Source organism: Dioscorea cayenensis, chromosome 8, assembly GCF_009730915.1.
Source record: "Dioscorea cayenensis subsp. rotundata cultivar TDr96_F1 chromosome 8, TDr96_F1_v2_PseudoChromosome.rev07_lg8_w22 25.fasta, whole genome shotgun sequence".
Taxonomy (NCBI): Eukaryota; Viridiplantae; Streptophyta; class Magnoliopsida; order Dioscoreales; family Dioscoreaceae; genus Dioscorea; species Dioscorea cayenensis.
Window position 1 is genome coordinate 20729116 of NC_052478.1, and position 72089 is coordinate 20801204.

The following is a 72089-nucleotide window of genomic DNA, read 5'->3' on the forward strand; positions in this document are numbered from 1 at the left end:
TTTGCTAATAATTTATCAGATGGTTCTATTAAAAAGAATCCTAAAATATCATATTTAGCCTAATACTTATAGTTTAAGAAGTTTGATTTTGAAGTATTTAAATGGTATATAAATGATATTTAATTTTTAGAATTTTTTGTCCTCTGAAAATATTTGTGGCCTTAAATTTTTATAAATTACAAATTATAAATTATAATAACATTGTTTTTTTATTAAGCACAAGGGTAATATAGTAATATACTATGTAACCTTACCTCCACAAACCTCCCAACCAAACACAATAAGATTTTAAAACCTTCAATTACCTTACCTTCCATCCAAGCAAAGTATGGTTCAAAACATTCCTCTACCTTCCTTTACTTTACCTTACCTTACTTTATGAAACCCTCCAAAACCCCCATCCAAGCAAAGCCTTAGAGTATGCCCCTCTTGGCCCATGGACTTCTTCTGGCCTTTTTCACCTTTCTTTTTTAAAAATAAAATAAAATCAAATCAAATCAATTTTCTTCTTGTTCGGTTACTATTTCTTTGTACAAATTATCTGAAAATTATGTGTGCATGTGTACTTTATATAAATCATTGTTATTTGCTCATATGTTATCATACCATAGATTTTTTTTTTTTAAAAAAAATAACTTTTTTCTTATTTTATGTTAGCACTTTACAAAAATTTATCACAGTTTTATTTTTTTATGAAATATAGACAAAATACATCAAGAGTATGCACAAATGTGGAATAAATACCTCAGCATACTAATAAGTGTGCCTTCACCTTGTATGAGCTAAGATTCGAGTCCATCTCCTAGACAAAAATATGAACATCTTACACATAGGACCTAATCCTAATAAACCAAAAGGTAATTGACACAACATAATATTAATGATTGTTTTTAATGAAAAATTATGTATGAATATATGTATTGTAAAATTATTATTGTTTTTTCATGTGTTAAAATATTAATGTGCATAAAAAATGGTGTTTTTTTATATTTTTCAACCTATATAATATACACTTTTTTTAAAAAAAAAATATATTGCTCATACTATTTTCGTACGATAAGATGTTGGCATTGTCATTTTCTATTATGTTACATGTAATTATGTATTTTTTATAAAAAAATTATAAATATAAAATATTTTACAAACAAAAACCTTTTGTAGTATTTGAAGAAACTTTTGGTCCTTAAATTCAAGAAAAATACAAGTTAATAATCTATTATTATTACAAGAAAATGAAGGAGATTCATTAAAGTGAATCTTTGTTTAACATCACAATAGGGAACAAAGTAGTTACTATCATTATTTTTTTTTTTCAAATACTATTTATGAGCCTCAATTTATTGATGGCCTAACTTGTTTTATGTGCATCAAATTATACATCATCTTAAATGATTTGCCACAAACAAATATAGCAAATGCTCTAGAGTTCCGATCTATTTAATCGTTTTCCTTTTTTTTTTATGGTGAATATCTCATTCATTTATATCTTTTAGGGGTTCTTTAACTTAAAAGTTATTACTTAAATTCAAGAAGATATATATGAAAGCAATCATTTAAAATTCCTAAGAATTGATTTAATTTTTTTTTGTACCAATATGAAAGCAATCATTTAAGATTCCTAAGAATTGATTTAATTTTTTTGGTACCAATACAAGCGGTAGAAATAGCACACATTTTTCCATTTCATAAGGCTACATGTAAGTGTATTTTATTTCGAAAGTACATGCAAAAATATAAAAATTGCACCTTGCATCAATAATATTAACATGTTGCTTAAATATTACTCATTTATTTTACATGAAAACCTTTTTTTTCTCTAAAAAAACTAAAAGAGAATATTGAAGTATAAGTTACAAGTAACGCTATTTGTCCCGACCAACCTTCCCAATTACAGCTCCAAAATGATGTGGGCATCCACGTGATCTTCTTTTCTCTCTCCTCGTCAACTTATTTTCTCTCACTTTAATGTTAAAAAAAAGTTTTTGGTTAAAGCCCTACTTCATCTCCCATCTTCATCCCTTGCTCCCATCTTTCTTTCCTGTTCGGCAGACGAATCTCAATGCCCTATTTTCATCTTCCTCACGCCATCCTCAGGAAGACGACAACTCCCACGACAGTACAAATCCATCCTTTGCAGTCCGCTCTCTACAATCCCTCTTTCTCTTTCTACAATCTCGAGACGGCAACATCATCCCGAGCCACCAATCCAACTATCCTTCCCAGCTCGGCAGTGGTACGATATCTCTCTCTCTCTCTCCCCTATTGATGGAGCTTGTGTTTGTGTATCATTTATAAGCTTCTGAGAACTGGGAGAACAAAAAGACTATTGGTGATCTAAGAGCGGCTACTTCCGTCGATCCTCGGAGTGGCTGAGAAGAGAAAAGAGAGATCGTTTGTGACTCTTATAAGTATTTGGAAGCTAACCCTTGTCTTGATTGTTCAATGGCAAAATGTGACAGATAGAGAAAAAAGAACTAAATAGAAGCAAACCTTTGTCTTGATTGTTTTATGGCAAAATTGAAATATTTAGCTTGGTTCATCACATTAGAATCAAGCTAATTCTCTCATCCATTCTTTTCACTACACATTCAATTTCAGGACTTGCAATATATTTATTGTGGTTATAGGGTCTTAGACTTAGGTCTTCTTTATCAGAAGTTACATTATATGAGTTGTATTGTATGATTGTTGTGATTAGCTTCTTTATAATGCTTCATGATTATTATTAACTCCTTTAATTAAGTATGGCAAAGATCTCCTTATATTTGGCTAAACTTTTTTTAATGCAATAAAGTTAATCAAAGTGATCCATATTAGGCGAATATCTCTCAAATCATGTTGCCAAATTCTTATTGTAATCATATCTCCTAATATCATGAAGAATATTATGTTAATCGTAAATGTGTGATTAGTTGTAAATCAAGGCGTGCATTTAGGTAGCTATGTTTAGAAGGACTAAATTAGTGCTCATCATATGTGTATATGTAGATTGTTCTTTTCAATTGAAGGATGAATTTGGATCCCAAAATTCTTCTCATTGTTCTCATGGTACCAGAGCCTTACCTTGTGTAATATCATCTCCAACTTGTGGCCATGGCCAACAAAGAAGGCAAAAGCAAAGGTGGTGAAATGGCGGCCTTGAGGAAAACCATCTCCCCTTATGACATAACTTCCAATGACAACCCCGGAAGTATGTTGACGCAAGTTCAGCTGAAGGGAGAAAATTATGATGAATGGGCTCGTGCTCTTAGGACGGCATTAAGAGCAAGGAAAAAGTTTGGCTTTGTTGATGGATCTATTAAGCAACCAGACGAGGGATCACCAGACCTTGAAGATTGGTGGACCAACAATTCTTTATTGGTGTCATGGATAATGAAAACCGTTGAACCAGCCTTAAGATCAACCATGTCACATATGGAGATGGTGCAAGATCTTTGGGAAGACATAGAAGAATGATTTTTTGTGGTGAATGGACCACGCATACAACAACTGATGGCTGAACTGGTTGAATGCAAACAAAGAGGATTGGCAATTGTCACCTATTTTGGAAAGCTTAAGAAATTTTGGGAAGAATTGGCAAATTTTGAACAAATGCCAACGAGCAAGTGTGGCTTGTGTACTTGCAACCTTGGAGCGGCATTAGAAAAGAAGCATGAAGAAGAGAAGGTTCATCAATTCCTCATGGGACTTGATGAAACACTCTATGGGAGCTGTGAGATCAAATCTACTAACTCAAGACCCACTGCCAAATTTGAATAGAATCTACTCAACACTAGTGCAAGAAGAACGTGTAAAAATCATATCTCATGGAAAGGAAGAGCTCGGTGAGGTGATGAGTTTTGCAGTGCAAGCAGGGTTCAAATCACACAACAAAATTGAAGGAAGAGATAAAAATACGGTATGTAGTAATTGTAATTGCACAGGACATGAATATGATAGTTTCTTTCAAATAATTGGCTATCCAGATTGGTTGGGGGAGGGGGGTCGCACAGGACATGAATCTGATAGTTTCTTTCAGATAATTGGCTATCTAGATTGGTGGTTGGGGGGAGGGGAGGATCGCTCTCGTGCAAATGGAAGAGGAAATGGTCGTGGAAAAGGAAGACATCAAGGCATGGCTCCTGTTGGTAGAGGACGTGGTGGATTTGTCAAGGCTAATGCATTGCAGGTCTCCACACCAGGAACAAGCATGAATGCTGCAATTTCAAATACTAGACAGAAGTGATGTAAATGGCCTTAATGACGAGTAATGGCAAAACACTTTTGAATATTCTAAACAATGCCAAGAAAGGGGCGACTGAGAAACTCAGTGGTAAGTGTTCTTCCATGCAATGGATTATAGATACGGGTGCTTCACATCACATGACAAGAAGGCTAGATTGCTTATCTCATGTCCGAGACATATTAGAACGTCCCGCTGGACTTCCAAATGGGAAACAAACTGCTACTACAAAAGAAGGAACAGTGATGCTGAGTGATGAATTGAAATTAGCTAATGTTCTATATGTGCCAAGTTTACAATGCAATCTCATCTCGGTATCTCAGTTGGTGGATGAATCTAATTGTGTTGTTCAGTTCACTAATAAATTTTGTGCTATACAGGACCGCACTTAGAGGATGGTGATTGGTGCGAGTGAACTACGAGAGGGGCTTTACTACTTGCGAAAAAAGGTCACTGTGGCGACAATGAAGACTAATAATGAGAAATCCTTCAATTTGTGGCACATGCGATTGGGGCATCCATCATCTAAGGTGCTAGAGTTAATTCTAAATGTTGGTACTAGTAAAATTAGTAATAAAATTTGTGATGTTTGTCTTAGAGCAAAGCAAACAAGAGAAATTTTTTTGCTAGTGATAATAAAACTTTGGAAAGTTTTTCAGTTAATTCATTGTGATTTATGGGGACCCTATCGGACCACTGCATTTTGTGGGGCAAGATATTTTCTAACAATTGTTGATGAATATTCAAGAGCAACATGGATATACTTGCTAATTGACAAGAAAGAAGTCTCAATGAATCTGTGCAATTTCATAGCTATAGTGGAACGTCAATTCAACAAACAAGTGAAAACAGTAAGAAGTGACAACGGCATTGAATTCACCTGTCTTGGTAATTACTTTAGTAAGCATGGTATTGTGCATGAAACATCTTGTGTAGGAACTCCACAACAAAATGGGCGTGTCGAATGCAAACATAGGCATATACTCAATGTGGCTCGTGCTTTGCGGTTCCAAGCAAATCTTTCTATTAAATTTTGGGGAGAATGCATTCTAACTGCTGGATATTTGATCAATCGGAATCCATCACTCATACTTCATGGGAAAACACCATATGAAATTTTATATGGTAAGACACCTCCACTTGAGATACAAGCCTTAGAAAATAATGACCCTTGGACTATGGAGTCTCTTCCCCTTGGTAAGAAAGCAATACGATGTAAATGGGTTTATAGAATCAAATATAATTATGATGGATCCATTGAGAGATTCAAAGCAAGACTTGTGATCTAAGGAAATAATCAAGTTGAGGGGCTTGACTACAATGAAACTTTCGCTCCTGTCGCTAAAATGGTCATTGTGCGTACCTTTCTTACTGTTGTTGTTGCCAAAGGTTGGCAACTTCACCAAATGGATGTTCATAATGCTTTCTTACATAGAGATCTGGAGGAAGAAGTGTACATGAAACTCCCTCCCAGCTTTCGATCTCAAAATTCAAACCAAGTGTGACGTCTTCAATAGTCCTTGTATGGTTTGAAACAATCCCCAAGATGTTGGTTTTCTAAATTGGCTGGTGCCTTGAAACAATATGGGTTCAATCAATCTCATTCCGATTATTCCTTGTTTACTCTATACAAAGGTACACTGCAACTCAATGTTCTAGTATATGTTGATGATTTGATTATTTCAGGAAATGATAGTGATGCCATACACATCTTCAAACAATACTTGAGCACCTGCTTCTATATGAAGGATCTCGGTTCTTTGAAATATTTTTTGGGTATTGAAGTAGCTCGCAACTCCACTGGTATTTTCCTTTGTCAAAGGAAATACGCACTTGACATTATCTCTGAAGTTGGCATGCTGGGAGTAAAACCTGTTGACTTACCTTTAGATCAAAATCATACTCTTCATTTAGCTGATGGACCACCTCTTTCAGATCTAGAACGCTTTCATCGACTGGTGGGACGTTTGATTTATTTATCCGTTACAAGACCGGAGCTCTCATATTGTGTTCACATACTTGCACAGTTCATGCAGTGTCCATGTCAAGAACACTGAGAAACAGCTCTTCGTGTTGTTCGGTATTTGAAAGGAAATCCAGGCCAAGGAATTTTGCTCCATGCTAATTGTGATCTCCAACTCTATGCATGGTGTAACTCTGATTGGGCAAGTTGTCTTTTAACTAGACCCTCGATTACAGGTTGGTTTGTGCTTCTTGGTAATTCGCCTATCTCTTGGAAAACCAAGAAACAACAAACTGTCTCACGCTCTTCATCTGAAGCTGAGTATCGATCCATGGCTACCACCACTTGTGAACTAAAATGGCTAAAAGCTTTGCTCATATCTCTCGGTGTTGATCACTCGCAACCTATGCAACTCTATTGTGATAATCAAGCAGCTCTTCACATTGCTGCCAATCCAGTTTTTCATGAACGTACAAAGCACATCGAAGTCGACTGTCATTTTATACGCAATGACATTCTCAATGGCAACATCACTACCAAATATGTGCCCACTCATGTTCAATTAGCATATATTTTCACCAAGGCATTGGGCAAGAAGCAATTTGAATACTTCCTTCGCAAGTTGGGCATTCAAAATCCGTATGCTCCAACTTTAGGAGGGGGCGAATATCTCTCAAATCATGTTGCCAAATTCTTATTGTAATCATATCTCCTAATATCATGGAGAATATTATGTTAGTCGTAAATGTGTGATTAGTTGTAAATCAAGGCGTGCATTTAGGTAGCTATGGTTAAAAGGACTAAATTAGTGCTCATCATATGTGTATATATAGATTGTTCTTTTCAATTAAAGGATGAATTTGGATCCCAAAATTCTTCTCATTGTTCTCAATCCATTAGCATTAAAAATCACATTGTTCTTCATAATCCAATGATATAATTAATCCCTTCATAATTTAAAGTGAAAAAAGGACCTGAACATTTCCTGCACGTCAGAAGACACAATTAATTTGCTTATGTTTGTGTTTGTGTGTGTATATATGTATGTGTCTAATATGTACCTAATGCTTCATGCATGCTTGTTATTTATCTAGAATAATTATAGTATGATATAATTAATAAATTCTTCATTCCATCATCTTCTTTTTGCTTTTTTCTCTTGATAGAGCATTATAATTTAATTCTTTATACCTAAAATAATATTGACTAATACAAGTTGATGCCATTAAACTGGATGGCAGAATTAGAAATTGGGTCTTCTGAAAAGAGGCAAAATGGGATAGAAGCTGAGTTTTATAGTTTGGAAATGTTAAACAAAGATAAAAAAAAAATGGTGATTTGTGGAAGATTTACTGATGCCTTGCAAATGTATCGGCAAATGTCTTAATATAGTACACTAACAAGTGTGCTTAAATAAAAGTTGTAAGATGGTATAAATATAATCAATATGTCGGACATGATAAAGAACGTTTTTTACTAGATTCAATTCAAGAAACCTTTGAAAATATTAAGCCTAGTAATACACACCCTTGAAACAAAACAGTAAGAGATTCCAAGCATATATATAAGTCCAAATAGTTTACAAAGATAAAAAATTATATATGAAATTCAATAATGAAAAGCTCTAAAAATAAAATCGGTGCCAATGAAAACAATTGAGGCAATGTAGATAATCCATGAACGTATCATATGCCATAATTAAATTTGTTAAAAACAAACAGTTGTTCAAAACAAAATTTTTGAAATGTTTGGATTAAGTCGAATAATAATTAAAATGACCTCCCCTGTGCTCATTGCTAGAGATAATAGCATTTAATTATCCAGTGGTGAGCCAAGGTAGATCCAACAAAATAATTTTAGAAAGCTCAGACCAAACACTCTTTTGAATCGAAACACTTTGAGTTGTAAATTATCAACAAAATCCACACAGAGGGTTTTAAAGCAGAAATAATAAGATGCAAAGAAAAACGAGAGTCATCAATAAGAGTAACTTTACCGATATTGTGGTTCCATAAAACAATGATACCTTCGGATTTACCCGATGCTGGGATGGCTGCCTAATCACATCTCTTCTCAATTTTTTTTTGTAAAAACGGTGAATGCAAACTTCGTCCGCTTTGGTCTCCACTAGGCAGCAACAAATGGATGTATTAACTTAGGCATTGCTTGGGTTAGCTTTAAAAAAAAGTGCATTTTTTAAAGTTGTAGAAACACTTTTTTAAAAGTGGTTTTGAGAGTAAGTTAAGTGTTTTTCAATATTTTATGTTTGGGTAAGCTAATACAAAAGTACTTTTATATGTGTGAAGTTGTTTGGGTGTGGATTTTTAAAAGGGCTTTTAGAGGTGGCAAATTACGAAAGTGGACATTCATTGAGTTTTCTTTGAGTTACTATTATACATTGCTATTAATAATATTAATGAAGACATTAATGATAATAATAATAACTTAATGTATTATAATTATAATTATAAATACAATTATTATTATTATTATAACTTAATGTATTATGATTATAATAATAATTATTATTACAATTATTATTGTTATTACAGTTGCAACTATTATTATTATTATTATTATTATTATTATTATTATTATTATTATTATTATTATTATTATTGTCATGATTGTTGTTGTTGTTGTTGTTTAATAAGCACAAGATAAGGCTTGAATTTTAAACACCATGAGATCAAGAACAACAGTATTTTTCAAATCACAAGAACAAAAAATCAACATTGCCATGCTTATAACAAAAATTAACAATAACAACAACAACAATAGCAATATTAATAACAATATCATAACATGGATAAATTAAACAAAAAAAAGATATCAAATATTTTCAACTTCACAACAACCATAATATCAATATTGTCGTGACTATTAATTATAAAAAGAATTAACAATAACAACATTAAAGTTTTGCAACATCTTAACAACCATAGCAACAACTAACAACACAAACATTACATTACATTACAACCTACACAAAAGATAGGAGACAAATATTTTTTTTTAAACACCACAAAAACCATAATAAGTTATAAATAAGACAAAATTAACTCATATATTGATTGGAGAGTTGATCCCGAATATTGTTCCTAAGTGTGATAATTTGTTGAGTGTCCTCATTGGTAGGTTGTTGCCATACAAATGAACTTTCACTATCATCATCATCAAAGCCACATTCTCCTTCTTGAATTTGGTTGATGTCTTCAAGGCTCTCAAAAGCATCCAAGTCATTGCTACTCATTCTACGAATAAAATTATGGAGAGCAAAACATGACCATATAATTCAGAATTGAACCTTTATAGTATACTTGGTCATATTTTGTAGGATCCTCCATCTTCCTTTGCAAACTCCAAATGTTCTTTCTATAACACTTTTCAAACTCGAGTGATGATATTTGAATACTTCATTTGGAGACCTAAAGAAACGAGACATCCTAAATTGTGGAATGTGATATCTTACACTCTTGTATGACCCCAAAAATCTTTTTATCGTAGGATACCCAGAATCTACAAGGTAGTATTTTCCTACAAAAGTATAATACAATAAGAAATGAAAAATAGAAGATAGATACTAAAATTAATTTCAAGTAAATGTGAACCTTCGGGCGGCTGAGGAAACTTCAAAGATGGATTTCTCAAAGCCTCCATTTAATATTCGTGTGTCATGTACCGATCCCTCCCAACCAATAAGTGCAAATGTGAAGCACATATTGACACATGCAGCTAGAATATTCGTTGAGGTGTACCCTTTCCTATTCATAAATGGAACTTGTTTTTCAGCCGGGACAAGAATGGTCACATGTGTTACATCTATTGCGCCAATGCAGTCTTAGAAGTAAGGCCAATATCGAACTTCACCCTGGATGTAATCCTCCACATCTCTGAAATTTCCATCTATTGGTCTGATAATATTATTTCCAAGTTTGTGGACAGCTTTTAGCACTCGATGAAATTGTATGTGCACTGTTTCTCCATTGAAATCTTTCCTCCACATTCCTAAGTAGCTCCTTGGCCTAGTATATACAAAAACATTATCACTGATTCTTCTATAGTAACATTTCTCGTATGTTGTAAACCATAATTTTGAGTAAGCTCAACCACCAATCTTCTAAATATAGTTTTATTCATCCGGACTTGCTCAAAGAAACGACTATCTGATCCTTTCATTATTTCATTAACCCATCTATAGCCAGTTAATGAAGATGTCCTCTTCTCTCCATTCAACATTGACTTCATATACTGGTATTGTGCATCTGAAACATATGCATACATTTGTCCAATATACTCATCCATATGCATATTGGTAGCTTCTTCTTCTGAATCAGACATTGGTTCTTTTGATTCTGTATCTGAATCGGATAAGAACTCCATTTTGATTTTATACCCTACATAAACAATATCAAATGTTTAATGCCATGTAGAATACAAGAAAAAAAAAATACTCAACACTGATAAAATCAAATACCATACAAAAGTTTGGCATAGAACAAAGGCATGATAAAAGTTCTAAAATAGTATTTCAACACTGAAAGTGCAACATGTGAACAGTTCAAGACAATGTTGGATATATAAACTCAACACATAAAGCGAAGACATAACAAACAAGTTTATGGCATAAGCAAAAAATAAAAGCAAAATCCAATTTAAGTTCTCGTAGATAAATGATCATCCATTGAAGTTAAAGTAGGTTGAGGTCGTCCACGCTGAAAATGTGGCACCAACCAGTAGCAAGTGATGTATCCTTTTCCACTAGTGTCACAAAAGACTCCCTATGATATTTTTTTTGCAAACAACCTCACCATGAGAAAGTAATGTGGACTTCCTCGTTCTATCCCCGGGGACTGTGTCCAACAAATTTGCACATCTGGTTATACTACAATGATCGTCGTTCTCAACTCTTACATTACTTGTACGTGACATGTTATCCATCCCAGAGAGTAGGCGGTCAAATGATTCCTATAGTTTCTCTTTTGCACTTTTTTCTTTTCTCTTTGTGATGTTCTTTGTCTCTTTCTAGCTTGTGTTGTACTAGTTTCTCCCCGTGTGGCATCATTGTATTGTTGAGGACTGTCACCATCATCATCAAGGTTATCTACCTTAATGTCTACGTCATTCATCCGAGCATAAGCATTGGTGTAAAAACTTCATTCTCTGATGATGATTCTGCATATGGTACCAATGCCATGTAACCTGTCGTCACTACATCTTTGAAGCATATCTCCATCATGTCTAAGAACTTTGGACCCTCCTTTCTCCATTTCAGATTTTTTTCTTGTTTCAATTAAATAAAAAAAAGACAATGTGTTATTATTTATTTGAAATAAAAATTACAAAATAAATAAATGATTACATTATTATATATAATATGGATTCGTAGGCTTACTTGTTCTTTTCTCTCCCAATAATCATCACTTGCTAAAACTGTCCTCTTAACAAAGTCCCAACCAAGCCCTGTTTGGTGCTCCACTAGCTTTGCCCATATGCCGAACTCTTTCTTGAGAGAGTCCCACTTGTTTTTCAATTGTTTGTAGTTGTAACTCACCCCTGTTTTCGCAGCAAACTTTAACAATTACATTTTCCAACCTTCTTTTGCAAGGTGTGTGTGTATTACCAATCTGGACCTCCTTGACACACATTTTTAAGAATATTTTCAGTATTTGTGTCATCCCATCTTGCTTTTGGAGTATTTTCACTTGCAACCACATTCATATCACCCACATTTGTCCCTAGTATAATTCTTTTAGGTGGTAGTTTTCAAGCCATGTTCAAAAATAGTATGATGTTGAGTCCTTAATAAAAAATAACATAGCGAAATCATCATTTAGTAAATAAAAAAAATGGCACATAATAATCTCTACTAAGAAAAAAAATATACTAATCCTAATGTGGTTTGTGTCTCAATTAATATTTTAATAGATAGGATAAGCTTCTTCACTTGAATATATATATATATATATATATATATTTCAATATTGCTTTCTAGATGAACTAGCAATTTCCAAGTTAAGGCTTTGTTTGAAGTTTATTAAAGACAAGTGGCAAGCTATTGACAAAATAACAAGTTAAATTGTTGAAGAAATATGAATCACAACAGTATCAGCAAAAAGAAAGAAATCTAATATTCACCTATTGTCTGTTTCCAGAATCAGATAAATTGACTAAATTAAAATATTATTTTGATCCATAAGTTGTGTCAGACATAGGGATAATGGCAATGGGTCGGGTCGGGTGCGGGTTTTTCCATACCCGCACCCGCTACCCTACCCCCATACCTGAACCCAAACTCATATCCGTTGGGTTTTAAAAACCCCAATCCACACCCGCACCCGACGGGTAATTAGGAACCCGCGGAGATACCCGCCCTGCCATGACCCTATTTAAAAATATTATTTCAATTCATTATAAGCAAGTTTAATATGATTAACATGTTTAACAAGCTTGACCCCATGGTTCAGGCTTGACTCAATTCTATCATAAAATTATATTTTTCAACCCAAGCTTGAACTTAGTTTTATCAACTCAGCGGCTCAAGTTCAAAAGTCCAAATTGAGTACGGAGCTTACAATTTTTTTGAGCTGAACTTGAACACTTCAAAGGTCAGCTTAGCTCTACGTGGTTTGATTGCACCCTATATATATAGTGATAATTTTATTTAATTGAGCAATACATTGGGGAGAAAGTATAAGATTTATGATCAAAGTTTTTTGATGAAGTTCAATGCAATAAATATTCATCATCATTATTATTATTGTTACTTGACTTTTTATCTAGTTGAACTATATTGAAATGCAAATTAGATAATTTGAGACAGAATAAAATAAAAATAAAATAAAAAAAAAGCAATTTTAAATAACAAATCCAAGTGGAATTCCAACTGGAGCCCGTTGCTTAAAAACCGAAGGACCAAAGGCCTGAGTGAGAGATCCTTGGATTGGGCTTTGAATGTGGATATGCTTAGCCCGGCCCATGCAAAAAACTAATTAGTAAGTTTCCAAAGCCATTTTTCTGACAAATTAATAATATTTAGTTTTGAAAATATTAAGAAAATTTATACTGTATATTATTTATTTATTATTGAAAATTGTGAACAAACCACAAATAAGATTCAAACCCTCAACTTTTGAGAATGAAGAGAAATAAAATACCAAGTACTAATAAGGTGGATGTATGTGTTTATATATATCTATATATTAAATTAACATAAAAAGAAAACTACACAATTACATTCCATCTCCAACAACAAAATACATAAGAAATTTATAAATCACTGAACAATTCAAAGAGAAGTTTTTACTTTGCTATCATTTGTAGGTAACATTGTAATTTTTTTATTCAATTTTTTTTATTATTATCTTTTTGTACTTATGTACTGAGCTTATAAAAACCTTTGTGAGAAATTTAAAAAAAAAATTCTTTGCTTAAAAATATTTTATAAGAAATAGTGCTAGCAAAAAAAAAACTAAAAATGAAGAAAAATAAAGCAAACAAGTGAGAAATACACCTCTTTTGATGGGATGTACTATTACATTCAAACCATGCAAACATTCTTGTGCTTCTTGAGCTCCATAAAGACACAACTCCCAATCAATACTCCATCACAAAAAGCCACACACAGTCAATAAACCCTGCACATATACAGAGTTCTTTGTTCTCCATTAAAGCTGCATGATATGACATCTCATGCAAGCTTGGGGCCATGAAACAAGGATACAAGCTTACAAAATTATGTTCTTAAGAAGTCCAATCAATGGTTAGTCATGCATTGATCCAAACAACAATTAATTAACCTGGTGAAAATTAACATTCACTTATATTTATGTAAGCATATGATGCATGCATGTGTTATTATTATGTTTTTTTTGTCAGCTGTTGGTTAATTTTCTGAAAGCTCTTTTGAAGATCATAAAATAAAAATCAACAAATCAACAAGAGATATTGGAGGATATAACTTAGATCTTTGATGAGATCTAACAAGTTGGTGGGAGGTCATTGATACTTATATTTTATGCTCATCTTCAGCTTCTAAATCTTTGGAAATCTAGGAATGATGTTTGCTTCTCTTTATATTATGTGTGGAGATGGATTTGAAGTATATAAGGATGTTTGATGTTGATGATATATATATATATGTTCTTTTGATGAATATATAGTGTCAACCATGAGTTAGTTGTATGATATTTATAAACTAAACAATGGGATAAGTTGTTGCTTTAAATCTAATAAATAATTCCTATTAATTAGAGATTATAGGGTTTTGATTATAAAAGTTTTGTAAGTGATGAGAAGATGCATGCATCTTCCACTAGTTGTGATCATGTTTAGAGACATGCTTTGTAACTCTTCTATGCCTCATTGTCCTTTAGACAAAGTCTTTGCACTTAAGATGAATCCATTTGCTGTTAACATATGTACACATAGATAGATAGAAATTATATTTTCAAAAATAAATAGTTATCTACATTGTTTCATATATATATATATATATATGTAACAATGTATACTTGTTCATAAGTCACACATCATGGTAAGCTGTCTTTTTATATTAACAAGTATATAATAAATTAATAGGAAACAACCCCTTGTTTTCCTCATTCTCTTTCATATTAATACAATATATAACGAAATCAGTAGGTGTGATGCCATATACTTGTTCTAAAGTTAATAAATTTTTTTCTTTCTATATTTGTATATTAATTTATATAAACAAATCTCCACTTGACCGGGAACAATTTGTGGTCTGGGGAAAAGGGATACACAGAGTTATTATTATTCTTATCTTTAACTAACTATCCAGCTTTCTGCATTTTAACTGCATATATAATAAACAAAAGCCACAGTTGATATATACTTCTTTTTTTCATTAATTTTATATCATGCATTGTTGTTGCCTTGCTTATTTAAGCTCCTTCTCTATCTTTCTCTCTTCTCATTCTAAAACCCTACTCTCTCTGTCCATGTGCTACCATATCTCATGCATGCTTTGATACATCCCTCCTTCCTCTAGCTTTACATTCTTTATTCATATATAATATATAAGATGATGCCTGTTGCCATGTTGGTCATGATTTTGGTTCTTCTTTGGGTGTATAGATGGAGGAATCCAAGATGCAAAGGCAAACTACCTCCTGGTTCAATGGGTCTCCCTCTTCTTGGAGAAACTCTTCAGTTCTTCTCTCCTAACACTTCCATGGATATCTCTCCTTTCATTAAAGACAGAATGAAAAGGTACATATATATATACACACATATATATATATATGCTTATTTTATTAGCAACTAGTTTGTTTCTGATGAGATGAATGAAGGTGTTGATGTGGTTATATATACATGTAGGTATGGTCCTGTGTTCAAAACAAACTTGGTTGGAAGGCCAGTGATAGTGTCCACTGATCCAGAGCTCAATCACTTTGTTTTCCAACAAGAAGGAAGGTTGTTCCAGAGTTGGTATCCTGATACATTCACTGAAATATTTGGCAAACAAAATGTGGGTTCAATGCATGGGTTCATGTACAAATATCTCAAGAGCTTAGTTCTCAAACTCTTCGGCACCGAAAGCCTCAAAGAAACATTGATTCATGAAGTTGAGGCTTCAGCTTGGAGAAGCCTTCATTCATGGTCTCAATTTTCAAGCATTGAGCTTAAAGAAGCCACAGCTACTGTGAGTTTTTGAATTAATACTATAAAGTAATATATATATATATAGAAGTTTATGTGTTTTTTTGTTTATGGTTTTGTTATCTCATGTCTTTGTAGATGATATTTGATCTTACTGCCAAGAAGTTGATTAGCTATGAGTCTTCGAATTCATCGGAGAATTTGAGAGAGAGTTTTGTGGCATTCATTCTAGGACTCATCTCCTTCCCTATTGACATTCCAGGCACTGCTTATCACAAATGTCTTCAGGTATATATTTGTTCATGAGTTTTCATTTTTCTTCAAATCTTTCAATATGATTTATTAATTTCGACTGTCGATGATCAGGGACGGAAGAAAGCAATGGAAATGCTGAAGAGTATGCTTATAAAGCGAAGGAATAATAATTCAGATTCAAAGGAATGTGGAGATTTCTTCGAATTTGTTATCGAAGAGTTGAAAAAAGAACGAACTGTTCTAACGGAGACGATAGCATTGGATTTAATGTTCGTGCTTCTTTTCGCAAGCTTTGAGACTACATCTTTAGCACTCACATTAGCTGTTAAGTTCCTCCATGATCATCCTAGAGCTCTTTGAAGAGCTGAAGGTATATATGTTACTATATATATATATATATATATATATGATCAAAATTAAATAATGAAGTATTAGAATTAAACTATTTTGTGAAACAGGATGAACATGAAAAGATTATCAGAAAAAGAGAGGATTTGAGTTCAGGAATCACATGGCAAGAGTACAAATCCATGAACTTCACTTTCCAAGTATGTTATCAATATATCAACCTAGTGATCATTCATTGAACAATTCGTATAAAATTTTTCTTCGAATATCATGTCTGATTCTTGTCTTCACTTTTTCTTTTTTGTGATTGTTTGAAGATAATCAATGAAACCGTCAGGTTGGCAAATATAGTGCCAGGAATATTCAGAAAAGCACTAAAAGATATACAAGTGAATGGTGAGCATGGCATGGCATGTCATGCATGCTTTCAGATGATCTTAATTATCAAATAATTAATGGAAGTTCAATTACTGAAATATATTTGTTATCTTGTTCGATTAGGATATACGATTCCAGCCGGATGGGGTGTCATGGTCTGTCCCCCGGCAGTTCATTTGAATCCAAAAATGTACAAGGATCCGTTAACGTTCAATCCGTGGCGGTGGAAGGTATTTATCTATCAATTGCAAGCTCTGATACCATATTAGATGCGTCAAAAGATTTTGTTCATAAACATCGCAATTAAATTAACATGCTCTAAATTAAACCTTGTATATATGTTAAAAATTTTAATTTTGTTTTGAAAAAGAGTTTTTATTTTTTTTAATGAGAGTTTATTATATTAATATTTATTAATATAATTTGAAAATTTATAGAATAAATCAGAATTATGTGGTGGAACAAAGAGTTTCATGGCATTTGGAGGAGGGATGAGGTTTTGTGTGGGAACCGAGTTCACAAAGCTTCAAATGGCAGTGTTCCTTCACTGTTTAGTTACAAAATACAGGTACTTGAAAAGAATTAATTATTAGTCTTTTAATCATAGTTAAATTTTGGTAAAAAAAAAATTTTTAATTAATTTATTTGTTTTTGGTGAAGATGGAGAACAATAAAGGGAGGAAATATAGTGAGAACTCCAGGGCTTAGATTTCCTGATGGTTATCACATTAAACTACACAAAAGAGAATGAGATTGGTGGAGAATTTTGATGTGTGTTCTTGTTTTGAATGCAAATGTATGGAAGTATGTAAGAAAGAGAAGTTGAAAAATACTTACTCTATGTATGAAATGAACTCAAGTGTATTACAGTGAAAAACAAAAAGTAATGGTTGATGAATTTTATATATATCATGTTATTTGGGTTTCAATCCTTCTAATTAATTTAGAAGAAAAAAAATGGAAAATTTTTTTATCAAGTGAAATTAAGAACTTTCAAATTGAATTAAATTCAAATGAATGTTAAAGATTTGTTTAATTACAATGTACTATTATCTTTTATATATTTATTATATTAGATGTCTATATAAAATTATCATTATAATTATATTTTACCATAGAACGAGTGATTATATAAATTTATTCCTTACTTAAGTATTTAATTTAATAGTTATTTAAATTGTGAATAAACTAAAAATGCCGGCTATAATTAATTATTTCCTTAATTTATAAACAACCATCTAACTTTAAAAAAATTTACACATCAATGTTAATATATAATTTATACTAAAATATTTATAATTTTTTTAAAATGCAAAAAAAAAACATGTTGAGTTAAAATCACTATTAAATTTTTTTTTAAATCATCTGTTAAATAATAATAATAATAATAATAATAATAATAATAATAACCAAGCCAAAACTGAGCACAAATTTCAGCCGTCCGATTGTTGGGACCAAATCCAATCAAGACAGATGTAGAGCCCCAGTGCTATCTGTACTTTAGAAAGAAAAAGCGTTCAACTGAACCGCCGTACTAAGATACTAAACGTACCCAATACCCTTCTCTTCATTCGAGGTTTCACGTGACCCTGCCACCTAATCTGACCGTCCGATCAAGATCCAACGGCTCTCGTTCCCTCTACGGTCCTTTCCCGCCCTGGTGATCCACGTGGCTTCATCTCTTCAGAGCTTTAAGAGATATGGACGGCGATGCGAAGCATCATGGCTTGTCCTGTTTCTCTGTTATCCTACTACGGCGGTACAACTGAACGCTTTTATGTACGTACGTTTTTTTGCATTTAGGCCCTCTAAAAACATGGAATTATATAATTGCTTTCTTGTTTTTACTTTTTACCCCTTGGCTGTAATTACTTCCACTTTTTGGAGAAGTGTGCGAACAAGTTAAAATCCTTTCTTCTTTTGTGAAAAATAAAATCAAGCGAGTTTTTACACACCAGCTCCTAAAAAAAGGGTCAAATTTATAATTGTTCATTTGGATTTATGCATGTGACTTTTATTATTATTATTTTTTATATATCTATCCTGATTTTATCAAAACTAATTTTATTTGAAAAAAAAATTCTCTATTTAATTACATATTTCGCTGATCAATGAGATAATAATTTAGCAGTAAAACACTTGACTCTCATGTAAATAATTAAAGAGTTTGAGATTATAATTTACCAATAAAGACACTTGACTCTCATGCGAAAGATTAAGAGTTCGACTCTCTTTTAATGTATAGTTGAAAGAAAAAAATATAAAAACAACGATGTATAATAACTTATTCACTTTATCATTAATAATAAAATAAAATCATTATTATTATTATTTTAAAATTAAAAATCAATGATTTACTTATAATATATAACTATTTTCAAAGTTTTAAAAGATATTTGTAATTTTTAGAAAATTAATTTTTACAGACAGTAAAATTCAATTTTACTAAAACAAAAAAAAAGTGAAATTCATCAAGCGCAAATAAAATTAAATTAAAAGAGAAGATTGTGTGTTAATAAAAAAATGAGATGGCCTGGATAAACATATAAAAACGTTGAGATATATCACTCTAATATGACATGTTTGAGGGATTTATATGCAAAACAACTTTTGATGTTATTTCGCAAGATTAGAGGGGCTAAATGTAAATATATCCATTGCTTTTATATATATATATATATACATCGTCCCAAAGGCAACACTACTTTCAAGCTCTCGTCGTCTCCGTCCATGGATTTCAATGGCGGTGTGTGAAAACCGGCGGTGAGTTAACCGATGGTCAAAGCAACGAGGTGGCTAAAGGCTCTCATCAACGGAAGGAAGCCTATCTCGGCGGCGGAGAACCAGATCCCAGCCAAACAGAAGAAGCGATGGAGCTTTGTCAAGTCCATTCCTGAAATCAATCCCAAACCACCCACGGCGTCACTGCCGCCGATGAAGCTACCGGCGGCGAGCATCAGTAAACGTGAAGAATGGGCAGCAGTGAAGATCCAAGCTTCATTTCGTGGTTATTTGGTAAAAGTTTGGATTTTTCTTTTTCTGTTTTGAATTTTCTTTGAATTGAAGAAAAGTTAAAGTTTCCTTTTTTGATTAATTTTACTGTTCAAGATCCAAATTCCGTGTTGCAGTGAGGAAAAAACTCTCCTTTTTCTTTTAATTTGATTGCGTGATTTTAATGGATTTGCTTGTCACTTCAAAGCTGCCATTTTGCTGAATTTAAACGCCATTGATGTATATCTTCTTCACCTTCTAATCTTTTGGCTTTTAGCTTGTTTCTGTTGCACTTTTGTTATTACTGTATATTCTTCTAATTTAGTACTTCCTTTGCAGTTGAAATTAAGGGGAAAAAACTCTCCTTTTTTTTCTTTTAAAATGATTGCATGATTTTATAAAACAAAGAAAGCACTGAGATCAGTGGGCAAAAGATCTCCTTTTTCTTCTAATTTTATTGCATGATTGTGATGGATGTGCATGCCACTTCAATCCTGGTTTTGTTGCTCTATTTTGTCATCAATGGGGTTCATTTCTCATCACTATATCTTCTTCTAATTCTTTTGCATTTGAAGTCAAGATGATCACCTCCAATTCTGCTATCTTGATCTACTTTATCATCAATTGGTTTCATCATTTGTTATCACTGTATCTTCTTCTACTTTACTATTGCTCTGTTTGGTAAAGTTCATGCTTGTTATAACTGTATCTTGTTCTAATTCCTCTGCATTTTCAGGCAAGAAGAGCACTCAAAGCATTGAAAGGTCTAGTGAAATTGCAGGCATTAGTGAAAGGCCACATTGTGCGAAAACAAACCGCGGAGACACTCCGGTGCATGCAAGCACTAGTTCGTGCTCAGGCCCAGCTTCGTGCGCATGCCCGCCACGCAAACAAGAGCTCCCGTCCTCTTTCCAATCCAGTGCACCACATTCTCAATCTCCAAACACTTCAAATGATCATAAACTTCACAAACTCTCACTGAATTATACCTACATGAATCATGCAGGAATCTTTGACACCGGAAAAAACAGAGGCTTATCAACAGAGGATTAGTAATTCATGGATTGATGGGTGGATCAAATCAAAGAATGAATGTAGGAGAAGGCTTTTCAGTGATGAATTTGAACATTGTCCGAGTTACATGGGGAATACTGTGTCATTCCAGGCGAAGGTCAGGGCGCAGAGTGTGCCGAAACAGAGGCCAAAGGAGCTGCTGGTGAAATTGAGGTCTCAGAGTTCACAGAGGACTTGTTCTTCGGCTACATCATCATGTTGTTCGAATTCTTCGGCTGTGCATGCTAAATTTGGTAATGGAGCTTGTTATCAGGGATCTGGCAGGTTGGATAGGTTTGGAATGCCAATTAGAATTTGATGATGGTTTGTGAATTTTAGAGGTGGTTTGGTTTGTGGTTTTGATGTATGTTTTTGTGAGTATAGTTTGAATGGATGTTTGTTTAGCTTGGCTCTGTTTCTGCTCTGTTTTGTAACTTTGTTGAATGTTTTCTCTGTGTTCCAATTTAGTGGCTGATTTATTATATCAGAGAATGAGAGAAATTGAGAACAGATTAATATATTATCTTGCAGTTATAAGATTAAAAGGAAGGTCTGTTGTTGTTATTATTATCACATGTAATTACCAAAAACCACTTGGAAATTTCATTTATGTATATTTGATCATAACAAATTTAGGTATTCTCAAAATGGCTTTTTTTCACAATTTATTTTTCATTAAAATGTAGGTCAGATATTAAATTAAAAAAAAATAAATATAAAACGAAAAAGTTAACCTATTTAGTAAAAACTTATATGGTTATGTGTTTTATATGTTGTAAGATAGAAAAAATTGAGCGAGTTGGAGTGACTGAAAATGAAGTGTATATATAAAAAAGGGATTGTTTCAAATGTGAGAGGAGGTGTTTAAGAAGTTTCAAACCTTTCAAGAGCTAAAAGAAATTATTAACTAATGGCCGTTAGGTCAATTAGTATCGAGTTCTTTGCGTAGAATATTTGTTTTGGAGAGGACCTAAGATCGAATCTCATGTCTGTGTAAGGTAAAGGCACAAAGTGATATTAAGCTTTGCTCCACATACGTGCATGTCTCTGATTAAGCGCTTATCGCTTTTGTTTAAAAAATAAATAAAAAATAATAATAATAATAATTATTATTATTATTATTTGTGAAAATTATTTTTAAAAAATCTTTCTAAATGGAAATTATCATTTAAAGTTCTTATATATATGACAAATGCAACGGATATGCATAAACGTAAGGAAGCTCAACCAGCACATGTGTTTTCACATTACATGGGTTTTGAAGCCTGATTTAAGGTTATTCTCAACATAAAAATTTTACCCAAAGGGCTATTGGTAAAATATATATATGGGTAGTTGTTATATGTATTTAAAAAGGAGAGAAAGGCATGTCAAAGGTATGATAAATAGTACCTATAATCCTGTCTTCGCACTCAAATGTGTCAAGTGGGTGTTGTTGCGTTTATAACTGGGGATTGATGCAAATAAAGTTTAACGATTGTGATTCATTGTAGAACTATTGATTATTTAGATGAGAGTACTTTCTATCACACTTTTTATCCTACAATTGTTTTGCACTGTGCGAAAACACTGTTTAATAAAATTTGGGTGTTTGGTTTGATGTAGTTGAGATTATGATTCATTGTAGAATTATTGATCAAACTATTGAGATGAGAGTACTTTTTATCCCACTTTTTATCCTCCAACTGTTTTGCACTGTAAAAGACTATTTAATAAAACTTGGGTATTTGGTTTAATGTAGTTGAAAATACAGTAGATTTGTATTTATAAATCTTTATATTTAAAAATTCAGGAGAGTTAAATCCATTGTTTGGTTAGATGTATTTATAATGCTAAATCACAGAATTTTGTAGTTAGTTGGAGAGATTTATAAATTTGAATTTAGAAAACATGTGTCTCAGGTCTTATGTGATAATTAATATATATTATAAAATATACATTTTATTTTATACAAATATGAATTTAAATTTCAAATATTATGAGTAATTAATATAATCAATATGAATTCAAATTTTAAATCTTATGAGTAATTAATATAATTAATATATACTTAATTTATTATAATCAAGTATAATATATTAATTATTTATTAAAATAATTAATATAATGCAATACATCAATTATATACTATATTACTAAAATTAATTACATTATAATTATATTTTATTTACTATTTTATAAAATAAAATTATAGTGTAATTAATATTATTAGTAATTAATGTAATTAATATGAATTCAAATTTCAAATATTATAAGTAATTAATATAATTAATATATACGCAATTTATTATACTAAAATATAATTTATTAATTAATATAATATAATATATCAATTATATATTATATTACTAATATTTATTGCACTATAATTATATTTTATTTAATATTTTATAAAATATAATTATAGTGTAATTAATATTATGAGTAATTAATATAATTAATATTTATACTTATACGTGAATCCCATGTAAGAGATTCACCGGATATGATTTAGAAATTCGGCAATTTTGGCTGAATAACATAATTCCATAATTTTTGGATTTGAAAATGCAAACTAAATTAAAATCATTTGAAACAAACAAAGAATTTCTAAAATCCTTTGGCTTTCAAATCTAATCAAATAAACACATGATTTCAATCCAACAAATGTTGGTAGAGTAAGAGCCCTCTATATATATGCTAAAAGTTAAATATAACAGGTTTTAAATTTTAATTAAATAAAATAAAGTTGAAAGAATTTTGGGCTTTCAAAGATTCTTTGGGTTTTTTTACTTCAGTGGCGATGACGTATCATATGGAGATATTAAGATAATTAGTAAATTTTAAAAAGTAAATAAATCAATCAAATTGTGTTAGAGATGTGCCGAAAAAGAACTGATAAACAAATAAAAATCAAATCAAAACTAACCATGGACAATTAGATTGTAACTCTTGGTGGGAAGATAAAAATTAGTGTCAAGCACCTCAAGGTATTTGTTAACGTTGCATGTACCCTAAATATTTTTTGATTTTGCAAAATACCTAATAACACTTCAAACAATTAAAAAAATTTTAAATTTGAAAATAATATTATATATATAATTCTTTCTTTTCCCTTATTCTCCCTTTGAGAGCATGTTTGAGTTTTAACTCAAATCTTATTGAGCTCTATAGTAAAATTTATTTATTTTTTTTATGTTCAAAAGCTCATCCATGAATTATAATTCATAAATGTAAATTTATTCACCACTAAGTATTTCGGTATTTCTCAGTGTAAACAAAATGAAGGAAAATATATATATTGAAATAAATATATATATATATATAATTTTTTTTTTTTTAAACTACAAAGTGAAGTTATTGAACACAATGCAAGATTCTTTCTTCTTTACCCTTCAAGCATCTCCAACGGTGCTCCACATTTGCCATGAAACATTTAATTTGGCGCATGGATGGCTCCAACCGGGCGCCATTCCCTGCGCCAATTTTAAATTTTGCTACAGTGGTGCGCAGGATATTGCGCGCCACTGTAGCAGCGGTATTTTGTTTTTTATTTTATTTTTTATTTTTGTTTTTAATTTCGATTTTGATTTTCTTGTTTTTAATTTTATTTTTTATTCTTGTTTTTAATTTCGATTTTGATTTCCTTGTTTTTAATTCTTTTTTAATTTTGTTTTAAATTTCGATTTTAATTTTTTTAAATTTATTTTTTATTTTTTATTTTTTATTTCTGTTTTGAATTTCGGTTTTGATTTTCTGATTTTTAATTCTTTTTAAATTTTAGTTTTATTTCTTTACAATTTATATTTATAACTTTATAATTTAATTAAATTAATAAGTTATAATTTAATTTTAACGACCCCAGTAGTTGAATTGGTACAAGATGAAGATGCTCGATTTGAACAATTTCTTGGTCGTTACAGGAAAATTAAGGACAAAGACGCTCATATTGCACTTCGCAATGCCTTGATTGAACATTTATGGTTGCGCTATGCAAATAACGAAGATAATTAAAAACTTATGTGTTACTCTAGTTTCCAATAATATGTTGTTTTTACCAATGGTGCTTGTTTGTATGATATGTTTTTATTAAGTAATTAATGTAATATTTGTTTTGGTATTTACATTTTTTAACCAATTGAATTTTATTTTATATTTAATAAGTATTTATAATAATTATAAAAATTAATATCATATTTTAAATAATTCAATGGTTAAAAGAGAAAAAGATTTAAAGATGATTAAATTTGTGGATAGTATGAATATATAAATTGTGAAATAAAAAAGAATATTCTTAGAATATTCTATTTTAGAGTTAAAAATAGAGATGATGGTTAGAGAAACTTTTCACTGTAGAAGCTGTATTTTTGAGTACTGAAGCACTAAATATAGAATTTTGGGTTGGAGATGGCCAAGACCTACTCCTCACAACTCCATATTTACTACTTCATTCCATCTTGGTCAAAATATGCTGCAATATAAAAATGCACATGTGAGTAACATTTCCCAAAGCTTCACAATATAATAATAAATAAACATCTATGCAAATGGCCATGGCAAACGGAATAACATTTCACAAAATATTAATAACCAAAGTTTCACAAAATAACATTTCCCTTTTTCTATATTTATTTAAAAAATTGGATAAAAAACCACACACTGTAATAAAGAAATATAGAAATTTAAAAAGTGGCTCCAACCCAAAACTCTATAACTAAAACTTAAGTATACAAAAATACAGTTTTTATAATGAAAGTCTTTTCAACCAGCAACTCTATTTTTAACTCTAAAATATAATATTATAAGAATATTCTTCCCATTTCATAATTTTATATATTCACAATTTATCCAGTGTTGTAGGTTTTTTTATTGCTGTCAATAATAATTTGTATGTTTTTATTTTATTGCTCACTTAATTTGTCCTAATTTTAATGTATTTATTTTTTTATAATTTTTTATTTTTTATTAATTAAAAAAATATAAACTTAAATAATAAATTATTAATTTGATTAAACTATGAAATTATAAGTATACATTTTATAATGATGTATATTTATGTGGCTAAAAATAGATTAAAATTGTAAATTAATGGCTCAAATTTTATTAAACAACTATTTAATAGAAGAAAAAAAAACTCGTGGCACTCGGTTGAAGATCAGAGCATCTCCAACCCATTTGGAGCTCGGTTAGAGATGGCCCAATGAACCATGAAAAATAGTAAATAACTAATTTTGATATTTTTTTCAAGTGACAAATAAAAAAATTATAAATATTAGGCATTGGGATCACATAATTAAACACTAAAAGCTAATAAATTGCTTAATTTTATTTTATTATGTTTTCCATCTGATTTTTGAATTTATTATTACTATTGATAAACCATGTTTAATATTTTTTAAGAAAAAAATGAAAAATGAAAATAAAATTTATCAAACAATCTAATTAAAATAAAAAAAAAAAAACCATTGTTTAAAATGTGTAAAGATAATGTAATAATATATATATAATATCATGGTAGTCAATTAAACAAATCACACAAATTCCAGCGGGTATTTCAAAACTCTCATATACAACCAAACAAAAGTGAAAAACTCGCTGTTAATCAGAATCCTATGATAATGATATTAATTTAGATTTAAATTCAAATTAAATTTTATGATTTATAACTTTTATCATTAGAATCCCTTATTAATAAAGACCATCAATGGGAGAAAAAAAATGGGAGTATCACCGAGTTTCTTTAAACATATTGATTTTAATATAATATATGTATATATATATATATATTAAATAAAAAAATTACAAATTTATTAACAAAAATAGGAGTCAGAAAAACCGGAACAAAATAAAGAAACAACACAATAAAACAACGACAACACAAACAAAAAGATCACTAACGGTCACCACCAAAAGTAATACACTAGATAAAAAAACCACAAAAAGCTAAAACAGCAGCATCTATAAATGTTGAACTTTAGTGATTTTTAATATTAATAACATCTAAAATAACAATAAACGTTTGAGATTATCCATTTTAAATAGCACACGGATACATTAAAAAAAAAACTTACTTATTGCAGTTGATGTTTGGGTCGAAGGGAAAACCAAGATAAACATATGGCAAAGTCCAGGAAGACTAGCAATGGTGGTAGCATTAGGCCCATAATCATCAATCAAAGAAATGGACTCGCCACTAATGTTTGCAAGATGAAGCAATCCACCACAACACTCTGAACTCACTGCCATTTCCGGTGGACCATAAACTATGAAATTTTCACAGCTATACAGTAGAGAACTTATGACATCACAGTACATTGCCATGGTGTAATACAGGAAGAGAAGAGTTATGGTAATAGTAGGAATAATGTAAGTTTTTGAAGTGAAAGCCATTGTTTGTTTTTCTAGATGGTGAAATGATTATGGATTGAATGAGGTTTTAACTTTAAAGAAGTGGGAGTCGTTGGCGTAAGCGTTTTGTTGGTGTGCCACATGTTGTGGGTTCTTCTTCATTGGGGATGAATGATTTGAAGTTTTTAAGCATCTATATCAAGGTGATAAATATTAGTTTAAGTAATTGGTTTGTAATTTTATGAGAAAATTATAAAACTCTTTGAATATTTTTTTATCATATATTTTTTTCATTTAATTTATAGTCCATGTATTTTGAATTTTTTTTATATCCGGTCATGTTTAATTAATACTCCCTCCGTTTCTTTTTAGTTGTCACATTTTAGAGCTTTTTTATGTTTTTTTTTTTACTTGTCATATTAGAAATTTTGTACAACATTAATTTTTTTTTAATTTTATCCTTTATTTAATGTATTGATATAATTTTCAATAATACCAGTCAACCATTTTACTAATAGATGTTTTTAATTTTTCAATAGTAGAAACACATTTTCAATATTATTTTAAAATGTGCTTTGCATTTCCAACAAATAAATCATTTAATGCGAAGCATATTTATAAAACTACTCTAATGAGTAAGAAATGAAATATGGGTAGTTTTAATAGAGTTTTAAATAGGGGTAATTTTGAAAAATAAATAAAATTTTTTATAAAATTTAAATAACTAACTGACTTTAATCGATTTCTTAATCAGTGTGAATTAAGTAAAGTTGACAATTAAAAAAATCGGAGGGAGTATTTTAATAGAATGCAAAAAGTACTCTGGCACTAGTTGGGGGGTTCATGTACAATAAAGATATTCTTGGTATCCGGGTCCCCATTAGAGCTCTCCTTCACAAGTGACGATAATTCGAATCATGTGTAAATATATAGTAGTTGCATGCGTGTGGTCTCAGCGCCCATGTGTGCATAGGCCTTATTTTTATTTGCTCTATCGGGGCATGTCAAGCCTTTGTTTTTTTTTTTTAATCGTCTAAGTGCTCATTGCGGAAAAAAACTAGTTTCAAAGACCAACACTAGAATACTCTATCCTTCCACCCAAATCCAAATCATGTTTTAGTCTAGAAGTAACACAATTACTCAATCCAACATCAAACATAACATGGGAGCAAAGATTCTATTAGCAGCTACTTATCCTCGCAAAAATCAAAACTTATATATATTAATGCCATAAATAAAAAATCCCATATATTTTATGATTTAAGTTAGGTAAAGGAATGCATCATTCTTGTCACTTCCCAATATTCTTTCAATTAAATTTCAAATTTTTTTATTTTACAATTCATTGGGTTTTTTGGTCGATTAGCCTTTTAATTTACCATTAATCGGTAAAATTTTTAATTTTATTAATTAAATTATATACTTGAATGGTAGCATTTACCCAGACAATAACAATATCATTCCATATACATTTATAAATAATACATCAACACAAGTCCGCTCTCAACTGTTAGATTTGAATATTATGATTTCACTAGAATGAAATAGTTCTTCTCATTATTTTATAAACAGTTACACAATAAAAAAAATGAGATAAACCATATTTAAATTTTAACCATTGAATCTTGATTGTAATAATGATATAACAAAATCCCACCGTTAAATTTTATTTGCATCCACCATTTGTCATATGGGGATACTCTTTGAATGTTCACAAATCACGAGCCCCTCTTTATATATATATATATATATATATTTGCTCAAATTCTAAAAATAAAATATTTAAACGATGATAAAAGAAAATTACAATATTTTAAAAGCAATTTTCCCATCAAAATCTGAGCCCGGCAATTAATAAATAAACACGCAAAACATTCGAATTTACCAGGAGAGTGCACACAAAAACACATATTTACAGCAATGCCACTACAATTAGCCCGGCCCAGGCCCATGCCCAGGCCCACAACACCGTCATGTCAGCGGCCTTATAACTCCGATCCAGATCCCTTCTTCAATGGAGCTCACTCTCCTTCTCACGCTCACACTCTCTTCTTCTCTAAACCCTCGCCTCTAGATCCCAATCCAGGCGGCCGATCATCGCCCCATGGGCCATGTCAACCTCCCGCCGCCGCGCGCGTGGATGGTGCTTCACCTCGTTTCCATCGCCTTATTTGGCGCTGTGATCATCTTCTTCATCCTCTGATCCCCTCGCTCTGGCACGCTCTGATTCCTCCGATCCCCGCCAACGCGAGCGTGTTCTCTCCCTACTTGATTCCCCGCGTTCCCAGCGCTCCGCCGTTGGTCCTGTCATCCCTACTTGCCCTGTTGACGAGGTTGATTAGATGCCCTGTGAGGATCCTCGCCGGAACAGCCAGCTTAGCCGGGAGATGAACTTTTATAGGGAACGCCACTGCCCGGAGCCCGATGAGTTGCCGCTTTGTCTTGTGCCACCGCCGAATGGGAACAAGATTCCGGTGCCGTGGCCTGAGATCATCTCCAACTCACAATCCCAAATCTCTATTCCAAATCTCAAATTTGTTACAAAAAAATTTTACTCCAATCACAAATTTTAAATTTTACTAAAAAAAATATTTTTATAATATTCTTTTCATATATTATTGTATTATTATTTAATAAAGATATTTGAAATTAATCATTTCAACAATAAATTAATTAAATATTAATTATAATTTATAAATAATTTATTAAAAAATATAACTTAAAAAATTGTACACTCATGTGTCTCCTATACCATCATATGTCTCTTGTACATTCACATATTTGTTTTTTTTTTTTTTAGGGGAAGAGCTCAGAGAGCTGATTTTATTAATAAAAAGTAAAAGTTACAATGAGTTCAATATTACAAGCAACCAAAGTGAAAACCAAAACAAAGCAACAAAGTAAATACAACCAAGAAAAGAAAAAACAAAAGAGATCAAAAAACAAAACCAGCCTTACGGAAGGCTAACATAACCCAGTGCGGCAAGTCTTGTCCCTGGAAGAACAGAGTCAGCATGTGCAAATTGATAGCAAAGGATGCTAGCTTGAATGCAGGGGAGGCCCAAAGCTTAAGAATAACATGCACACAAGGATGCCCCGCGGTATTCAAGAGAAGATTGATGCCGAGGATCCAAGTTTGAAGACTCCGGATAGAGATGTGGTTTGAAGAGAGCGATTTGGCAGCAGCAGGGGACGTGATGAAGAGATGCCTGATCATGATCCCAGTGTCCACCATGGCTTGAAGAGCAAGGTTGATTGCCAATAAGTTTGGCTCCGCTTCGCTTATGGCATGAATAGGACAAGCACCTGCAACCAACCCAGAACAATTAGTGGAAACACAAAATAAACCAGCACCGCCTACCTCAGAAGCCTCACTCCAGAAGCTGGCAATGAATAGAAAAGGACCATCATTCATAGTGAAATTATTAAGGAGCAACCGCCACCCAAACTGATCAGCATGAACAAGTGAAAAATCCCTAGCATGGGCAATAGCCCGAGAAATGATAACCTGACTGGAAACAGAGTAATTCCAAAAAATTCTATCACAACGATTCTTCCAGATAAACCATGTTGTGGCGACGACAACAGCTTTAACATAGGTATTATTAGAAGCACAAATAAGCCACTCTCTAAAACGGAAGCCAGCAGGGAATGAAATAGCAACATTAAGCTTATCTTGGACAAGGCTCTAAACAAGCTGGGCCTTACAACAAGTATAAAGCAAATGCTCAATGGATTCATAGGCCAGATTACACATGGCATACAGGCTGCGGGGACCCAAGTTGATAGCATATAAATATTCAGATGTGCTAACTCTACCCTTGAAAGAAAGCCATAAAAAATTTTGACATGAGGTGCCACAGTTAACCCCCAAAGCTTCTGCCAACCAACCCAGCTATCAGCCCCAACCCGGGAACAATTCAAACACTGATAGACATTAGCCGAAATACTGCATTTCTGAGCATTATGAGACAAAACCCAATGATTGCAGTTAGTATCATCAATAATGGCTAGAGTTGGGAGAAAATCATCCAAACAATTACCAAATAACAGAGCAAGCTTCTGAAAATCCCACGGTCCATTGTTACAGAAATCAGCAACATTCAAGGATACAAGGTCCAAAGACATATTGATGTATGTAGGCTTTAATGAGAAAGGAATTTCAGAACACCAAGGATGATGCAACAAAGAAGTTTGTTCTGGGTTAACAGAGCTAACTCACATATTAGATTTTAATTTAGAAGCAGAATAACAGAGCCCCCTGTAAAACCAAGAACAGCCCGCCGGGATAGGGTCCCTCCAAACATTAAACAAACCATATTTAACATGCAAAATGTTAACCCAGAAATAGTCATCATCATTGAGATACTTAAAGATATTTTTAGCCATAAGGGAATGTTTAGCAAGAACAAGGTTTCTGATTTCAAGACCCCCCTCAGGTTTAGGAATGGTGAGTTCATTCCAGGCAACAGCATGGATGCCCTTTCCATTGCTACTCTTGCTCCAAAAGAATCTCCTAACAATTCTATTAATCTCCATTAAGATAGAATCATAGATAGGATAAACTGAGAGATAGTAGATGGGAAGGGAAAACAAAGAAGAGTTAATAAGAACAGCTTTACCAGCAGGGGAAAGCTTGGAATGCATCCATCTAGAGCAACGAGACTTAATATTATCAGTAAGAACATTAAAGGTTGCTTTAGCCATACGCTTAGGAGATATAAGGATCCCTAAATATTTAAAAGGAAAGGAGGCAGCCGAAAACCCAAGAATAGACTGAATTCTAGAGGCCATATGCTTATTAATCCAAGAAGGGAAATAGATAGCAGATTTAGAGGCATTAGGAAATTGACCAGAAACTCTACCAAAAAAATCCAAACAAAACTTGATAGACCTAGCAGCAGTTCTGGAGGCATGAGTAATGATCACAAGATCATCAACGAACATAAGATGATTAAAATTAATTCTAAGCCGATTATCGAACCCTGGAATCAGACCATTGGTAAGGACATAATTAAGCATGAAAGTAAAATTTTGGGCAACAAGAATAAAAAGATAGGACGAGATAGGATCTCCTTGGTGAATACCACGAGAGGAGCTAATCCAGGGGGTGTGACTGCCATTGATAAGAAAAGCAAAAAAGGCAGAAGTGAGGCAAGTTTTTATCCAAGAGATCCAAATAGAAGGGAAATTCATTTTGATGAGAGTAGCAAGAATTGCACTCCAGCTAATGGTGTCATAAGCTTTTTCCACATCTATCTTAATTAACATCCTAGGGGGGTTTTTACAATCATTTTCCAAGGTATGCACAACTTCCTGCAAGGCTATGATATTATCAAAGGGATAGCGACCCGAAACAAACCCAGCTTGTTCACGCTCGATGAGACTTGGGAGAACAAGCTTCAGGCGATTGGCCAGAATTTTAGAAATAACCTTCAGACAAACATTGCATAAGGAGATAGGACGATAGTCAGAAATGGAGCTAGGATTATCTTTCTTAGGGATAAGGGCTATAAAGGTTTTACCCCAAGAACTCGGCAAAGTAGAGTTAGTAAAGAAATGATTAATAGCAGCAAAAAGACTATCACCGATATCAGCCTAGAAAAAATGATAAAACTTAGCAGTAAGCCCGTTAGGACCCGGACTCTTACCCAAAGGAAGATCAAAGACAGTCAATTGAACCTCCTCCCGAGAAACATTACTAATCAAAAAGTCACAATCAAGAGTCGACAGATGGGGGAGATCATTAGGAAGATCATTCAAAATACTAGAGAAAGAATCAATAGGAGAGCTCGACCAGAGATGAGAGTAAAAATTCATAAAAGCATTCTCAATACCAGTGCGATCGGAAATTAAAGTACCAGACATATCTCGTACCTGGGATATGGAATTAAAGTGCTTGCGAATACGAGTGACATTGTGAAAGAATTTGGAGTTATTGTCACATTTTTTGGTGACATATCACAAACCCAATTCAGATACGCACGCTGGGCCCATTTTTTGGTGTTTTGTCTCTTGAGAGAAGGGTATCTAGCATACATCTCCTCTAAATGAACCTGGGACTCTACATCAAGAGAGTCAGCCAACTCCAAAGTAGAAATAACATTCTCAATGCTACGAATGTCAGAATCAAGATTAGTTAGACCAGTTTTACACCAATTCAAAATATTAGAGTGGGAACGAGATAAAAGATGAGTAAATGAATGAAGAGGATTACCATTAGGAGAGAACTCCCAAGCTCTGCGGACTGCCAAATGACAACCAACATAATCCAGCCAGTAATTATTAAAACGAAATGGACTACGAGAATAACTATTAGCAAACCTAATAATAAGCAAAAGAGGAGCATGGTCAGAAAAAATCTTAGGAAGATGCTTAAGAGTATACGAATTACACTTCGAAGACCAATCCAAATTAATCAATCCTCTATCAAGACGGGCCCAACGCCTAGCCGTCCCAGATTGCTTATTGCACCAAATAAACCTGGGACCAGAGAAATGCAAATCGAGGAGATTATTATTCTCAATAAAATCAACAAAGTGACGGGCCTTACGAGCATAATAGGAATAAGAACCACCCATATGCTCATCCCTATTACAAATGGCGTTAAAGTCACCAATAATAAGCCACGGAACCAACACAGGGGAGATCCTGGACAACTCATTCCACAAAGAACATTGAGTATGGAAATGAGAAGAATTATAAATAACAGAAATAATACAATTACCCATATGATCCGAAGAGATAATGAGATGCAGAGCACGCCTAGAAATGGCAATTGGAGTAACCTTACAGAGAGATTTCTGCCAAGCGACCAGAATTCCACCTGAATACCCCTCTGCAAGGATTGCCGTCCAATCCCAAGAACTAGGAAGACGACGACAGAAGAGATTAACCCGGGTTTCATCGGCTCTCATTTCCGAAAGACAAATCATGGATAACTTATGCTTTCGGATGAGTTTAGTAACTTGGTTAGAGGTATCCCTCGCAGAAATTCCCCTGTAATTCCAACAAATAGCTTTGAACATACTCATAGACAAAAGAAAAGACCACGCAAAAATAAAGAGTGTAATCATAGAGAGATAGATTGCGCCTAGCATCTAAGACCAATCAAACACTAAGCCCCATTCCCTGGGAGCTCAACCCTGCCCTTCTTGAGAGAAGGCATAGCAGCTTGCGAGCCTTTTCAAATCAGAGCATCCCGCCTCGCTTCCGATTGACACTGACTTAGGGTCATCAAGTCATCAGGCTCTTCACCGTCAGTCATCTCATCACTGCTCTCCTCCAAAGACTCTTCTGCATCATCAACTTCAGCATCAGGAGGTTCTCCTCGAAGGGCTGTGGAAACGCGATCAATAATCATCGAATGAGAGGGGATAGAGTCATCCGTTCCCAGAGGAGAGTTCAAAGGAAAAGAAGCATGGGTTGTGAGTCCCAAGGGGAGTAGGTGAAACATGGGGCATAGGGTCGGACTGCTGGTCAGAGATAATGTCAGAAACCATATCCCGAGATGAGGCAGGTTTGGGGTCCGTAGGAAAAGCACTGCTGGGGTCCCCAGAAAAGAGAACGTTAGGGTCGTGAGAGAGAGAAGACATGCCACTGACAAGCGGAACATTCATATGCAGAGTAGAGTCTGCAGGAGAGGTTACCTCACCATTAAGAATCTCAGAACGAGGAGTACGTGAGACAAACAAGCTACCCTTACCCCTAGCTCTGAAGCCGCCACGTATACCCCCACTACCTGAGTCTCTGACATTGGTCCCATCAAGATGCTTCTCGGCTGCCTCGACTGCAGTCACGTGATTAGCACGTGGCCTATCACTGCGACCGCGCCCGCGACCACGCCGGTGAGCGACTAGCATCCAAGGGCCAAACTCCGACTCTGAGATAGGAACGGGAGGCTCCATTGAGACATCATTCATTGAGGAATCCGGAATAGCATCGTCCGAGCCCATCGTCCGAGCAACAACACTTGTAATTGAGCCAGAACCTACCGCCGACCCCCGTTGAGAACGGAGGGGTGGAGTGGATCCGCTGTTTCCAGTTGCCGCCACTCCAGGACACGAGATGGACCCATGTCTGACCATCCCACAAGAGTAGCAGAACGTAGAAAGCCTCTCATACAAAACCAAAACAAAGACACGATGAGAACTATCGACAACTCAAAAGCCACGACACAGAGGTTTCGAAAGGTTGATTTCAATACAAACTCTCGCGAACTTGGACCGAGCTAACGAAATAGTAAAAGATCATCCACCTTTAGTAAAGGGCTAAGATGAGCGGTGAGCGACTCAAGAGTCTCACCATCCCAAAAGTCTACAGGAAGGTTATGAAGTTGAACCCAGATGGCCGCCGTGTTGAGCTTGGCAAACACCGGCTCAAAAAACGGCTTCCAAGGAGAGAGCTGAAGTATGATGCCATTGATGGACCAAGGACCATCCTGAAGGAGCTTCTGCATGACCATATGAGATCCACAACGGATTAAGAGAAAGCCATTCGGGAGATCGGAAATTCAAACCTTGCCGATATCAGCCCATTTCCCATTTCGCCAGCAAGATCAGCTTCACTTGCTCAAAGGACGGGGGCTTGCCAAAGAACTTACCATAGAGAGCATTCTGAAACTTCATACAAGCTTTACCAAGAGCTTCATCATCCACCAGGACGAACTGCGAAGAAGACGCCTTGATTTTATCAAAAATCGCTGGATTATGAAGGGGAGAGCTAGTAACAGTGCGAGTGGCTTGGGAAGCGATTTGAGCCCAAGACCTAGTCAACAGTTGCTTTGAATGGTCATCTATCTGCCCCCCGTTTGCCATGGCAAGGGGGGAAGGAGGTTGAAGAGAAAACACCGGAAAGGGAGACACAGAGGAGAAAGAGAGCAGGAAGACGGAACCCCTTACTCTGTCACCTGATAGTTTCTTGGTTTGTGAGGGTAAAAGTTACATTCACATATTTGTTGATGATAGTTATGGTTACACATTAAATTTCAACTATTCCTATTTTATAAATTTATTATATATTAATAATTAACAATTTTATTTATTAATTAAATAATAATTATTATTGATTATTAATTAATTACACACAAATTAATATTATAAATAACTACTTATAATTATATTAATGGATTAATAATTTTATATTTTTCATTACAATAATAAAAAAAATAAAAAAATAAAAAATAAAAAATATATTTAAAAAATAAGAAATAATGTGAGACCCCAAATTTGGGGTTGCACTGTTGCAAAACCCAAATTTGGATAAGATTTGGGCGTGGGTTGGAGTACTCTACACCCAAATCCCACCTCAAATTTGGGATTTGGGTGTTGGGTTGGAAATGCCCTGAGAGTCTACATAAGGTTCTTTATCTTTGTCGTTAATTAAGCTTAACAGTTAATTAATTTATGCCCTTAATTAACGTATTTTATTTTATGGAATGTCTGGGAGTCATGTGCGACCATTGATTTGATATATATATTTGTTTTTTTGAGCAAGTTGATTGCGGAGCATTTCGTTGTTTGTGCACAAAAAAACCAAAATTTGTGTCCAGGTCACTAAGAAAAACATCCAAGAGAGACAAAACTATGCCTAGTGTACACTACACATAAATTTACATATTTTATAAAAAAAAATGCTAAAATATATATTAGATAAGTGCATGCTAGTAGCTCAGATTTTGCAATTTTAGTAATGTGTTGGATGTTTTGTATGAGGGACTAGTTTCCCTCCATTTTCTTTTCCTGGTACCTGTTTGAATGTTTAGGAGAGACAAAACTTTACCTAGTGTACGCCCTAAACCTTAAAAATTTACATATTAAAAAATAAAAAAGGAAATATGCTGCTATGTTAGATATAGTGCACACCAGTAGGCGTTCAGATGGTGTCGGATACGGATGGCAATGGGTAGGGTATGGGCAGGGTACGCCAAAACCCTTACCCGTACCCGTAACCCCTACCCCATACCCGTACCCTTACCCGTACCCTTCAGGGTAAAAAAAATCATACCCTTACCCTTACCCGCAGGGTACCCGTAACCCCTACTCCATACCCGTACCCTTACCCGTACCCTTCAGGGTAAAAAAAATCATACCCTTACCCTTACCCGCAGGGTATGGGTATACCCGCAGGGTACCCGCTTACCCGTTGTTCAAATTATCGAATTAAATTTAAATAATAATAAAAATAAATTAATTATACATTATATTACAATCTTTAAACACATGTCCATAAATTCAAAGTTACAAGTTGATATATATTTGTTTATCTTAAATTATATAATCACATAAAAATGACGTCTATTTAGGACTCAATGGTAACCTCTATCTTTTGTTTTATTCATGTTTAACCATCTTGGTTTTTGTTTAAAATTGTTTCATATATCTATTACTTATATTGTATATAGCTTCAAATTTTATAAATATCTAGTAAGATTTTCAATATAAAAAAACATTATAAGTAATTCTCATAAGTTATATCCAATTGATTTTTTATTAGTATCTTATTTTTCATGATGTTCTTATAATTTATAGAATAAATTATTATAACATTATTTTTTATATTTGTTTATTTTTTAATTTAATTATGATTCTTAATATATATATCTAAAATTCAATTTTGATAATATTATCAAATATAAATATAGAAATTAAATAAAATTTAAAATAATATATTAAGAGAAAATTTGAAGTATTATTTTCAAATTAATCACCATGAAAATAGATATTGAGTAAATTGTGAGTAAATGTTTAGTTTAATAAAAAAAAATTATATATATATATATATATATATATATGAGAGGAGTAAGGAATGCAGGTGCAGGTCTTGGTTTTTACACGTACCCTCTTCAACGGGTAAGGGGTAAGGGTAAGGTGCAGGGTAGGGTGAGGGGCATACCCTGCACGACCCTGCATCCGCTCAAAAACTAACTGGGTAATACCTTTACCCAGTGCAGTACTCGGTCAAAGAGGGTAATACCCTCTTTGACCGAGTACTGTACTGATACTCCCGTCGGGTAGGGTACAAATTGCCATCTCTAGTGTCGGATGTTTTGCAGCAAAGATGAGTTTCTCTCCATTTTCTTTTTCAGCTTCTGTTTGAATGTTCAGTTACCAAGTTCCCTGTTGATACAGACTGGACTATCCATATGGGTAGTAGACCATAATTTTTGAATTGAATTGAAAATTGGCAAAAAAATAATAATAATAATAATAATAATAATAAATAAATTAAAACTTGATCGAGGTAGTTTTCTTAATTGGAGGATTTCACTGTGAATAATAGGTTTGATATTTTGAGAGCACATGTGGAATAATGTATCGTTTCTTTTCTTGATGTAATATACACAAAATCTAATAACAAGCTTATGGTTTGTTTTATTCATTTTGTCATTATTTACTACTCATGCTAGTCAACGGCTCTTTTTGTGTGTGGCTCTACAAAATGCCTTTCTCATGACTTCTGTTGTTGTTTGTATATAAGGTTGGCCTGTAGGTATTTTATAAGGAATTATTTGAAATTTTCATAAAGTTGACTAGTATTGATGCATGATACATCTCCAACTTCCCACCACACTCCACACTCAATATAGTTTCGATTTTTAGTTTTTTTTTTTTCTTTATCTCATGTTGTGTTAGACCTTGTGATTAAATTTGATTAGGTATAGGGGAAAAAATAAAAATATGTTTTTTGGGCCTGCAGATATGGCATGACAACATGCCATATAATAAAATTGCAGAGAGGAAAGGTCATCAAGGCTGGATGAATTGAAAGAAGAAGGTTCATACTTCATCTTCCCTGGTGGCGGCACTATGTTCCCTGATGGAGCTGTGCAGTATATTCTTTTGACCTGGTTCATTGTTCTCGATGTCTGATCCCCTTTACTGCTTACAGTGAGTATCCTCATCCTCATTATGTCTTGCATGGAGCTGCATTCCCTGTGTACAGGTTATCTTTCCCTTGGTATTTATCCCATGAATCCTCAATTGCAGATGGTACTTATTTTATTGAAGTAGACCGGTGGATACCTTGTCATCTGTGGCCCACCTGTGCAATGGCCTAAACAAGATAAAGAATGGGCTGATCTCCAATCCTTGGCAGTCACTTTAATTTGTGCTATGAACTCATTGTTGTGGATGGTAACACTGTCATTTGGAAGAAGCCTTCAGGGGCATCTTGCATTCCAAGCTAGCCAAAAATGAATTTGGGCTTGGTTTATGCAATGACGCAAATGACCACAGTGAAGAAGCCTGGTATTCTTAGTGAATATTGTCACTTTTCTTTTATGCTTTTATGTAGATGTAAAATGTAATGCGCTTTTTCACTTGGATCCATTATTTCTCCACCAGGTATTTTAATTGAAAGAATTGTATCAGTAAGGTCTCCATTGAAGGAGGAGAAATCGCTGTTGGTGTAATATATTGAAAGTTTTTAATAATAATAATAATAATAATAATAATAAGTTCTTAACTTAGAAGAGAGAATATAAAAGACGATACTGTTAATTAGAAGTAAAGAAGGTATCTCCAAACCAGGCTGTTTAGGTTGAACTAGTTCAGATCTAAGTCTCTAAGAGAATCAAACCATCTGCTTACAAAGATTTGAGGGACCTAAATGACATTTTTATAGTGTGACAAGGTAACATGCAAGACAGACCACACTCAATTAATTGTTCATAATAGCTCACTTAATAACAAATTTAGAAACAATTAATTAAACTAATCTTATTTCTTTGGACTTTCATTAAAGATACCATAAAGCCAAACATTACACCATATTGTTTGCTAAATTACCCAACAATCCATGTGCCAACTTTGCATGTCTTATTAACATTCTAATCATGCGTGTTTGGAGTGCTCCCTTTGTTTTTTCCCACTTTGTAACATGCATGGAGCTTTATAAAATTAATAAGAATTAATATTAGCAGATTTGCATGTTAACCCCCTTAACAATCATATTAAATATGTATAATTTGTAGGAAAATAAATTTAGATTATAGCATGGAATATTAATTTAATTAAAACAATAAATATGAGTAAGATTGTCCATCCCTACGATTATTCCTATTAAACAATGCCCTAAGACTAATTTCGTCTTCTTTATGCTTAGTTTTTGTTAGAGTAGCATGTGTGAATAATTGTGAATAGTTTAGTCTCATATAGGATAAAGAGAAGAACGAACATATGTTTATATAATACAAGATAATAAAGAAATTAAATAATTGAATAGGAGAAAAGTGCAAGTAGGCCCTCCAATATATATATATATATATATATATATTTATTATTATAATTATATATTTATTTATTTAATCTATGAATGAGCACTTTGGGCATCTTGGGTTGAATTAAATAATTTATTATTATTATTATTTCTTTATGAAGAGATGTCAGTCGTTTTCTCTAACAGACAAATCTAACTGTTGTTCACACCTCTTCATCTTCTTTAAATACAGAATAGTTCTCACAGAAGATCATTACTTTTTCTGCAAAGTTTAATCTTGAGATTTTGTTGTATCGTGAGGGAATATTGTTGCAAAACATGGTGCAGATCTGAGGACGATAAATTCCTAAAAGATAGTGTTCCTACACGTCTCAAAATCCACTAAATCCTACTTCTTCACTCTTTGCTTTCTCTAACAGTTTTTCAGGTGTCACTTTGGTAATTAGGGTACAACTAACTTAGGTGATCATGGAGCCTCTCTACTTAGTACGTTTCAGCAAAATGTTTCGTGAATGTCAACCTAAGTAGCAATGAAGAAGGGGATAGAGAAAAATTGAAGAAGTTTTGGCTGACTGTTAGAGTTTTTGCAGTAAAAAAAAAGAGCCAATGGATTAGTTCTTTTCATCCTGTAAAATTAGGGCATGTATATATATATATATATATATATATATAAAGATAGAGAAAATCTAATGGTCAAAAAATGATTTGTTGGGGCACATGCATCTAACAACTTTAAGATAGAACGAGTGGCAAAGGAAACAAAATATTAAAATAGAAAAAATATAGGCTATGGAAGTTTTATCCAATTAATAAGAATTAATATCAGCAAATTCACATGTGTAACAGATAATAATCATATTTATGTGTATAATTAACATGTATGGAGTTTTATAAAATTTATAAGAATTAATATTAACAAATTTACACAAGTACCACATAACATTTGTATTTACAACGCTAAAATTTGAATATTATTTATCTAGGAATTAAATAGTTTGGATTTAAATTATATTCAGGATGATATAAGATTAAGTAAATTTACATCAATTATTCAGTGGTTCATAATATTATCATTTAAATCCATGTTAATCTCGTTTTTAAGGGTAAGATTAGTTATTCTTGTTAGATGTCATACCTGGTTAATTTTCTAAATATTATATACTCATTTATTTATTTTTATTTATTTTTGACATAGTGAATGATTGATTAATCATTTCCTTTTGCTACCCTTTATTTTCTCCTAAAATGAGATGAGCTTAAATATGTAAGTGCTTGTTAAACCTCAATTTAAGATAATATGGTTTAATATATGATTTTAATTTGAATGGATGATGATATAGAATAATTTTCCAATATAACAGGTCATGTAATTATATTATGCAAAATAAGAATAATTGCAAAACTTATCCTAAAAATTAATGTATGAATTGTAACAGGATATATGGTTGACAATACCAAAACAATAATAATAAATAAATAAATAAATAAATGATGTAAATGTGTATAGTTTGTTGGCGTAAACTGAACGAGTACAATATATTATTTATTTTTTTCAGAGAAAAATATGTAAAATAAATTAGTTAATGCTTGCCGACCTATAATTGTTAAAAGTTTTGATAAATGAGATTTAAACATTTGTAATAATGTTATTGATAAAAGGTACAATTTTTAATGCATTTAATTTGTAAAAAGATATTAAAATTTAATTAATTAGAAATGTTCCACCTTATGATGCATCTCGAATCTCCATATATATATATATATAAGAACAAGCCATAGACTCGGAATACAATCTAGTGAAGAACCTGTTCAAACCCAATAGTGAGGTATGGAATGTAGAACTTCTAAATAACTTATTTGATGAACGAGCCATGCATGCTATCAGAAGTATTCCTCTCTCTATATGTTCAATTCAAGATCATTTAGGGTGGCAATTTACCAAATTGAGTGTTTATTCAGTCAAGAGTAGATGTTGGGGTGGCATTGAAAATGCAAACTCCAGTGTGCCCTTCTTCTGTCAATTTGGCACAATCTAGGGTTAATTTCACTGATGGCCACGGAAGTTTCGACTTTATAATGCTATGGCCACATATCTTTTTTTTATCACTAAACCCACAAAACTTTGTTCCGATAGCATCTAAAGCCACAACGGCTACTTTTGGCCTACTTTCCGGCGAACCAGATGACGTGGAGCCCAGTCATCATTATAAAACTTTTAAATCGCCATGTGAAAGTCCACTGTGGTAATTTTTAGACAACTACCACGCTCATTAGCCACCACGTAGGGTCGCCACGTCAACGATCAACCCTACACATCAGCCTTCTTCTTGTCTTCTCCTTCATGAATGAAACCTCCCCGACAATGGAGTTTGCTCTTCACTCACAACGCCATTCCTTCAACATCAGCTTCCGTAAAGCACAACAGTCATCTCCCGGTCCCAAGCTCATCGTAACCTTTACACCGGCATCAATTGTTGACAGTCCTCTGAAAACTAGGGTTTATGTATTTTGGCAGCAACCTTCCATATTTTTGAGACCTTCATCTCTTATTTCCAAGATTTTTCCAGTTTGTAATGAGTGGAATATATTTATATTGAAGTTGAACCGAGAGAAAACCTGCAGACTGCAAAAATAGCAAAAGTAATGAGTTTTTCCAAATTTTTCTAATTTTTCCAGATTATTTAGTTTGTAATGAGTTTTCTAGATTTTCTAGTTTTCCAGAATTTCCAGATGCAAAATGGCCTGCATATTTTCCAAATGCAAAGTAGGCTATAGATTTTCCAGTTGCAAAATAGCCTGCATATTTTCCAATTTGAGATTTTCCAATTTGCAAAGTAGCATCACAAGCCATTTTTATAGTGAAGTAACCAACAACCACTCACATTCTCCAAATGGAACTAAAATGCTAGCAACTAGACAATTGTGAAAAAATGTACAATTGGACACAATTCAATAAGCTTAACAAACTGGTATACAATTTAAAAATCTGCACAATTGTGAAAAAATGCAGAATTGGACACAATACAATAATCAACAACCAATTATGATTAACACAATTAAAAAAACTGTACAATTCAAAAACCTGCACAACAGGGAAAAAAATTTGTAGAATCGGACACAATTCAATAATCAACAACCATTCATGATTAACACACCTTCAGTACATTAACATAAAGATAAATAATAATGTCTACATTAAGTCCATAAACATAAATATCAAAGTCTGCAAGCATACCATAAACAAAAAACAATAAAGTCTACAAGCATTCAATTGTCATCAAAACATTGCATCTCCCCACCATCTCTAGCTGAGGAAAAAGTGTCATTCTTAGGCTGACCTTCAGTTTCTCTTGTGTTGTAGATTAAATTCCCCAAGCTAGCAACACTAACACTAGAACACCTGTTAATGTTAACATTTAGTACTGGCCCCTGGTTAGTAAGATCACTTGCTTGCTTTGTCTGGGACTGTTGGGTGCCCATGATATCAGGACAACTTATATCATTGGCTATTTTGTCTGGTTCATTGGCTGCTGCAGTACTACCCATTGAAGCACTTTCTGCAGCATTGTCTTCATTGTTCCTTCTCCTCTGCAAAGATTAAAACATTGGATAAATCATTGCAATTCAACATACTTAATAAAAAAAAAAAAGTAGACATTACATGTAGAATTTTCTGTTTTTTCCCCCAACATATGCATCACAGACCAAATAAGAGAGTTGATTAGACCAAACTTCAGCTATTTTAATTTTAATTAAATAACATTGAACACAACAAACTTACTTTCTCATGGTGTCTTTTGTTATGTCCTGTCGCATGGCAAATAGAGCATCTTACTGTTGTCAACCCCTTCTTACTTAATTTCTGCATGCCTTTTCCAGAAGCTGCTGAATTGGACTGTGTTGCTTTCATTACAAATTCAATCTCCTCAGGTTCCTTCCTCCTTGCTATTGCTTTCCTTCCCCTCTGCCTTTTCCCAATTGGGGGTGGGATCACTTTGGAGCCATTAGTGACTTCTGGCCATAGGTCTTCATTGTTGGTGGGGTTTATGTAGTGATCATAGACTTTCATGTATGTTGACACAAAGTAGCATGCATGTACATACTCTTCTGGTTGTTGGCTATTCCCCCATATAGCACATATAGCATGAGGGCAAGGTATCCCTGTTAGCTGCCATCTTCAGCAGGTACACGTTTGCTCAACCATATCCACAACAAATGGCCCTCCACCACCTATGATCTGGACCTTGGGCCCACCTGAAAAATCTGGTATGTAGTACTGCCCCTCTTCCTTCATCTTGTCAAGCTTCTTCTGGATCTTTGGGTAGATATTCCCCTTATACTTCATCATTTGCTCCTTTTTCTTTTTCATCCTCCTCATTAGTTTGATCTTGATCATCTCAAGCATTGTTATTATTCCTTTGTCCCTTGCATCAAGTATGTACCTGTTAAAGCACTCACAAACATTGTTAAGTAAAATATCACATTTGCATGAGGTTGTGAACAGTGCCCTTGTCCAACTTCCATGAGGTTTGTCCTCGTGATCAAGCCATTTCCTTGCTTCTGGGTTCTCTTTCTCTATCTCTTGAAGCCAAAAGTTAAACCTCTGCACATATGTTGCCCTTGCAGCATTCCAGAGAAAATCCTTTAGTGCTTTCCCTTTGAATTTTTGCCTGAAATTTGCATAAATATGGCGAACACAATTTCTATGTTCAGAATCTGGAAATATTTCTCTGACAGCCCCTTTCAAACCCTGCATATGCCAACCAGATATTAATAGCAACTCAGCAATACCAAATATTAATTTAACCATGTATACATTACCTTTTGTCGATCACTCATTATAGTGATGTATCTGCTATTAAAAACCTCAAGATCATCTCTCAACAACTCCATTAACCAGGTCCAAGCTTCTTTGTTCTCAACTAAAACAACTGCATATGCCAAGGGAAATATGCAGTTATTGGGGTCAATCCCTACTGCTGACAATAATTGGCGACCATAAAGGCCTTTCAAAAAACAGCCATCGAAGTCAATGAATGGCCTACAACCTGACCAGAATGCATCTTTCAAAGGCTTCAAACCAACATAAAACCCTTTGAACACACCTTCATCCCTCCACAAGCATACTTTGGTCCCTGGATTACCTTGCATAAGCTCAGCCCCATATCTAGCAAGTTTTGTATATTGCTCAGCTTCATCTCCATTGACCCACTTCATTGCCAAATTTTTTGTTCTCCATGCTTTCATGGTTGTAATTGTGAAACCATGATCATCCTTAACTTGCTTGATTATTCCACTACAACTCCAATTAGGATCAGCCCTAAACTTGTCAAAGTATTTAATGGCAAGCCATCTTGAAGTTGCATGAAAATTGGTAAAGACCTTACCACATGTGTGGTCCAAATTGGCACTTTTAATTGCACCGATGGGTTATCCTTGCTCATATGAGCAGCATAAATTCTAAATGAGCATTTCTTGTGTGGCAAGCACAAATCACTCTCTTCTTGTCATTATGAGGGAACCATAGTTGGAACCTATTCTTAATGGCCCAATTTCTACATGCCTTCTTTAATTGATCAAAATCCCTAAATACCAAGCCAACCCTTAATCTTGGGTTATACAATTCCCTCTCTTCATTGAACTCTACATGCCTAGATTGACCCTCACCATCAGATTCTTGTTCTGTCAATTCATCATCAGAAATTTCAGGCTCTGATTCACTGTTATCCCCAACATCAAATCCTTGTGTTGCACTAGAAATATGAGGAAATAAGAAAATTGCTAGTTGGTCTACCTCCTTTGTTTTTAGTTATTTGCTCATTTATAACCTGCTGAAAATCCTCATCCCCGGAAGGAAGGTCATAATCAGGATCAATCAAATCATCTTCAAATGGGGTGTCATCAATGTTACCAGCCATGTTGTCTAAAACCTCTCCACCAGGCACACTATTCTCTAACAAATCTTCCATATGATCCTTAATGGATTGAAAATAAAAAGCAAATAAGGATATTGATAACTATTGAAACATTCACATGATTAAATAATCACATGTTGATTTTTATAGATCAAACAAAGTCAAGCATAGTCATGTTGATTTTTCTTATGATTAATTATCAATAGTCTATAAGGAAATCCTACTTGTGAAAATAACTCTCACAGCATGATTACAGAAAGCAGTAGAAACTCAAACAGAATTGTAATGATACAGTGAAGGAAAAAATGATAAAATCTATAAGGAAAGGAATTCAATTGATAACATGGGGAAAAAACTCAAACATGGAAAAACCACTTAATCCATACAAGTAAAACTCAGTCTATGAAGGAAAGAACATGAAGGGAAAAACATGGGAAAAAAACTCAAACACATAACAAACCTAACACAAACAACAAAAAAACTCAATCCATACAACTAAAATCCAAATAAACTCAATTAACGCTAAAGTCCAAACAAACACATCTACATCGAAACAACTAAAATGTGTTTTATAAAAACAAACACAATTAACACTATAACTGAAGAAATTTGAACTTCTCCAGGTCATAAACAATCTCAATCAGCCATAAACATTAACATACACAATTAACACTATAACCGAAGAAATTTGCACTTCACCGGTTCACAAAGAAACACAATCATATAAACTCAATCAACCATATAGATTAACTTGAACAAAAAACAAAGTTAATGTTACCTGTAAAAAGATTCACCCTTGAGATGCAACAAACAAACAGAGCTCAGTCGAGCTGCAAGAAAGAAATGGAGCTCAGAACACTGGAGGGTTTTACGAGACGATAAGATTAAAGAATTGAAGGTTAGAAGTGAGAACTACCTGAAGACAAGAGAAATGAAGGATAGAGTTGAGAGTTGGTCGTTCGTCGGCCGGGGATCGTCAAAGTGAAGAGGTGGAGGCGTGGGTAAGCTCAGTGATTAGGGCATTCTCGGGCAAGGGATTTGGGAATTTCCAGAAAAGGGATTAGGGCATTCTCACAAGGGAAGTCATTATGTTCAGACAAGGGATGCTAGTGAGATGGCCGTTGACGTGGCAGCCTACGTGGTGGCTAATGACGTGGTAGTTGTCTAAAAGTAGGCAAAAAGTAGCCGTTGTGGCTTTAGATGCGATCGGAACAAAGTTTTGTAGGTTTAGTGTTAAAAAAAAAGATATGTGGCCATAGCGTTATAAAGTCGAAACTTCTGTGGCCACCAGTGAAATTAACCCCACAATCAATATAGACGTAATAATATCATAGATCTATATTGTCATGTCTGTCTGTAGAGGAGATTGTACTTCATGTGTTGGTGGAAAGCCCATTCATAAAGGAAATCTAGTCTTCACTTGCATTTGACCATTTAAACCCAATAGGGATGACTTTTAAGGATTGGTTAAGTGTTGGTTCATTCTTCACAACAAGACCTTACCAAAACTGCAGGCATTCTATGGAGCTTATGGAAGAATGAAAATTCAATCCTTTGGGTTAACATGAGATTAACATGCTCAAGCCTCATCAAGCAGGGTATTGGATTAAAACTAAGGAGATTATGTTATCTATGAAAGGAAATCACTCAAAGCAAACATACATTAGAGTTTCACTTCATACAACCTAATTCACATACACCAGTCTTCTTCTATTCATAACATATGTCTTCATTTGAACATGTACTTGAGCCCATTTTTATCCAAGTCTTCACTTCCTAGTTTTCACTTGATTCATCTTCACTTCCAGTCTTCAATCTCCTTCTTGGGCTCAAGCAGCACATTCCTAGCCGGCTTTGAGAATGTTAAACATGCTAGTGTTTTAAGGTTTAGTAAAGATATTAGCAAGTTGCTCTTCAGTGGAGCACCAAATGGTCTCAATCTCCTTCTTCTATTTATAGTAGCGTACAACATGATACTTCACTTTGATATGTTTGGTTTTACTTCGTAAAAGTGGATTCTTAACAATTGAAATAGCTATAGAATTGTCACACAAAATGATTGTAGTTTCAGACATTTCAAGATGTAAATCTGTCATCAATTTCCTCAACCAAATAGTTTGTTTAACAGCTTCTGAAACCCCAATATACTCAGCCTCAGCTATTGATTGAGACACAGGGCCTTACTTCTTTGAACTCCAAGAATTATTCTAGTTCCCATAGAGAAACAATTACCTGAAATACTCTTCATTTGTTCATCATTACCAGCCCAGTCACTGTCTGAAAAACTAAGAAGCTTTACTGAAGTTGCTCTACCATAAAGAATTCCATAATCAGTTGTACCCTTGATGTAATGAAGAACTCTCTTGGCCCCATTGAAGTGCTTCTCAGTTGGAGTTTGCATGAACCTTGAGAGATAATTAACTGAGAAGGTAATATCTGGCCTGGTTGCACACGAATATAAAAGGCTTCCAATTAGGCTTTTGTAAATACTCCCATTTATCTGAGGAATTCCATCAACCTTGATTAGTTTCTCTCCAACAACAAATGAAGTGCACATTGACTTACAATTTTCCATGAAAAACTTGACTAACAGTTCTTCATCAACCTTTTTCTGATGAATGAAAACACCAAACCCCTCTTGTTGTACTTCCATTTCTAAGAAATAAGCCATCTTTCCAAGGTCACTCATTTCAAAGATAGATTTCATTTTGGTTTTGAACTCCTCAACCTCAGCCTCTCTACTTCCTTTTAACAATATATCATCAACATAGATTGAAACAACCAGTAGATCACTTCCACTCTTCTTCACATACAATGTTGCTTTATTCAAACTTCTTATTAATCTAAAACTCAACAAATGACAATCTAACCTGTTGTACCAAGCTTCAGGAGGCTGTCGCAAGCCATACAATGCCTTCTGAAGCCTATACATCATTCCCTCTTCACTAACTTTCTCAAAACCTTGAAGTTGGTAGATAAAAATATCTTCATTTAAGTGGTCATTCAGAAAAGATGATTTCACATCCATTTGGTAAACAACCCAACCTTTTTGAGAAGTTATTGCTAGCAATAATTGAATTGTATCCAACCTTGCCACTAGAGCAAAGGTATCAAAGAAATCAATCCCAGCTTCCTGTGAGTAACCCTTCACCCCAAACCTAGCCTTATGCTTATTCACTGACCCATCTCCATTCAATTTGAGCTTGAACACCCATTTAACTCCTATAATTTTCTTCTCAACTGGCTTGTCTACAAGTATCCATGTATTATTCTTCTCTATCATCCTAAGCTTCTCCTCCATTGCATTTCTCTGTGCGTCTGATTGCATAGCTTCATGACATGTGTTTGATTCCAATGTCGCAATATTGCACCTTGCATAAACATCTGCCAAATTTTTGAATCCTCTAACTGGCATATGATCATGCTCTTCCTCATGTTGATTTTTTCTACTGATTCCCCACCTCTATCAAGACCTTCATGTATTTCAATTACTAGCTCTTCATTCACTACATTTTGATTGTGAAAAATAGTTTCAACAACTTGTTGTACTAGTTCAAGTGATTCTATTTGCTGCATCTCCCAATCTCAGGATTGATTTTCATCAATTATAACATCTCTACTCACCATAATTTTCTATGAAGCAACATTGTAAATTCTGTACCCTTTTGTAACAACACTATAGCCAATTAGAATGCCAACATCTATACGTTTATCTAGCTTTGTTCTTTTCTCCTGTGGAATATGAATGTAGCACACACTACCAAAGACTCTCAAATGCTTTACCTTTGGTTTAAAGCCTGTCCAAGTCTCATATGGCCCACTACAAGAAAATTGACCTTTTGCGACCAAATATTTGCGATGGCTCTGAGCAACCCTTGCAAAATGTATTTTTTGCTACCAATATAATTTGTAGTTGAAAAAGCTATAAGCTTTTGCGACGACAATCAAAGTCATTTCAAAAACTATAGGCATTTGCGACTATCACTTTCTTTGGTCGCAAATACTATTTTTTTTGCAACCAAGAACAATATCCATCGAAAAAAGTATGATTTTTTGCAACCAAGAACAACATCTGAGGCCTCATTGATCAATGAATGGGAAATCTATCGCAATGTTACAGGAGAACGTAGGTCGTGTGCTGGATTAGGTACAGGTGTAAAAGGAAAAGATGTTTATGGTAGTAGTTCCTCTCAAACTTGCAGCAAAAAATGTGAAGAAAATCAAAAAAGGAAAGAAGAGGAATGGGAGGATCGTTTCAAGGAAATGGAATCCATTATTAATGAATTGCAGCAACAAGTACTTGTCATGGTTCAAACAATATTACAAAGCTTGGGTGTACCTATTGCACAAATAGCTACCCAAGTATAACTAATATTATTTGATGTTATTTGACATATGGTTATATCATATTAAAACTATAGTTAATGTAATTTTATTTTTATGGCATGCGTATTTGATTTATTATAACATTGTAATAGGACTTATGTATTTTTTTCTATTGATTATTTTGTTTTATGTTATCTTATTTTATTTTGAAGGGTGGCTTTAATGAACTTAGAGATTTGAGTATTAATTCTCATGAAAATATAACAAAGGAATCTGGAAATATCAATGTAAATGACAACAATGACAATAGCTTTGAGGAAGATTGCGAAAGAGGTGATAATCCTCATGATGATGATGGCGATACGGTGATGAAGACGATGACGATGGTGATGGCGATGATGATTGAAAATTTTTACTCTTTTTAACATGTTTAGTTTGCATTGAATCGATATCTTAAATTCTTAGTGACTCAATGTTTAATTTTTAGATTTTCATAACACTTTAATTTCTTAGATTTTGACCTATCATTGAATTTTTGTTTTCAATTGAGTAAATGTTCAATAGCAATGGAGTTGATGTTGTGTATGTCTATTTTATAAAATTCAGATTCTATCATAATACAGGAGCATAAAAAATAGGGTAGATGATGCCGAATTTTTCAAAAAAGTATTTGCAATGGACATAATTTGGTCGCAAATTATACTTGCAAGAAAATACTCTTTTGTGAGGGCAATCAAATCGTCAAAAATGTTAAATGTTTGCGACGGCCATCATTTCGTAGCACATTCAACCTTTTGAGACGCCCATCTTGTCGTTGCAAATAATAGTCATTTGCGACCACTACATTTGGTCGCAAATAATATGCTTTTGCAACGGCCCAATACCGATGCAAAAAAAAAAAAGTCGTCATCATGTTCGTCGCATTGTCAATGTTTTTGCCATGAAACATTTTATTTTTTGTGATGGCCTTTCCCCGTCGCAATATGTATCATTTGCGAGGGTGCGTTGCAAAAGGTATCTTTTGCGATGGAAGCAGATATGACGGTGTGCGACAGTGAAATGCCATCGGATAAGAGCATTTGCGACGGCAATTAATATTTTGTGACGGCAATGGGTCATTGAAAAAGGTCAATTTTCTTGTAGTGTGGTGTAACGTTATCCAGTGCTTTAGTGCTCAATCTATTTTGTAAATAGATAGCTATGTTCACAACTTCAACCCAGAATATCTTCGGCATCCTCTTCTCAAAAAGCAAACACCTTGCCATATTCATTGATGCTCTATTCTTCTTGTCACATACCCCATTTTGCTTAGAAGAATATGGGGCAGTGAGTTGGTACTGAATTCCACTCTGTTGTAGAAAGTCTTGAAATTAATTAGATAGAAATTCACCTCCATTGTATGATCTTTGTGTTTTGATTTTAAGATCAATATCATTCTTCACAAGAACTTTGAACTTCATGAACAACTCAAATGCTTCAGACTTCATCTTCATGAAATAGACTCAAGCAAACCTGTTGAAATCATCAATAAACAACATAAAATATTTGCTTCCATTCAATGGGTCAGTATGCACAGGTCCACAAATGTCTGTATAAACAAGCTCAAGTCTCCTTGATGCTCTCTGGGTCTGTTGAATTGGAAAAACGTTGTCAATGTGATTTTCCTTCTTCACATGCAGTGCATACATTCTTCTTCAAATTCAGAAAAGGCATACTATCCACCATTTGTGCTTCTGGTATGTGTTTAAGATAATTATAATGCCCATACCTTTCTTTTATAACACTACAACATAACTGTCTTTTATGTAATTACATGAAACTTACACCTTTTCATCATACTGACTCAATAACAACTGCTAATAACTAACATACATAACTAAATGACAACCTTTCAAACAACTTCAACACACTCCCTTGTTTGAAGGTTGCAAACACCCATCAGGCCTATGAAATAAACATGTTTCTTATATGGTAAAGCCTTACTAAAAGTGTCAGCTACCTGCTCCTCAGTACTGCAATACTTCAAATGATTAACCATTCAAATATTAGACCCCTAATAAAATGAAATCTAATATCTATATGTTTATTTCTTCCATGCAAAGCTGGGTTCTTTGCAATTGTAATTGAAGACTTGTCCAATGGAATTTGTGTTGCATCCAACTGAAACTGTCCCATATCAGAAAGCATCCTTCTCAACTAAACATCCTAGCATGCAGATGAGGTTGTAGCAATATATTCTGCCTCTGTTGTTGATAAGGTAGTGATTTCTTGTTTTCTAGAGCTCCAAGTAATTGCACTAGACCCCAAAATGAAGATATTCCTAGAAATACTTTTTCGATCATCAAGAGAACTTCCTCAATCACCATTAGTATACCCAATTAGCTTAAAATCTGCAACTTGTTCATAAAGAATTCCAAAATTTGAAGTTCCTACAATATAAAATAGAATTCTTCTTACACTCCCATATGATGTCTAGAAGGTTCATACATATATTGAGAAATAACTTCAACAACAAATGAGATGTCTGGACGGGTATTTGACAAATATATTAAACCTCCCATGATACTTCTGTATTTTGATGCATCTGAATCTTCTATTCCATCATTCATCTGAAGTTTATCATTTATATTCATTGGTGTAATTGCTTTCATGCAATATTCTCCATGTGAAACCTTTTGAGAAGGTCCTCTGCATACTTTTTTTTTGTGTAACAAAGATACTTCCATCTCCTTGCTTGATTTCTAAACCAAGAAAATAATAAAGAAGACACAAGTCTATTATTTCAAAAGAGTGCATCATGCTTTGTTTGAATTCTTCAACCAGTGAGTTTGATGAACTCATATAAATTATATCATCAACATAGAACATACTAGTAAAAGATGATCAGCATGTACCTTTTTATAAAGAGTTGGTTCACACTCACTCTTCTTAAAACCTTGTTCTGCAAAATATTGATCCAATTTGATGTACCATGCTCTAGGAGCTTGCCGAAGTCCATATAAAGCTCTTTTCATTTTATAGACTTTTTCTTAATTGCTAGAAATAATAAACCCTTCCAGTTGATCAACATAAACTTCTACATGTAATTCTCCATTTAAGAATGCCGATTTAACATCTAGTTGAAATATAGGAAACTTCAACTGTGCTCCCAAATCAAGAAATGTTCTCACTTATTCTAATCTGGCCACTGGTGAGAATGTATCTTTGAAGTCAACTCCTAGATTTTGTGAATAACCCTTTGCAACCAGCCTAGCCTTGTGCTTGAGTATACTTCCATTTGAATTATTTTTATTTTTGAAACCCAATTTCAAGCCAATGGTGTTTTCCCCTTATGGAAAATCAGATAGCTCCCAAGTTTGATTTCTTTGTATTGATGCTATTTCCACTTTCATTGCTTCTTGCCAATATTGTTCTTTTGTTGCTTCTTCATATGTGAAAGGATCTGCAATTGTGAGAGCAAAAATGCAACTTTCATATATTTCTTTCAAAGTTTTTACCCTTGATGGAGGCACTTCTAAAGAAGATCACTGCTTAAAGATGGACTGCTTGGAGTACTTATAGAACTTGCTAGACTATTGCTTAAATTAGGTGGAGATGATGAAGAAGAGTCACCAGAGACTGAAGATGATGTAACAAATGGTAATTGATCTCCCAAAACTTCAACTGTAATCTTCCGATGAGTTTTTGAATCTGTTTGCCAATTCCAATTTGCATCTTCATGAAACATCACATTTCTACTCACAATTACCTTCTAAGTTACTGGATTATTAAGCTAATATGCCTTAGATTCAGAATAGTGACCAACAAAGATACACTTCACCAATTTTTTATCAAGTTTCTATCTACTTTGTGCATGAACCAGTGAATATGCAACGAGCCCAAAAAAATTTAAGTGTGATACTGAGGGCTTCATACCTGTCTAGGCTTCAAAGGGAGTTTTATTTTGCACAAGTTTTGTTGGAGATAAGTTTAATAAGTATACTGCTGTTGCCACTGCTTCGGCCCAAAAAAAATTTGGAAGATCTTTCTTTTTTAGCATACTTCAGGCCATTTTTACAACTGTCCTATTTTTCCTCTCCACCACACCATTTTGCTTAGATGTATAAGGTGCTGTTAAATGTCTTAGAATGTCATCACAGAAGTCCTAGAATTCAGTTGAGAGAAATTCACCCCCTTTATCCGAGCGTAATATCTTTATAGATCTTCTACTTTGCCTTTCTACGAGAGCTTTAAATCTTCGAAAACAATCAAATACCTGTGACTTAAATTTTAGAAAGTATACCCAATCAATTCATTCAGGTATAATCATCAGTAAACAAAATATAATAAGAACTGACTCCAAGTGAACTTGCTTGCATAGGACCACAAACATCTGCATGGGTTAATTCAAGTTGTGTTGATGCTCTCCATGATGCTCCTGATGGAAAGGATTTGCGACTTTGTTTGCCATAGATACAACCCTCACAACTAGGAAGATGATCTATCTTTGGTAAGCCTTGCACAAAGTCTTTCTGATTTAATAATTTCAAGATTTTCACATTGAGAAGGTCATACCTTTTGTGCCAAAGTATGGTTGCCTTTTGTTCAGCAAAAACCATGTTAAGTTGTTCCATGTTAGAGGCTTCATTGGGAAACATCTTGTTTACTATCATCAACACTTTTGTCACTAGCCTTCCAGTCTTCACTTCATTAATGTAGCATACTTTGTTGGAAAACTGAACTGAATATCCATTGAGCATCAATTGCCCGACACTTAAAAGATTGTGTGCTAGACTTGGAACATACTGAACATTGTGGAGAAGCTTTGTTTTCCCTGGTGTAGTATTAATTGCCACAATCTTTTCTCCATCCACTTGAATTTCTTTATCATCTCCTAGCTTCACTTTCAGTTTTTTTATTCATCTAACTCTTTGATAAGTTCCTTCTACCATGGCATTTGGTTGAACAACCTCTATTAATTAACCACACATTATTTGCTACTCTTGCAATGCCATACTGTGCCATAAACAAGTTGGTTTCTTACTTCCTTATGCCATATTTACTACTTTACCCTTGTACCAGCAATCAGATTTAACATGCCCATATTTTTTGCAATAGAAACACTGAATATTGCTTCTATGACTTCATTGTTCAATGTTGAACTGTCGTTGTTTAATGCCCTTTCGAGGCGTCTTCCATTACTTCTAGCTTTGTAAACGCCTCTTCCTCTGTCGCGTCTTGGCATATTCTCCATAGGTCTTGAACTATATGCCTCCATCTTTGCTGAAAAAACCTTCTCTGCAGTCTTGTCTGCAAATCGATTTAGGCATGCTTCATGGGCCCGAAGAGAACCACTCAGTTCGTCAATTGTAAGCTGTGACAAGTCCTTAGACTCTTCAATGGCTATGACGATGTGATCAAAATGTGGCGAAATAATTCTTAACACCTTTTTAATCACTTTTTGATTTGAGATGTTGTCATTGAATGCCCGCATCTGGTAGACAACTGCCATCATCCTTGAAATGTACTCCTGCATTGCTTCATTCAGCTTCATATTCATAGTTTCAAACTCTTTCCTTAATGTTTGGAGTTTGACAACTATAACTTTGCTTGAACCTTGAAACTCATTCTTCACTGTTGTCCAAGCTTGTTTGAAAGTGGATGTTGTTGCAATTCTTGAGAATATAGATTCATGAATAGCTTGTTGAATGAAGAATAAGGCCTTAGAAACTTTCTTCTTGTTCTCCTTCAACCGTACTTCTTCATCACAATCTTGAAAACCATTGAGCACCAAGTACAACATGTCTTGAGATTGAAACAAAGTCTTCATCTTGATGCTCCAAAATTCATAATGTTCACCTTTGCAAATGGGAAGAGTAGGTTGAGAAACACTCATAATATTGCCATTAGTTGCCATGAAGTGTTAATCTCCTTCAATTCTCTGATACCACAAATGTTAGGGAGAAAGAAGAACAAGACAATTCATAGAATATATGAGGAAATAGATCTCAATCAATTATATATGAAATTCAGATATTACAGACCCATTTATAACACTACAACATAACTGTCTTTTGTGCAGTTACATGAAACTTACACCTTTTCATCATACTGACTCAATAAAAACTGCTAATAACTAACATACATAACTAAATGACAACCTTTCAAACAATGTCAACAACCTAGACCCAGCAAGTTGTTTTGTTTGTGACCAGAAGCATGAAAATATTGAGAGCTACATAGTTTCAACAATTGATGTCATCCTTTGAAAATCTTGAAGGCAATTAGGAAACATATAATTACAAAAGGTCATTGCAAGGTACATTATGGTGATGGAGGCAATGATGAGGAAGCAAAATTAGAGGAATTCTATAAATATTATATATAGTAGCAATTATATTGGTGTGGAAGAAAAACAATTGGTAGAATCTGACGGTGTGGACAATGTTGAACTTTGGGGGATCTGAGCTCATTATAAGAAGCATGGCAAGACATCTATTAAGACTCTTGGTTATAAGAAATTTATTCATAATTATCAAGCAACATCTCTCTATTGATTAATGCATGGGCTTGGCAATAGTTCAGTCAAGAGAACAAATCATGCGAATGAAGCGGCGTGGAGGCTATGCGCTAGAAGATCGGAATGAAGAGTAACATCATCAGAAACCTTCCTAAGAACATCACACATTAATCAATTTTGCATTCCTTATATGCATTCCTTTATTGCCTTTGTGGAATGATTTTGTCTAGTTGCTCTTAGAGTTGTAATTACATGTGGTAATTTATGTGCCAACAAACCATTTCAAAGCCGACATGTAAAAAGAAAAAAATAAAATAAAATAAAATTAGTTGAGACCTCCATTGGTGCAATGAAGGTTGCTGAGGATAAAAATAATAATAATAAAATTATATTTATATATATATATATATATATATATATATATGTTAGGTCTGGGAGCCTAAAATTGGCATTATGTAACAAGCATACAGATGATGTGGCACAAGCAATGATGATGAGGCAAAGGAGATGATTTGGCAAACAAGTTGACTAGGATGATGACATGGCAAAAGCATTTGGTGATGTGGCTAGAAGATCTTGGTAAGAGACTATGATTGATTATCTCTCTCAAAAATATTCATTTGAGGAAAACATGAGCATCAAAGTAAAAGGATCTCTTTTGAAGAACAAGTTTATCTTAGTTATGATTTTATCTATCTATGGTAAAATCCAAGATGATGAATTATATCTTTGGTAAACTCTTTTCATGACAGATTTATTTCCAAATGAGAGGAATAATTTATTAATTGGCAAGATCACCATGAAGATTGCATGGAGCATAAGTTGGTATGAAGACTATTTATGGGCAAAGCTATTCAAGTTCAAGGATACAAGATATATATGGAGAGATTTGATTGAAGATTGAAGACCCAAGCTTGGATGACTGAAGATCATGCTTATAAGATATTGAAGGCTAAACTTGGATAAGAGGAGATAAAGTTTAGTAACAATATATTGGAGACCCAAACTTGGATGAATGAAGATCAAGTTTGAGGATTGTGTGAAGACTAAACTTGGACCAAGTTTGAAAAGAAGATCATGAGATATTTGGAGGCCATCTTTGGTGAGATGGATTCGCGTCTTGGTGGATACGACCCTCCGAAGAAGGACTTGCTGAAATAATGTGAGAAAGGAAGAAGTTGCAAACAGGAGGAGCTCGGGACGTGTCAACTGCTACGAAGCGAACTAAAAGAACTGGGAGGGTTAAAGGTGTCGCAAGTTTGGTTGCAGCTTGGCTAGAACTTATAAGGTTCAGCAAGGTGGGCCGTGTTGCAAGTTTGATTGCAATTGGTGTTGCAACATCTAACTTTGGAAGGTGTCCAAGTTAGAAAGCAGCGAAGAATCTAAAAGAGAAAGTTTTGTTGGGACATAGGGATGTCCATATAAGATACCCTTCTTGAAGATTTATAATGGACCATAGTTAGAGATCCGAGTGTGTGGGTTAAGGAGAGTGGGCCTCGGGCAATCTTGAGAGGGTTTTTTGTCATTGTGTGAGTGAGAGAGTGTGTCGTACTCTTCATTTTTTAACCTCTTTTAGTGTATTGTGTTCTCCAGGCTCAGCCCCATAAATATAGGCAAGGCTGTGCCGGACTGGGTAACCATTTCGTGTGTCTCTTTCCTCTTGAATGTTTGTTGTGTGTGATTTCATTACTTGTGAGATTGAGCGAATATCTATCACACTCCCATCCCTCCTGAACTAAAAATATATATACATATATATATATATATATATATATTATTCATGAATATTGAAGAAAAATACTACTTTTTGTATTCGGAAAAAAAACTTGAAAGCCTTTATAATGCATGTAATGCATGTAAAAGCATTACATATATGCATGCAAGCATGTACATACCCAACTAAACACTTAAAAGCTTTTATAGACATACTTTCTTGAATAAATAAAAACTTTTCTCCCCATTAGTGGCTGTCTCTCTCATAATCAATAAAGTTTGGGTGATATCAGAGCTTGGCCATCTCCTCAACTATTGGGTCAATAGATGCAAAGTTTTTACCACGTGCTCTTGACACTTGTGCAACGTGTTGTCCATCAGTGATAAGCTTGCTTCATATTTATATATATATATATATATATATATATATATTTAAATATATACATCCATGTCATATAGTTATCAGCGTGCAACCTTTGATATGAAGGACCTTGATTGGGAGGTAGCAAAGCGCATAGCAACCGATGATTTCCTATATGTGAAACCCTTCAACAAGACTTGTACCATGTATTATGTTATAAATTTTAGTCAAATGACAAAAAATACCCATCCCGAAGCAATGATAAAAATGCTCATTTCGAAGCAATGACAAGAATGCTTATCTCGACGTAACTACAAATTTCAGATATATATCTCAGACGGCAGTGAGGTATGCAACGTGGTGTTGAGGCATAGGCAACGATGTATTATATATATATAAGTTATATATTCACATATAAATGATGTAAATAATATATATATATGAAATAAATAAATAATGAAATTTATACTTTGTAATTTTTCTGTCTTTACCTGTACTCGAACACTTAGTCAAAGGTTCCCAAGATTTTAGTATGGGGTACCTCTATTAGGAATGGAGAGTCCACAAAAAATAAAATAAATAACATTTATGATTCGATATATCGTCAGGTGTCTCTTCATTGACATGACACCAAAGTGCGTATTTTCGATCCCACACATGTATGAAAGAATGGTTGTCAACCCCTCTTGCATTTTTGTTGGATGTACTACATAATGATCTAAATTAATGCTATCGGTTTTTCAAAAAAAAAAAAAATTAGGCCATCAATAATGATACTTAAAAACAATGATGATACATCCTTTACTCTCCTCGTTAGCTTGATCCAAACAAAGGATCAAGTTAAGTGAATCTTCTTCATTTTCTTGTTATCATAGAATGCATGGAATTTTATTTATTCTTTTGGGTACATACCTCCCTGATTTTTTTAAATTTTATATAGAACTCTTGACTTTTTTTTCTAAACTTTTCATCATATGCAAATACGCCCTGATTAAAGAAGATAGTAAAGAGATGGGGTTTTATTTATAACAACGTTAGTTTCAAATTATTTCTAAAAGTGCCATTCTAATGAAAAAAATTGATTTTTAAATGTTTTTTATTTATTTTTTATTTTTTATGAAAGACTCTTTTGATTTGCTTTTTTTTCTTCTGATTGAAACCCTATAATTCTTTACCTTTTTTTGTTTTCCTTTCGAAAAAATCCTTTCAATTCTAGTTTTAACCTTCGTATGAGGGTAATGTAGACATTTCACAGCTTTAGTCAAGGTTAAACCAAGAGTTAATCATAGGTAAAGGACTCTTACTAATGGAAGGTTGTCTTCTGCAATACCAATAAAGATTTCAAAGGGTTATATGCAATTACATAAAAGCCATTGAATAATTTTTTAATTTCATTCTTTTATTACTCTATTTTGATAAATTAACATATTATCCATGTGCTATTCAACTTAAAAGTTTAGATTGATAGAATAACAATTTTATACTTATATTTTTAAATCAATATTTTTTAAATAAACTGATGTGAGCCTATTATTTCGCAGCTCGGCAGTGGTACGATCTTTCTCTCTTTATCCTTTGTAGCTCAGTAGTGGTTCGATGAAGGGTAGTAGTAAGGATTCCTTTTGGTTTCCGTTCTCTTGGTGTTTGGAAGTTCAATGTTTCTTGCTTTTTTTCTAGATATTTTGGTTTGATTTGATTGGATTATTGTGAAAATTGTGATTGCTAGTGGTTAAGTTTTCAAAGTTTGATTACATGTCTTTAAGCTCTTCGAATCAATCGTTGGTGGTTTAATTCTTCTTAGTTTTCATTGAAAAATTAAGGTTTCTATGCTTTAATTGAGCCATTAGAGTTGGTTGCTAACTTTTCTCAGTTTGGCCTCAGGATTGTGGACTGTTCTGGACCTTGAAAATTCAATCAACCTCACAGTGTCTTGAACTGTCACTACAAAATTTTGCCCATTTGAATGCTTGCTTTGATGCAATCTACACCATTCTATTTACTTGCTTGATGATACTACTTTGTTATGATTTCTTTTCAAACTTGTAATATAATTCTTTTCATTTATTAGATGGAGGCTACCCTTTTGATTTGTGATACTTTTCTCACTGCTTGTGCTACTTTAGTTTTGATCTGATCTTGATTTGAATTCTTTCATGTGGTGTGTTTCCGTACTTGCGAAATTGTTTGTACTTCTATTGGCTGCATTGGACCCAAGCATCTCATCCTAGTCCTAAATCAAAAACTTTTCTTTTATATAGTCTATTGTTTATTACATTGAATAAAACTGTCAACAGTGGGAAGCCTTATCTTTGTGGTTGCATTGGAACTCTTGAAGCTCGCTGCATCATCAATGGTTTTATACAGTCCATTGTTTCTCATGGCCTCTATAGCTACCCAAATTGAAGTTTTGTAATGTTTGTCTGCTCTTATAAATTGACTTCTTTGCCAATATGGCAAGCATTGACATTGTTTGCCAACAAAACCAGTATATATATAAATTCTATGTATTCACACAGCTCAATTGTTTCTGATGGAATACTTGTCCAATAAAGCATGAAATGAAAGTACCAACAGCAAACAATTTCACAAAGCGCGTTTTTGCCTGCTTCGTCTTAGCACATAGTAGTATTCATAGCATTCAACAACAATACATGAAGTTAACCACTGAAGTGGAGGAAGTGCTACCACCATACAGTGAACTACTTTTCTCCAAATCAAGAATCTTAACTTCACCAAAAACTGGTGACAGAGTACCTTTGGAAAGAAACCCTAAAATCTGAAAAACAAACACATTGAATACCATAAACCCCATCACCAAAACCATCCTCTTGGACCTGCTTTTACAAAGCTTTTGAAATCCTATGCCAAAATCTGCCATCAAATCATAAACCTGCTACATCATGAAATTAGTAGGATAAGTAAAAACACTTCTAAGATAGGGGATCAAATCACATGCTTTAATACATTTGGAGTTCAAACACACACTTAATCACAAGAAAATAATCCTCAGATTTACTCAAACAAGTGAAAGAGCTACTAAATTTAGCATTGAACACTACATATTCTAAAATAGAATAACAAGAATTTGTAGAATGAGTGATGTTCATTACTATAAATAAAGTAATAGAGTAAAGGTCAAATCATTACTATAAATAAATAAACTGATAAGAATAACAGAGAGTCAGAGACAACTGCATATTAGCAAACTGAGTAAGTATTCATTCAGATTACATTAAAATAAATAAATAAATAAGTCTAGATTTTGGATCCTTGTTTTGCTTGATCAACTAATCCAACTCCTTTTAAGACAACAACTTTGACGCAAAGACATGAAGTCTTAACCTAATAATTTTCCCTGAACTATTGAGAAAACCAAAATATTCTTCATTGCAACTGATGCTTATTCACCAACATGCCAAACAATTCAGCCAGTCTTGGCATTAAACTCCTAGGCCATTTGGATCCATAAGTAACAAACTAGTATTTATGAGAAAAATGTGAGACATAGAAACAAAAAAAATACCTCAGCTACAAGTTCATCCGTTGAGACGTGTGATCCTAATTCATTGTCAACATTCATGAACCGCCTTAAACCCTAATGGTGAAACAAGCCAAACTATCAAAACAAGCAAATTAAGAAACACAAAAAAAGGAGAAACACCATAATAGAACTTGAATGCCAATCAAGTTAATAAACTAAAGAAGAATTTGAATTCACCTGAAATAGAATTTGATGCACCTTTGTAATTATAAATAGGCATACTCACTATTTGTGGAAGAGAATTTGAATTCACCTAAGAAGAAGAAGACATAATTCAAAATATTTAAAATATTTTATGCAATAACATTAAATAACATAACAAATATAAATTAAATAACATAACATTACCACACTTTCTTGAGTACAAATTTCAACTTGTATATTATCTTGAGCTTGTGGTTGACCCTTCATTTGAGTTTTCTAAAAGCAATAACATTAGTTTTAGATTGCAAACATAATTATTAAATCAAAATGAGTGATGTAAAATACAAGAACCTTTTTTTTATTTCTAGTAATTATATCTTCAACTTTTAATTTCTTTCTCTTTGATGGTGGCCGGCCCTTACTCAGCACCTTTAAAGGGGTTAGACACTTTGTGGTTGAAAATTTTGCTTGATCATGCTCATGATCTTCCTCCAATATCATTGGTGAAATAAATTGATTTGAATGACTTTGCCAACCATGTGCATTATCCATGAGCTCCTCCATTGCCTTGTCCACACATTTCATTAAGAAATTATATTTTTCATTGGATTCAACTCCAATTTCAGCAGGTTTAAAAAAATGAGCACATAATTTATTGTATCGAACTTTTTGCTCACTAATTTGTGTGTCATTATAACAATTCTTTACATAAGTATGCCGGTGTATAATATCATTTCTCCAACAGGTCAAAATATATTGAGATGGAATCTTCTTCGCATTCTTCTCAACAAGAACTTTGTTAATATGTCTATAAATAATTAATTCCTCTACACTCAAATAAATGACATGAGCATTTGATGTCAAATTTAAGCTCATTGTGTTGGACATTAAACACCGCTTGCTTTCTGAGTAAGTTTTATTTTCCTCTGAAGATGTATATCACTTGAAATGTGCATATTACCCCTTCTGAGTTGATTGCAAGATTGCAATATATCATTCCTCTTAACTCATCTTGGAACAACTTAAAATTTTCATTTGTGTATGCTTCTTGTAATTGCTTCTCAAAATGGCAATCAGTGAGCATCAGAAAATTGGAGTTAAAGGAAGAAAAATCCGCTTTATTCTCCTTCTCAATTTTACTTTTCAATGCATTATCATATTGATCCCCAAATTGTTTTAAGGATGCTATTGGACCGACATAGCCATCAAAGAAAGCATTTATGCTTTCACTTCTTTGGGTCGTAAACATTCCAGTCCAAAAAACTCCTTTAACATATATAGGAGCCCAATGATGATGACATATGTATAAAGAATTTAACCATGGATTTTTTTCAAGGTTATAATCCTCGATCATCTTCAGCCAAAGGTCTTCAAATTCTTAAATATTCATTGACTCATAAACTATACTCTTCAAAATCTTTTTGATTGCTTTGTAATGAACTAGTCCGCCAAGCTTCTCTGAAATCTTTTTCATAATATGGCAAAGGTAAAGACGATGATGAGAATTTGGGAAGACGGTCCTAATTGCACCTTGAATAGCCATGAACTGATCAATAGTTATAGCATTAGAGGACTTGCCTGACATACATTCCAACCAAGTTCTGAACAACCAAATGTAGGTTTCTGTATCTTCTTTTGACAGTAGACTGCATCCAAATAATACGGTTTGTCCATGATGATTAATTTACCCCAACAGACGGAGCAAACGACATATCATACTTATTTGTTAAATATTTGTGTCAAAAGATATAACATCACCAAAAGTTTCATAAGCTGCTATTTATCTTGCATCTGCCCAGAGTACATTTCTTAGCCGACCTTTCTCATCCATATCAATCAAATGGAAAAAATTTGGATTTCTCTTTTGCATGCGAGAAAAATAATTCCCAAGTTCTTCAGCATCTCCAACTCCAAGTCTGAATTGCCTAGCTCTTGCAATATAATTTCGATAATCTTTTTCTGTATATGTCAAATTTTCATATCCACCACTTTCAACAGCTAAGGAATAAAAGTTCTTGCTCAAACCTATACTTTCTTAGTCATTTAGTTCAAGCCTTCTTTTGACATATGTATCCATTTTTTGTTGCATTTTTGAAAAAGAGTTTTTTGTGGACTAAGTGCATGATTATGCTCAAAATTGATATGAGATATCGTAGAACATCCATCATTATCAACAAAAGCATTAACCATAGCTTGACAATTTGTTTTGGTAGATATCCTAGGCTTAAAAGTGTTGTACCCAGTCCAAATTTAGGGGGCAATTCGGTCATTTGGATTTTGTTTCCATTCTTGTGTCAGAGGGGCAATAGAGTAATTTAGAAAAGAATAAAAACATTGTAGCAAACCTCATTACTATAGTTAAACCAAACTGCTCCTCGTAGTTTTTTGCGACCCAAAGACCTGTTGATTCTCGCCTGCACATCGTAGCACCCCGATCAATCAGTAGCGAGGCCGAGAGTTAAAATCAAAATCTTTCTCTTCCTTCTTCTTTCCTTCTCCTTCTTTGTTTCTCCATGCCGACCGAACCCTTAAAAATCCCTAACTATTTCCGGCGACCAATTCCGCGAACCAACACCAAAAAAATTTATTCCCCACATCCTCTTGAGTAAGGTAAGAGCCTTTATCCAAGTTTTTTACCATGTATTTCTTCCGTATTTTCATTGTATTCATTGTTTAGAAACCTAGACCAAAATCTTAGATTTTCCAAGATTTGTGGGAGTTTTTGGGCTTAAAATGAAGCCCTTGATGTTGTCAATTGTTATTCATGAGAATTGTGGCAAAATTTCATTGTTTGATGTTGTAAAATGAGAGAGAACCATTTGCAAGGTTCGGGTTTTACTGTAGCATTCCGACGTTACTGTAGCACCGGAAAACTTTGGCCTTTTATTGTATTTCTTTGATCCAAATTGAAGCTTTTCATTCATTGAACTTATTGGAACTAGGTTTACTTCATTCCGAGGTCGTTTGGGTCCAAAATGACAATGTTTTGCCCTAAAACCCTAAGGTTTCGTATTAGACATGTATAAATGCATTTGCATGCATTTTCTTTTAGCTATCATGCTTGTGTTCATTAGTATTTGGATTCCCTGCTTATATCTAGGTGGCGAAGCACCTCCAAAGGGAAGGAAACCGCCAATCAGTGTGCGCGTCTCCATGCGAGGCAACATGTCTTGTGAGTGGGTTATGTTGAATGCACAATTCTAATTGAATATCGAAAATATTTTAATTGTTTTCTGAAATGATTTCCATGGCTTTATCATGTTTTAAATCACTATTTCATGGATGAGAAGAAAGTATAGATGACCGCTAGAAACTATGTTTTATTTGGAATGACTTGTGGTTTACTCTCTGAAAAATCATGAGAGCGCTTACTAAAGACATACATGTTTGGTGGATGAATGGAAATTGTTGATTATTACAATGAGTTCATTAAGCTTATGTGTTATAAGTGAAATTAATTATGTATGTTCAATGGATGATTTAATCTCCCTAGTGATGTATAATTTCTAAAGTTTTGAGGCATAATGTGATCAATATGGTACATGGAACCTGATGAAACCTTGAATGCTAAGGTATATAATTACACTTATGTTGAAATTGATGAAATTTGTTCTTGTAAGTATACTGTAGAGTGCTTAATTATAGTTGATCATATTGTGGTATATATATATATATATATATATATCGGGTGGATGTCAATGATTATGATTATTATTTTAAATGAAATTTCTTTAGAATGTTGATGATGAATAGCTTGAGTTATATATATGACAAGTGTTGAATTGCAAAAACTGAATATTCTTGTGAATTTCTAATAATAGTTTGATTTAATACTCCTAAGAGGAGATAGTGAACTTGTGAGTATTTTGACAATGGGATTATTATAGATGAAGCAAATATTAATGTTGAGGTAATGGCACTATGATAAGGATCTAAGACCTTGTTGAGCATAAGAAATGGTTGAATAGTAAAGACTTGTGAAAGTAAATACTGATGATGCGTAAAGAAGGATTTAATCAATATATATTGGCACGTGAGATTATAGGTGATGAGATGAAACATGAATGATTGATTATTTCATCAAACCCGCCTTTGGAGTAATTCTTTCACATGTTGAAACATGAATGATTGATTATTTCATCAAACTACATATAAGAAATTCTTTACAACACAACTAGACGTTTGTTTGTATTCTATTTCAATTTGCTGTCTTTGATCAGCACCAAGTGGTTTTGACTCCATAGAAATGAATAAATTGACTCTTGAATTTGATTTTTCTGTGTTATACAGATTAGTCACACCTCTTCTCTTTGTGTTGAGGCTGTTGTGCTATGAAAGACTAACTTTCTAATTGTTCTCTTTCAATTTTTATGCAGGTGGATAAGTATCAAGAACAAGGTCAGCTGTGAGAGCCTTATCTAGATAGCATTGTTTCTCCTTTGATGCTTATAGTGCTATTGAGCACAATGAATATGGCTGATGTGTCTAATGAAGCTCTTGAAATCATCAAGCCTATATGCATTATCATCTACTCTCTGGTTACTCTTTGTGGGTATAAGAGTGTTATCAAGTTTTTTCCACATCAAGTTTTAGATCTTGAACTTGTTGTATTTCTATTGGATAAGCGCTACCATTTAGCTCCAAGGACATCTTTGCATCAAGAAAGTACTGGAGAGATGGAGACAAAATGCATCACACTCTTGTGGCATTACATACTTGTTTTAATTCCTTTTGATATATCTTCAGTTGACACAAGTATTGCAAATAATAACCACCTCGGAGGATTGGAGCTATCACCATTAGTCCATAAGATATTGGATTTTTCCAAAGACTACCTTTTAAGTGTTGGTCTTATGCGTCGAATTTCTGGATTACTTCTTTCAAGTCTTCTAACTCATCCAGATATGCCAAAAGCTTTTAATAGGTTATTCTACAATCTTCCTGGCATATATTATTTGTATGCATGTTAGACATTGTGTTAAGGTTTGCTCAATTGAGAAGTTATAGTATTTCTTTTTCTTAGGTCAAATGGGGATAAATGTTATATTCTATTGGATTATTTACTTGATAAGAAATACAAGTTACATATATTTAGACCAAGATGGTGATATGGTTCTTCATATTATAGTACCTAATAGCCCAATGATTGAAACCATAAGCATATGGAGCATTCAAGTAGAAATAAAATATTGTTGCCACGAGGACTTTGTTGTTGATTATCAATTTTCACCAATTAGGGTTATCTAGACTAATTAATATTTGTATAGGATGATTAAATAAAACCAAATGAAATAAAAATTAAGCTATCTAGGGCAAACAATGGTTGAAGGAAATAATTCAAATTCTAAGGCTTCTATGACTAGGGTTCAACACGGAAATAATTCAAATTCTAAGGCTTCTATAACTAGGGCTCAACACCATAATGGTTAGAAAACTCTATACTTCCTCCTTTTCGATTAAGTTTAGTTGGTTTGAAGGTGGAGTATCCTAAAATACTGACTATTTACTATTTTCTTTCATATAGTCAGACATCTAACTTAAATCAACTCCTACTTTCATAGTAATTAAATCTAATTAGACCTTTTAAGTTTTGTGGTACCTAGTTACCCTTAAGAAATTCTAATTTAGGATTTCAAGTCCAGGGTTTCCAACATTGTAGTTCATCTTTTAGTCATTTTCTTAGTGTCTAAGATCATGCAATTATGGGATCCAACATTATTCACAAGCATTAAGTAGCATAGAACTTGGTTGTGCTTAGACTTTCCTTTGAATAAAGCTATCAAATTGAGCAATCACATTATTGAAACATGCAAGAGCTTGTTACATGAAAATGAATGTCCATTTTATGTAAGTACATATCAAAGATATACCTTATATATCAAGCACCTAATTAAGGATATATATCAAATTTTCATGCTACACTTACTATTAAACAATCTAGAAATGGAGAAGAAGATTACTACTTCTAACAAATTTAGCATGCCCTTATATGACATGCCATCATCAAGGCAAAATATCAACATGAAGATCAACACCCAAAAAAAATAAAAACCAAAAGATTCAAACCAAAAACATGAAGATCAATACCATCTAATGAAAACAACCATCAACACCTTCTAGATCTCAAAACCACACATTTCACAATTTATCTCAAAAACTGAGGAGATCAATGGAGAAAGAGAAGGGATCTCACCCAAAGATGAAGGAGAGCTGTTGTCTAGGCCCCAGTTCCAGGCGGAGTCGTTTTGGTGAAGCTCACATGCACGGTGAATCTCTCAGCCAAATTCCCTAATAGTTTGAAAACCTAACAATGGATGTAAATTATTGAAAAGGTCAAGGGTATTTTCTTCTAGTTAAAAAAACAAAACCTTCTCAAACCCCAATTTGGAGAGTTGAGAAAAGGGAGTAAATGGAGGTTTCTCAACCCTCCATTTAATCCCCTCAAACCCTACCCTTAACAAAACCCTGGATCCAAACAAGGGTTGGTTGAGAAACTTACCTTACAAAATGTCCAATAACCCTCTCCCAAGCGAGGTAAGGAAGTTTAAGACATCAATATATTATCCAAAAAAAACTTTGCAAGAACCCATGCCATTTAAAAATTAAAATAAATAAAATAGAAATTTCACAAATTTATTAAAATTCAACAAAAAATGAAAAGAAAACCATATTGTATGAATTTAGAAAAAAAAACCTTAAATAGGATTGAATACTAAATAAAAAGATAAAATGCATGCATCATATATATTAGGGAAAATTATTTTAAAGTCCCTAAAAATTTTTAAACTTCCTGCTAGTTCCTTTTGACAAAATAATAACTTGTTCAGTCCTTCCTTTATATTTTTAGTTCTAGATCGTCCCTTTTGTCAGCCCAAGCCGTGATCATTTTGTTTAATCCCAAAACTACCCTTGAACAAGTTTGGAGGGAATAATGGCGCCAAGTCACATCATGGTATGGCATTGTACTGCAAACTTACTTTGAAAGTTTCATTCTTCTTTTACTCGTGTCTTGGCGGAGAAGCTGGTGTTCTTTTTCATAGTGTTTCCATTCTTGATCCTCTTTGCCATAGTATATGAAGAACCATTTCTCTCTTCGTTCCTCATCTTCGTCTCCCCCGTCCAGAAAAGCTCTCCAGTGCAACATTACGCCAGCTACAAGGATCTCATTTTGAGCAAACCATACTTCAACAATATATCTAGATATTTTGTTCATATTATCTTATTTTTATCAACCACCATGTTCACAAGTTGTCCATTTATGGCCAAAGTTTTTTTTTTTTGTTGCAGAGCCCCAATGGACATGTTTTACACTGTTGTGAAATATAAGGGAGAGGGTTGTGTATTAGATTTAACTACCTTGACTGGCTTATAATTATTATTGGAAGAAATATGTACGTATTGGCACCTTGACGCTTCTTCGGTCAGAGTTAAGTATATAATTCCAGATGAGCAGAAGATGACTTCCAAACAATGTGCAATATTCACCACTTATTCAAAATAAACGTGGTTGATATGTTCTTAGAGACTATGAATAGTAACACAAAAGACAACTCTGGGTTATCATATATCATTTATTCTTTCATTTTTTTTATATCTCTGCTTACGTGATAGTTGTTGTCCTTCTATTTGATGTTATTGGTGTACACATGTGATACGGTGATCGTTATGTTGGTTTTTTGCTCATTAAAATTTGGAGTGCATGTTTTTGTTGAACAATGAACTAGGGTAATATGTTTTGAAAATCGCGCATGATTGTGTAGCCGTAAACAACAAACCATATATGTAAACAGTAATACTAGCCATGAATGATGAATCTTGAAGTGTAAATAGTGTTATTGGTCAGCAGATAATGAAAATGAACTGAGATGTGTGGAAGTAAACAACAAACCACACATTTAAATGGAACCATACATTAACGAGAGGCATATTCAATTTATACACAATAAACATAGTAACTGGATAGAAGTAAGCTTTATTGGTCAGTAAGAAATGAAAGTGAGGTATGAGGCGATTAAGTAGAGATAATCTGGCATATATGAATAGTACTAGACAATAATGACTGTTACTGTTAAGTTGCAAAGCATAAGTAAGTAAGACAGTATGGTAATGACCATTCTTAGTGAAGTTAATATTCAGACTGAGGACATTCTGTTCATGTTAGGCATTTGATGATTCTGTAGAGTCACCATTTGGCTCTACCTCCTCATTATTTTTTGGGATGGGTGGCGCGGTCTTTGGTTGCTGATCAGTTTCTTGGTGGCTTTGTGATGGCTCATCATCCATTTTTTTTCTAGCGTCTGTAGTTGTCTCTAACACTTCTGTAGGCAATGCTAACTGAGGTGTGTTTCGTGTGATGCCATCTGACAAGATACATACAGCGTACTCCAGTCGCAAATGGGCAACATCTGAGTGGGGAACACTGAATTCCTCTCCATGCAGAAGCTGCTCCATGAAGCGCATCAGGTATACTAGACAATCGACATTGTCCTTCCTCCGTTGTGGATATTCACGAACTTGACTAAGTGTATGATGCCATCTCATTGATATTGAATTTTTTCTGCAAACGATCTTCAAACAAGGAACGCTGCAAAACACGAAAATAGAGTTACAAAAAATTAGCACAAACTCGAAATGGGAGTCATTATATGCATCAATATTACCATGGCATTTGCTGCTTGATTATAAACTGAACTACAGACAGATAAATAATGAAAATATTCCTTCTCATTGTTGTTGAGGACAATAAGATGGTAGTTTTTCAAAGCAATCGGCATGAGAACAAGTTTTACTCTCACATAATCTTCTAAAGCTGGGGACATCATTTTATCAAGTCCACCAACTGAATGCTCCTGCTGTGACAGAGCAAGCACCATAGGTCTGCAAATTGTGGCAGGTCTATTAAACTCGTGGGGGAATTTCTTCAAAGAATCAAGTAACATGAGGACAAACACATCGATGACAGAATCTAGCACCATAAGTTTGCCATCGATTAAAGCATGCAGATGAGATCGGGTCGTGTGACCCCATCCACTACTCCAGACAACAGTCCTGGTATCATATCAAGAAAACATATTAACATCATATAATAAATATAAACACTTAACAATAAAAATAAACAATTACGATGATATCTACATTGTTAGTTGTAATATTAACATGCACAAATTGAAACTCGCACATAAACTTTAAAAATCAAATAATACACCAT

At 33.6% G+C, this 72089-nt stretch overlaps 4 protein-coding genes across 4 annotated transcripts; 2 read left to right on the top strand and 2 right to left on the bottom strand.

Annotated features, from left to right (window-relative positions):
- The first annotated feature begins 15237 nt into the window (after positions 1-15237).
- Positions 15238-17544, top strand: LOC120267375 (cytochrome P450 87A3-like). The gene is given in 9 exon segments (XM_039275014.1): positions 15238-15422; positions 15531-15855; positions 15951-16100; positions 16179-16445; positions 16526-16615; positions 16733-16811; positions 16917-17023; positions 17231-17361; positions 17454-17544. Coding segments are annotated over 9 exon segments (1425 nt in total).
- Positions 17545-19504: 1960 nt separating this feature from the next.
- LOC120266632 lies at positions 19505-21373 on the top strand. Its single transcript, XM_039274275.1, has 3 exons — positions 19505-19808; positions 20521-20703; positions 20791-21373. Exons 1-3 carry the CDS (start codon positions 19569-19571, stop codon positions 21154-21156), a joined length of 789 nt encoding a protein of 262 aa, XP_039130209.1. The 5' UTR covers positions 19505-19568; the 3' UTR covers positions 21157-21373.
- A 3817-nt stretch (positions 21374-25190) lies between these two features.
- Positions 25191-27209, bottom strand: LOC120266373. The gene is made up of 2 exons (XM_039273998.1): positions 26888-27209; positions 25191-25287 (listed from the first exon to the last, which is right to left on the bottom strand). The coding sequence occupies exons 1-2, from the start codon at positions 27204-27206 to the stop codon at positions 25259-25261; spliced, it is 348 nt and encodes a 115-aa protein (XP_039129932.1). The 5' UTR covers positions 27207-27209; the 3' UTR covers positions 25191-25258.
- Positions 27210-30099: 2890 nt separating this feature from the next.
- LOC120267377 lies at positions 30100-34527 on the bottom strand. The gene is made up of 6 exons (XM_039275015.1): positions 34388-34527; positions 33134-34163; positions 32847-33041; positions 31435-32762; positions 30984-31377; positions 30100-30852 (listed from the first exon to the last, which is right to left on the bottom strand). The coding sequence occupies exons 1-6, from the start codon at positions 34525-34527 to the stop codon at positions 30100-30102; spliced, it is 3840 nt and encodes a 1279-aa protein (XP_039130949.1).
- Positions 34528-72089: the final 37562 nt, after the last annotated feature.

Excerpts from the sequence above, each read along its gene's own strand:
- LOC120267377 (XM_039275015.1), bottom strand. The coding sequence starts at position 34,527 with ATGATTATTGATCGCGTTTCCACAGCCCTTCGAGGAGAACCTCCTGAT. Across the intron at positions 34,164-34,387 it reads GACTTGATGACCCTAAGTCA|GGGAATTTCTGCGAGGGATA; the intron begins GTGTCAATCGGA and ends TTGGAATTACAG. Across the intron at positions 33,042-33,133 it reads AGCGTGCGTATCTGAATTGG|GTACGAGATATGTCTGGTAC; the intron begins GTTTGTGATATG and ends TCCATATCCCAG.
- LOC120266373 (XM_039273998.1), bottom strand. The coding sequence starts at position 27,206 with ATGGCTTTCACTTCAAAAACTTACATTATTCCTACTATTACCATAACT. Across the intron at positions 25,288-26,887 it reads CCAAACATCAACTGCAATAA|CATATTTTGACCAAGATGGA; the intron begins GTAAGTTTTTTT and ends TTTATATTGCAG.
- LOC120266632 (XM_039274275.1), top strand. The coding sequence starts at position 19,569 with ATGGTCAAAGCAACGAGGTGGCTAAAGGCTCTCATCAACGGAAGGAAG. Across the intron at positions 19,809-20,520 it reads CTTCATTTCGTGGTTATTTG|GCAAGAAGAGCACTCAAAGC; the intron begins GTAAAAGTTTGG and ends CTGCATTTTCAG. Across the intron at positions 20,704-20,790 it reads CCCGTCCTCTTTCCAATCCA|GAATCTTTGACACCGGAAAA; the intron begins GTGCACCACATT and ends TGAATCATGCAG.